The 70077-nt window shown below is 50.5% G+C and overlaps 2 protein-coding genes and 2 non-coding genes across 4 annotated transcripts; 2 read left to right on the forward strand and 2 right to left on the reverse strand.

Moving 5' to 3' along the window:
* Positions 1-8490: 8490 nt before the first annotated feature.
* Positions 8491-8628, forward strand: LOC114808809. The gene has a single exon (XR_003756576.1). It is a non-coding gene; the product is annotated as a small nucleolar RNA SNORA7 (small nucleolar RNA).
* Positions 8629-14272: 5644 nt separating this feature from the next.
* LOC100078208 (olfactory receptor 14A16-like) lies at positions 14273-15202 on the reverse strand. Its single transcript, XM_003428814.2, has one exon. The coding sequence runs from the start codon at positions 15200-15202 to the stop codon at positions 14273-14275; it is 930 nt and encodes a 309-aa protein (XP_003428862.2).
* A 7151-nt stretch (positions 15203-22353) lies between these two features.
* On the reverse strand, positions 22354-33479 carry LOC100080850 (olfactory receptor 14J1-like). Its single transcript, XM_029056684.1, has 2 exons — positions 33444-33479; positions 22354-23417 (listed from the first exon to the last, which is right to left on the reverse strand). Exon 2 carries the CDS (start codon positions 23390-23392, stop codon positions 22463-22465), a length of 930 nt encoding a protein of 309 aa, XP_028912517.1. The 5' UTR covers positions 23393-23417; positions 33444-33479; the 3' UTR covers positions 22354-22462.
* On the forward strand, positions 26707-26844 carry LOC114808808. The gene has a single exon (XR_003756575.1). It is a non-coding gene; the product is annotated as a small nucleolar RNA SNORA7 (small nucleolar RNA).
* Positions 33480-70077: the final 36598 nt, after the last annotated feature.

Here is a 70077-nt window from a genome sequence, read left to right on the forward strand (position 1 = left end):
ATACACACTCATTAATGCAGTATATAGTTTTTTTACTGTACTTGCTAAGCATTTACTATGTGTCAAACACTGTTCACAGTGGTGGGGTGGATAAAAGTTAACCGGGGTGGACACGGTCCCTCTCCCACATGAGGCTCACAGTGTAAACAGGAGGGAAAACAGGCATTACATTCCCATTTTGTCAATGAGGAAACTGAGGCACAGAAAAGTGAAGTTATTCATCAAGGTCATAGAGCAGACAAGAACCCACGTCCTCTGACTCCCAAGCCCGTGCTCTTTCCACTAGGGTGCACTGCTTCCTATCTACCTGTCTTTGAACTGAATCAATCACTCAATCATATTTATTGAGCACTTACTGTGTGCATATTCCTGTACTAAGCATCTCCCCCTTTAGACTGTAAGCACGTTGGGGGCAGGGAATGTGTCTGTTTATTGTTTTACTGTACTCTCCCTAACGGTTAGTGCAGTGCTCTTCACACAGTAAGTGCTCGATAAAAACGATTGATTGACCGACTGACTACAACCTAACAAGAAACAGACACATTCCTTGGCCACAAAGAACTCAAAGAAGACAACCCTGATAATAGCAATAATAATAATAATAATAATGTTGGTATTTGTTAAGCGCTTACTATGTGCAGAGCACTGTTCTAAGCGCTGGGGTAGGTACAGGGTAATCAGGTTGTCCCACGTGAGGCTCACAGTCTTCATCCTCATTTTACAGATGAGGTAACTGAGGCCCAGAGAAGTTAAGTGACTTGCCCACATTCACACAGCTGACAAGGGGCAGAGCCGGGATTCGAACCCATGACCTCTGTCTCCCAAGTCCGGGCTCTTGCCACTGAGCCACACTGCTTCCCATAATAATAGTAATAATTATTCCCATAATAGTAGTTATAGTATTTGGTAAGCGCTTACTTTGTGCCAGGTGCTGTACTAAGTGCTGGAGTGGATACAAGCAAATCGGGTTGGACACAGTCCCTGTCCCACACGGGGCTCACAGTCTCAATCCCCATTTTACAGATGAAGCAACTGAGGCATGGAGAAGTGAAGTGATTAGCCCAAGGTCAGACAGCAGACAAGTAAAATTCACCTTTGGGGGAGCAGGGACTGAAAAGGCTAAAGCAAAACCCAGCATCTCAGTTCTATTGTGCACACACAAAAGCCATCTCTTTGTGTGCTGTCAAGCTTCACTGAGAAGCAGTTTTGCCTAATGGAAAGAGCATGGGCCCGGGAGTCAGAGGACCTGGGTTCTAATACTAATTCCACCGCATACCTGCTGTGTGACCTTAGGCAAGTCACTTCAGTTCTCTGTGCCTCAGTTACCTCATCTCTAAAATGAGGGCTTAAAACTGTGATCTCCACATGGCACATGGACTGTGTCTAGCCTGATAAACTTGTATCATCTACCCCAGCACTTAGTATGGTGTCTGCTAAATAGTAAGCCCTTAACAAATTCTATAAATAAAATTTAAAATGATGCATGGCAGGGAGGTGGCAAAGCTGTGCTCATGGGTAGATTTTTGTCTTTGGGTCTTTAGGCAGAGAGAGGAGATATACCAGGGACAAGTGGCGGGGGGCAGGCAATAAACTCAGCTCTGTTCACACCTCTGTACCCCTCTAAGGTTCATTGTGCTCATTGTGGTCAGGGAGTGTGTCTGTTTATTATGTTGTACTCTTCCAAGCGTTTAGTGCAGTGCTCCACACACAGTAAGTGCTCAATCAATACGATTGAATAAATGAATGAATGAATGAATGAATGAATGAATGAACACATAGGGCATTGTCTGCTCTTGGGTAACTATCCAATGGGAAACTGGGAAAGGAGTCATATGCACCCTGGCTAGGAGAACCCCCTGAATAATAATAATAATAATAATAATGGCATTTGTTAAGTGCTTACTATGTGTCAAGCACTGTTCTAAGCACTGGGGTAGATACAAGCTAATCAGGTTGGACGAAATCCCTGTCCCACATGGGGCTCACAGTCTTAATCCCCATTCTACAGTCTTAATCCCCATTCTACAGATGATGAGGGAACTGAGGCCCAGAGAAGTGAAGTGACTTGCCCAAGGTGACGCAGCAGACATATGGCAGAGCTGGGATTAGAACCCAGATCCTTCTGACTCCCAGGCTCGGGAACGAGCCACTAGATCATGCTGCTTCCAGTTTGATATTCACCCCACAGCATTTATGTACATTCCCTCTGGATTGTAAATCGTGAGCAGGGACCTCATCTACTAACTCTGTTGCATTGCACTCTCCCAAGCGCTTAGTACAATCCTCTGCACACAGTAAGTGCTCAACGAATACCACTGATTGATCAATTAATCACTAAGCGTGGCTTAGTGGCAAAAGCACAGGCTAGGGAGTCAGAGGATGTGGGTTCTAATCCCGGCTCCACTACTTGTCTGCTGTGTGACTTGTCAGTTACGTCATCTGTAAAATGGGGATGAAGACTGTGAGCCCCACCTGGGACAACCTGATTACCTTGTATCTACCCCAGCACTTAGAATAGTGCTTGGCACTAATGTTGATAATTAACATTAATGTTAATAATTAACATTATTAATAATAATATTAATAATATTAATAATAATGATGGCATTTGTTAAGCGCTTACTATGTGCAGAACACTGTTCTAAGCGCTGGGGTAGATACAGGGTAATCAGGTTGTCCCACAGGAGGCTCACAGTCTTCATCCTCATTTTACAGATGAGGTAACTGAGGCACAGAGAAGTTAAGTGACTTGCCCACATTCACACAGCTGACAAGTGGCAGAGCAGGAATTCAAACCCATGACCTCTGACTCCCAAGCCCGGGCTCTTTCCACTGAGCCACGTTGTTTAATGTCCATCTCCCCCTCTAGACTAAAGTTCTTTATGGGCAAGGAACATGTCTGCTAATTCTGTTGTATTCTACTCTCCCAAGCATTTAGTAAACGTTCTGCAAGTAGTAAGTGCTCAATAAATGCCAGTGACTGATTGACTGTCTGTCTCCTCCTTAAGACCATAAGCTCATTGTGAGCAGGGAGCATGTCTCCCACGCTCTTAGTACAGGGCTTTCACCCAGTAAGCTCTCAATAAATACCATCAATTGATTGATTAATGTCTGTCTCCCCCTATAGAGTGTAAGCTCATTGCAGGGAGGGAACGTCTCTACCAACTCTGTTGTACTCTCCCAAGTGCTTAGTACAATGCTTGGCACACAGTAAGCAGTCGATAAATACCATTGATTGATTAATCCTGTATTTGCTGTTCTTGGAGTCAACCTTCAGGTTCTCTTTACTGAGGAATTGCAGTCCTATTGATTGGAGAAAACTTGCCATCTCCAGCTACTTCTCCTTTCATGTTAGCACTGCCCCATCCTGCTTTCTAGAGGAGAAACCTCTAGACTGGAAGCACCTTGTGGACAGGGAACCTGTCTACCCACTCTGTGATATGGTACTCTCCAAAGTGCTTAGTCAATGGCCCTGCACACAGTAAGTGCTCAATAAATACAATTGATTGATTGATTGAGAAATGACCACAGAGGGTCAGTTTCCATAGTGACCCATCCCACTGGGGAGATCCGCACCACTGAATTTAAGGCCAATCCTGTTGAACAAAATGGCGGCCACAATGCAGAGAGTTATGATGGAAAGAGGTTTTTGTTTTTTTTTCTAACATCAGACTTGATTCTGAGTAATGCCACAAAGCTGAAGCAGTTCCTTTGAAATGGGAAAGCCCTCCCAGGGATAGATAATAATTTATTGTCATTTCAACTTAATCCAACTTAATCAGATAGATAGGATGGAAAGGGGATATTGTTGTTTGGTTTTTTTTCTGACATAGGACTTGATTCTGAATAATGCTACAAAGCTGAAGCAGTTCCTTTGAAATGAGAAAGTCCACCCAGGGACAGATAATCATTTAATTGTCATTTCAGCTTAATCCAAAGAGGAATTGACTTCCTCATGAGAAATAAACTTTGAGAGGCTACAAATGAGATGCTGGGGGAGTGATTAAGAAAGATGGAACTTAAATCATTGGGGCCAGAAAGTAGAAGAGCTTATCTACATAACAGCTCCCTCAGGCACCTGAAGAAAGTTTCAAGCATCCTAAACCCTAAGCCCTAATTAGTATTTACTGTTGGGTAGAAGAAAGAGAAGAGTTCATGAAATTGGGGTTCCTCTGGGTGGATCAAGCTCTACTAAGCAAAACTTGATTTAGTCATCTCTAAGTCTCAATTCCTAAGAGGGAAAATATGAGGGCTTTTGTAGAGTTTTAAAGTTCATCAGAGATTAATTGGGTTCATCCTCCTGATAATTTGTCCCAGGTAATATGCTTTCCACTTCAACAGCTTGGCCTAGTGGAAAGAGCACAGTCCTGGATTCTAATCCCTGCTCTGCCACTTGTCAGCTGGGTGACCTTGGGCAAGTCCATGTTACTTCCCTATGCCTATTTCCTCAACTGTAAAATGGAGATGAAATACCTGTTCTCCCTCCTCTTTAGATTGTAAGCCTCATGTTGGGCAGAAACTGTGTTCATCATGATTAACTTGTATGTACCCCAGACCTTAGAATGGTGTTAGATACATAGTAAGTGCTTAACGAATTCCATAAAAGAAGCAGCGTGGCTTAGTGGTAAGAGCACAGGCTAGGGAATCAGAGGACATGGGTTCTAATCCCAGCTCCACCACTGGTCTGCTGCATGACTTTGGGCAAGTCACTTCAGTTCTCTGTGCCTCAGTTACCTCATCTGTAAAATGGGGAGTAAGACTGTGAGCCCCACATGGGACAACCTGATTACCTTGGATCTACCCCAACGCCTAGAACAGTGCTTGGTACATAGTAAGTGCTTAACAAATACCATCATTATTATTATTATTGAGAAGCAGCGTGGTTTAGTGGAAAGAGCACGGGCTTGGGAGTCAGAGGTGGTGGGTTCTAAAATCGGCTCTGCCACTTCTCAGCTGTGTGACTTTGGGCAAGTCACTTAATTTTTCTCTGCCTCAGTTACTCATCTGTAAAATGGGGATTAAGACTGTGCCCCTTAAGGGCAGGATCATATCTACCAATTCTGCCATTCCCTCCCTAATGCTTAGTACTGTGCTCTACACACAGTAAGCTCTCAACAAATACCATTGACTACATGGGACAAACTGATTACCTTGGCTCTACCCCAGCACTTAGAACAGTGCTTGGCACATAGTAAGCACTTAACAAATACCATCATTATAATTATTTGGGTGGGAATAATTACTGTGCCCTCTCTGCGTTCTTTATGAGGCTTAAGGTTGCTCTGATTTAGCCTCTCAGGTGGCTTAAGCTTTGCCGGTTTTGAAGAAGTTTGACTTTCACCACCGATGGCATAAACCCAGCAGGCAGAGTTAGAGCTATAGAAACCAGGTGTTCTGATTCTCAGAGCCATGTTCTTTCCAGTAGCCTGCAGAAAAGCTTTCTGGACACCAGTTCTGATTATAGTCACAAACTCCTTTTCTGTATCTCCCATTTCCAAATCAGAATAACGATTCTGTAAATGAACTTCGCTCATGCTTTCTTTTACACCTTTATCATCCCATTACACAGTGTAAAGATGAAACAATTTCTGACATGAATATTTGCTTCAGGATCAAGACTTGGCTTCTTTTCTGTGTTCTAGTTGGGTTTCTCAACCTTCCAGTGCAAGTGAAAATGATGGCAAGCAACTGTTCAGAGTTGAATTTTTTCATAAACGTGGAAATACAAAAAAAAAATTAATTATCTGAATTTTCTCACTCATCACATATCAGGAAATTGCACCTCCTAAGAGTGAGTCAAATCTTCTTGCCTATCTAGAGGAGACAGTTTTCTCTTCACCTCTGTTGCTGAAATTTACTGAAAATTTACCTTTCCAATCAATCGTGTTTATTCATTCAATCGTATTTAATGAGCACTTACTGTGTGCAGAGCACCGTACCAATCCCTTCTTATGTGGAGAGCACTGCATTAAGCACTTGGGAGAGTACAGTACAACAGAGTTGGTAGACTTGCTCCTGTCCACAACAAGCATACAGTCTAGAGGAGAGTGGGAATCCAATCAATTGATCAATCAACGGTATTTGTTGAGAGCTTACTGTGTGTAGAGCACAGTACTAAGCATTTGGGAGGGAATGGCAGAATTGGTAGACATGATCCTGCCCTTAAGGGATCTACAGGTTAGCTTGGGAGGCAGTCATTAAATGAATTAGTTAGTGGAAGCAATAGCATTTAAGGATATGTAATTAAGTGCTTTGTCGTTGGTAGGGGTAGGTATCAAAGTTCTTAAACGATGAGGGCACAAGTGTATAAGGGATGCAGAAGGGAGTGAGGACAGGGTGAAGAGATGAGAATTTCTTTAACGGTATTTATTAAGTGCTTAAAATGTGCCAGACACTGTACTAAGCAAGGGGTAGATACAAAACAATCAGGTTAGATTGGATACAGTCTGTGTCCCAGATGGGTCTCACAGACTTAATCTCTATTTTATAGATGAGGTAAATGAGTCACAGAGAAGTTAAGTGATTTCACCAAGGTCACACAGCAGATGCGTGTTAGAGCTGGGAGTAGAACCTGGGTTCTCTGATTCCCTGGCAGGGACATTTTCCACTAGGCCACGCTCCTTCTCCAAAAGACAGGTGAGATCCAGGAGACTCAAAGCCCACATCGAAGAAACCCCCAGAAAATAGAACATTGGGCTGGTCCCACATACTTTCCCACTGTTAGACCATGACCTATTTACCCATGAGAAGCCACATGGGCTAGTAGAAAGGTCACAGCCTGTTCTGCCACTTGCCTGCAGTGTGACCCTGGGCAAGTCACTTAACTTTTCTATGCCTCTGTATCCTCAACAGTAAAATGGGGATTCAGACTATGAGAGATAGTCTCCTAGTCAGCTTATGAGCCCCATGTGGGATAGGGAATGTGTCCAACCTGATGAACTTGTATCTATCCCAGGGCTGGCACATAGTAAGTGCTTGATTGGGTATTGATTGATAATGGTATGTATTATCATATGTATGTGTTATGGTATGTGTTATGGTATGTGTATGTACATACTCGTATACTCTAACTTTCCATATCTGTAATTAATAATCTGTCTCCCCCACTAGATTTGAAACTCCTCAAGGGCAGGAATCTACTCTTCCATGGGCAGAGTACAATGTTTTTCATCCAGTATATACTCAGTAAATACTATCACTTGATAGATTGATTGGCAATTTATAGGGGAGTATAGTATGTGTTAAGTGCTTACTATGTGTCAAACACTGTTCTGAATGCTGGGGAAGGCACAAGTCAATTAGGTCAGATACAGTCTCTGTCCCACATAAGGCTCGCAGTCTAAATAAGAGGGAGAACTGGTATCCCCGTTTTACAGTTGAGGAAATTGAAGCACAGAGAAGTTAAGTGACTTGCCAAGGTCACACAGCAAGCAACTGGACAGAGCTGGGATTAGAGCCTAGGTTCTTCTGACTCCCAGGCCTGTGCCCTCTACATTAGGCCATGCTGCTTCCCAGCACTTAGCAAATATAATAATGATGATAATGAATAATGATAAAAGATAGTCAGAGGAAGCCTTTTTTTTTTTTTAACTCTGATGCTTATTAAGACCGAGTCTGGGATCAAAAGTTTGGCGGCTTCCTTTCCCCCCTGTCTGTACGGACACCATCCCTCAGCTTTCCAATTTAAGGCTAATCGTCAAAGGGATTGGGGTTTTTTGGATCATTTGTGCCTTCTGATCTTAGATATATGGGAGCACATGTCTGTGCTGTTTCTAGTTTCTCAGAGGCCTGCAGTGAACAAAACAGATAAAACCAGCCTAATTCTCAAGATTATGAAACCCACAAAGAAACCCCTCTGAACCAAGTCTGCCCTCCTCGGTAGAGAGAAAATTCCAAGAATTTGCTGGCCTCGAGAGCAGATTTTCTTCATTCTCTCTATTGTGCAGGATATCACAGTGAGCCAAGTTAGGATGCCACAGAACCAATGAATGGGTGACCTTATGGGACTTTTTTATGGCATTTGTTAAGCACTGACAGTGCTTAGCACTACCAAGCACTGGACTAAGAGCTGGGGTAGATACAAGGTTGGACACGGTCCCTGTCCCATGTGGGGCTCACATTCTTAATCCTCATTTTACAGATGAGAGAACTGAGGCCCAGAGAAGTGAAGTAATTTGCCCAAGGTCACCCAGCAGACAAGTGGCAGAGCCAGGATTAGAACCAAGGTCCTTCTGATTCCCAGGCCTGGGCTCTATCCTCTAGGCCACACAGCTTCTAGTGATTGAGAGGGGGTGGAAATGAACGGGTCTCCTCGGCTTGGCCTGGAGCAGGGCCATGATAGGGAGAACATATTCCCTTGCGATCCTTGAGTGTATTGGCAAAAGTGGTTTATGAGGCCCACAGAGGAATCTGTTCCTCCTATCTTTCAGAATGTGAACCCTGGCTGGGCCAGGAAATGAGCTTCATTTATTGTCTCATAGCTACCCCAATCCCCTCTCAGGGTCGCGCCTGGAGAGTTCCCATTACTCTACCAGACTCAACTGCAGGAGGAAGAGTCAAGCAGAGGCATATCCATTCCATTTCTAGCTTGGCCAGTGGCTAGCGAGTGGAAGGCAATCTGCTACAAGTCAAAACTCACCTGTGCTGGGCAGCAGTGGCATCGCAGAGAATCAAGGGCGAAAACTCATGTTTACTGCACGGAAGGAGGCAATAGTAATAGTTAACCACTTCTGTATTTTTACCAAGAAAACTCTATGGCTGCACTACCAGAATGATTGCAGATGGAGGTGGAGCATTCTGGAAGAGATTTGTCCGTGGCATTGGTATGGGTTGAAGACGCTTTGACGGCATAAGAAAAGACAATCTACCCCAGATCTTAGCACTGTTCTTGGCACACAGAAAGTGCTTAATACTCTCTAGTAACAGTATTACTAACAAGGGGAAGGAGTGTACCCTAGTGGACAGAGCACAGACCTGGGACTCAGAGGACCTAGGTTCTTTTAATTAGGGTATTTATTAAGTCACTTACAATGCGTCAAGCCCTGTTCTAAGCTCTGGGGTAGATACAAATTAATCAGGTCAAACACAGCCCCATCCCACATGGGACTCCCAGTCTAAGTAGGAAGAGAACTGGTACAGAATCCTCATTTTACGGATGAGGCAACCGAGGCACTGACATATTAAGTGACTTGCAGAGAAGCTGTGTGGCTCAGTGGAAAGAACCCGGGCTTGGGAGTCAGAGGTCGTGGGTTCTAATCCCAGCTCTGCCGCTTGCCAGCTGTGTGACCTTGGGCAAGTCACTGAACTTCTCTGTGCCTCAGTAACCTCATCTGTAAAATGAGGATTAAGACTGTGAGCCCCACGTGGGACAACCTGATCACCTTGTATTTCCCCCCCCCAGCGCTTAGAACAGTGCTTTGCACATAGTAAGTGCTTAACAAATACCACCATTCCATCTATACTCACTCCCTTGGTGAACTCATCCGCTCCCACAGCTTCAACTATCATCTCTACGCAATTGACACCCAAATCTACATCTCCTCCCCTGTTCTCTCCCCCTCCCTCCAGACTCCTATCTCCTCCTGCCTTCAGGACATCTTCACTTGGATGTCTGCCCACCACCTAAAACTCAACATGTCTAAGACTGAGCTCCTTATCTTCCCGCCCAAACCCTGTCCCCTCCCTGACTTGCCTGTCACTGTGGACGGCACTACCATCTTTCCCGTCTCACAGGTCCGCAACCTTGGTGTCATCCTTGACTCTGCTCTCATTCACCCCACACATCCAATCCATCACCAACACCTGCCGGTCTCACCTTCACAATATCTCCAAGATCTGCCCTTTCCTCTCCATCCAAACTGCTACCTTGCTGGAACAGGCTCTGATACTATCCCGACTGGATTATTGTATCAGTCTCCTCTCTGATCTCCCTTCCTCCTGTCTCTCCCCACTCCAGTCTATTCTTCATTCTGCTGCCAGGATCATCTTCCTACAGAAACGCTTTGGGCATGTCACTCCCCTCCTTAAAAACTTCCAGTGGTTGCCTATCAACCTTCGCATGAAACAAAAACTCCTCATTCTTGGCTTCAGAGCTCTCCATCACCTTGCCCCACCCCCCACCCCCGACCTCACCTCCCTTCTCTCTTTCTACTGCCCACCCCGTACACTCCACTCCTCTGTCGCTCACCACCTCATGGTCCCTCGTTCGCGCCTGTCCCGGCGTCGACCCCTGGCCCACGTCCTATCGCTGTCCTGGAATGCCCTCCCTCCTCACATCCACCAAACTAACTCTCTTCCTCTCTTCAAAGCCCTACTGAGAGTTCACCTCCTCCAGGAGGCCTTCCCAGACTGAGCCCCCCCTTTCCCTTTGCTCCCCCTCCCCCCACCCCCCCTCACCCTCTGCTCTTCCCCCTTTCCCTCCCCTCAGCACTGTGCTCATTTGTATATATTATTTATTACCCTATTTATTTTGTTAATGAGCTGTATATCTCCTTGACTCTATTTATCTTGATGATGTTGTCTTGTTTTGCTTTGTTCTGTTTTGCTTTGCCGTCTGTCTCCCCCGTTTAGACTGTGAGCCCATCACTGGGCAGGCATTGTCTCTATCTGTTGCCAAATTGTACATTCCAAGCGCTTAGTACAGTGCTCTGCACATAGTAAGTGCTCAATAAATGCTACTGAATGAATGAATGAATGTTAAGCACTTACTATTTGCCAAGCACTGTTCTAAGCACTGGTGTAGATACAAAGAAATACGGTCTTAATCCCCATTTTACAGATGAGGGAACTGAGCCACAAAGAAGTTAAGTGGCTTGCCCAAGGTCACACAGCAGATAAGTGGCTGAGCCGGGATTAGAACCCATGTTCTCTAACTCCCAAGCCCCTGTGCTTTCCATTAAGCCATGCTGCTTCTCCAGGTTGAAGAAACAATCCTTGTTTTCAAGGAATTTATACTCTAATAGTGATAAAGGTAGTGCTACGTCTCTAAATGGATATTGAGGGAGAATGGGTATTTGTTTTCTTTAAATTGCTTTTATTAAGCACTTACTGTATGCCATGCACTGTATTAAGCATTGGGTAGATGCAAGCTAAAGAGGTTGGACACAGTCCATGTCCTACATGGGGCTCCCAGTATTAAACCCCATTGTATAGATGAGGTAACGGAGGCCCAGAGAAGTGAAGTGACTTGCCCAAGGTCACACAGCAGAGAGGTCACAGTGGGTGAATTAGAACCCAGGTTCTCCTGACTCCCAGGGCCGGACTCCTCGCACTAGGCCAGGCTGTTTCTCAGTTAATCAGTTAATCAGGTCCAGCAGACTGGATTTTGGTTTTGCATATCCTGATGAGTTTTCTGTAATCTTATCATAAATATGGTACTTAATAACTAATAATAATCACTAATAATAATTATGGCATTTGTTTAGCACTTACTATGTGCCAAGCAGTGTTCTAAGCACTGGGGTAGATACAAGGTAATCAGGTTAGACACAGTCCTTATCTCACATGGGGCTTACAGTCTTACTTCCCCTTTTGCAGATGAGGTAACTGAGGCCCAGAGAAGTGAAGTGACTTGCCCAAGGTCACACTGCAAATAAGTGGCAGAGCCAGGAATAGAACGCATAACCTTCTGACTCCCAGGCCTGTGCTCTATCCACTGCATCAGGCACTGTACTAAACACTGGGGTAGATACAAGTTAATTAGATTGGACACAGTCTATGTTCCACACGGAACTCACAATCTTAATCCCCATTTTACAGATGAGGTAAAAGACTTCAAGCATATAGTGGGATCAGTGGTTATGGCAGAGCAGAGTCCCTTCTTGGAGAGTCAGCATGGCATAGTGGATAGAGCATGGGCCTGGGAATCAGAAGGACCCAGGTTCTAATGCTGGCTCCGCACCTTGTCTGCTATGTGACATTGGGAATGTCACTTAACTTCTCTGTGCCTCAGTTCCCTCATCTGTGAAATGGGGATTAAGACTGTGAGCCCTGTGTGGGCCGGGACTGTGTCCAGCCAGATTATCTTGTATCTACTCCAGTGCTTAGAACAGCGACTGGCACATAGTAAGCACTTAACAAATAAGACAATTATTATTAGTATTATCATTATTATTACTGTCTTTCCCAACATCCAACTAGGTGCTCAACTGAAGAGGGGTCGAAAGGAAGGAAGGAATATGAACTTGGTGTGAACGCAAATACTGTATGTCTTTGTGAAACAAGGGGAAATGACTTTCAGAACCAAACAGCCTGGAGAAGCAACTTGACCTAGTGGAAAGAGCACAGTCCTGGAAGTCAAAAGACCTGGGTTCTTACCCCAGCTCCGCCACTTGTTTGCTATGTGACCTGGGGCACATCACTTCACTTCTCCGGGCCTCAATCACCTCATCTGTAAGATGCAGATTAAGTCTCTGAGCCCTGGTGGGACAGAACACTATCGGATATCTACCCGAGCACTTAGTATTCACTCATTCATTCACTCGTACAATCATATTTGTTGAGTGCTTACTGTGTGAAGAGCACTGTACTAAGTACTTGGGAAAGTACAACAATAAATACATTCCCTGCCCTCAACGAGTGTACGGTTGAGAGTGGGGGAGACAGACATCAGTACAAATAAAGGAAATTACAGATGTGTACGTACGTGCTGTGGGGCTGGGGGCGGGGGGGGGGGGTGAGCAAAGGGAGCAAGTCAGGGTAACGCAGAAGGGAGTGGGAGATGAGGAAAAGTGGGGCTTAGTCTGGGAGGCCTCTTGGAGGAGATGTGCTTTCAATAAAGCTTTGAAGTGGGGGAGAGTAATTGTCTCAGATTTGGGGAGGGAGGGCATTCCAGGTCAGAGGCTGGTTGTGGGCTAGCAGTTGGCAGTGAGATAGGTGAGATCGAGGCACAGTGAGAAGGTTAGCAGTAAAGGAGTGAGGTGTGTGGGCTGGGTTGTAGAAGGAGAGAAGAGAGGTGAGATAGGAGGGGGCAAGGTGATGGAGTGCTTTAAAGCCAGTGGTGAGGAGTTCTTGTTTGGTGCAGAGGTGGATGGGCAACCACTGAAGTTTTTTGAGGAGTGGGGTGACAGGTCCTGAATATTTTTGTAGAAAGATGATCTGGGCAGCAGAGTGAAGTATGGACTGGAATGGGGAGAGACAGGAGGCTGGGAGGTCAACAAGGAGGCTGATGCAGTAATCTCTGGGGGATATGATGAATGATTGTATTAATGTGGTAGTAGGGTGAACGGAGAGGAAAGGGTGGATGTTAAGGATGTTGTCAAGGTGGGACTGACAGGAGTTAGTGATGGATTGAATAGGTGGGTTGAATGAGAGAGAGGAGTCAAGGATAACCCCCTGTCTTTGAGCCTGTGAGACAGGAAAGATGGTGGTGCCATCTACAGTGATGGGAAAGTCAGGGGGAGGACAGAGTTTGGGTGGGAAGATAAGGAGCTCTGTTTTGAACAGGTTAAGCATGAGGTGATGGGAGGACATCCAAGTAGAGATGTCTTGAAGGTAGGAGGAGATGCAAGACTGGCGAGAGGGAGAGAGATCAGAGCTGGAGATGTGGAATTGGGTGTTATCCGCATAGAGGTGGTAGTTGAAACCACGGGAGTGAAAGAGTTCTCCAAGAGAGTGGGTGTAGATGGAGAATAGAAGGGGACCCAGAACTGAACCTTGAGGGGCCCCCACAGTTAGGGGGTGGGAGGCAGAGGAGGAGCCCACAAGGGAAACTGAGAATGAATGGCCAGAGAGATAAGAGGAGAACCAGGAGAGGACAGAGTCAGTGAAGCCAAGGTTAAATGACATTTCCAGTAGAAGGGGGAGGTCCACAGTGTCGAGAGAAGTTAAGAGGTCGAAGAGGAGTAGGTTGCATTAGAGGCCATTGGATTTGGCTAGAAGAAGATCACTGGTGTCCTTTGAGAGGGTGGTTGCTGTGGAGTGAAGGAGACGGAAGCGAGATTGGAGGGGATAAAGGAGGTAATTGGAGGAGAGGCATTTGAGAAGCTGGTGTAGACAACTAGCTCAAGGAATTTGGAGAGGAATGGTAGGAGGAAGGTGGGGCAATAACTAGAGGGAGCTGTGGGGTCAAGGGAGGGTTGTTTTTTTAGGATAGGGGAGACATGGGCATGATGGAAAGCAGTGGCGAAGAAGCTATTGGAAAGCAAAGGGTTGAAGATGGCTGTTTGGGCGGGAAGAAGGGAGGGGGCGAGAGTTTTGATAAGGTGCCTAGTACGGTGCCTGGCACATAATGAGAGCTTAACAAATACCATTTTTAACAAAAGGACATTTGCAGCTACAGGGAAAGTTTTCTGCCCAGCATCTTCTCCAGGGCAGACTTCATGTCCCGGTTCCTTAGGCTGTAGATGAGGGGGTTCAGGGCAGGGGGCACCACGGCATAGAACATGGACAGCAACAAATCCAGGGCAGACGGGGACTCTGTTGTCGGCTTTAAGTAGGCGAAGCTACTCGTCGAGAGAAAAGAAATCACCACGACGAGGTGGGGCAGGCAGGTGGAGAAGGCTTTGGAGCGGCCCTCAGCAGACGGCATCTTCAACACGGTGGAAATGATGTAAACATAAGACACCACCATGGAAACAAAACAGGCGAGGGCGAGACTTATAGTTCCCAGAGAGACTCCCACTTCTGCAACGTTGCCTTTACTATGGGATATTCTTACGAGCTGGGGGATGTCACAGAAGAACTGTTGGATCATGTTGGAACCACAGAAGGTTCTAGAGAAGGTGGCGGCTGTGTGCATCAGCCCGGCAAAGCCTCCGCTGAGCCAGGAGGTGGCCGCCATCTTCGCACAGGCCCCTCTGCTCATGACAGCATCATAGAGCAGGGGGCGGCAGATGGCGGCGTAGCGGTCGTAGGACATCACCGTGAGGACGCCCATCTCGGCAGACGCCAGGGAGATGAAGAAGAATACTTGAAGAACACAGTCTGGGAAACGAATATCACACCTGTGGGCCAGGGAATTGAATATGGATTTGGGGACGGTGACGGAGATGTAGCAGACGTCTATGAAGGAGAGGTTCCTGAGGAAGAAGTACATGGGGGTGTGGAGTCTCCGGTCGAGGGCGGTGACGGCGACGATGAGGAGATTCCCCGTCAGGGCTACCAGGTAGACCAGGAGGAACAGCGCGGCATGGACCAGCTGCAGCTCCCGGACCTCCGAGAACCCCAGCAGGAGGAATCTGGTCACACATGTACAATTGGCCATTTCTGTCCTGTGATGCCCTGAGCATCTTGAACGGGGGAGGAGAATGGAGATTTAGAAGAAAGGATAATGCTGCTTGGTCTCCAAACCACTGGAGACTGTAAAATTACCATCTCCTTGTGGACAGGGAACGTGTCTACCAACTCTGTTACAGTGTACTCTCCCAAGGCCTTAGTAGAGTGCTCCGTAAACAGCAAGTGCTCAATAAATACCATTTATTGTTGGGTTAATTGATTAATGCCTGTCTCCCTCTGTAGACTGTAAGCTCATTATGGACAGGAAGCATCAACTCTGTTTTATCGTACTTCCCCAAGCGCTTAGTACAGCGCTCTGCACATAGTAAGAGACTCAATAAATGCAATTGAATGAGAGCTGATTCACATCGGACGCAGTAGTCTCTGCTATATTGTATTCTCCTAAGTACTTGGTACAGTGCTTTACCCAAAGTAAATGCTCAAGAAATACAACTGATGGATTGATAGTAAGAGTAAAGGTATCTTAGTGCCCCCTGGGTGCAATTCATTGCACTAAGCAACTGCCCTTAGAGAAGCAGCGTGATCTAGAGGAAAGAGCTCGGACCTGGGAGTCAGAAGGACCTGGGTTCTAATCCCAGCTCCACCACTTGTCTGCTGTGTGACCTTGGGTGAGTCACTTGGTTTCTCTGTGCCTCAGCTCTCATCTATAAAATGGGGATTATGACTGTGAGCCCCATGTGGGACAGGGACTCTATAATAATAATGGTATTTGTTAAGTGTTTACTATGTGCCAAGCGCTGTTCTAAGTGCTGGGGTAGATACAAGGTAATCAGGTAGTCTCACGTGGGGCTCATAGGCTCCATCCTCATCTTACAGATGAGGCAACTGAGGCACAGAGAAGTTCAGTGACTTGCTGACAAGTGGCAGGGGCAGAATTAGAAGCCATGACCTCTGACTCCCAAGCACGGGCTCTTTCCACTCAGTAAATCATGCTGATTACCTCATATCTACCCTAGCACTTAGAACACTGCTCTTAGTACTGGATCTCCCAATGTCCAACCACGAGCATGACTGAACAGAGATGGACAGGGGTCCTGATTCTGACAGTAGGGCTGACAGGTCAGTTAAACATTACTTGGAGAAGGTAACTTCCCACTCCAGGAAAGCAATCCCTAGTCAAGGTTCTTGGACCAGGCTACAGGGTACCAAGAGGCATTGGTTGAATAAGTCAGAAACCTAGGGTGGCTATTTGTCCAGTTTTAAATTAGACAGTCTGACTACCTGCTGTTCTGTCTTCCTGCTTGTAGGGGGCATCAAGTCTGGGATTTTGTTTTTGGTTCCGAACTTCCTTTCTCCCCAACTGATGCTCCTTGGCTCAAATGAAAGTTGTTCCTGAGTTTAGAGGGGCCTGAGAAGCGAAGGCAAAGATCAAACTCGTCTGCTGTGTGACCTTGGGCAAGTCACTTCACTTCTCTGTTCCTCAATTACCTCATCTGTCAAATGGGGAATAAGAGTGTGAGCCCTAAAGTGGGACAGGAACAATGTCCAACCCTATTATCTTGTGTCTACCCCAGAGCTTTCTACAGTGCCTGGCACTTAACAAATACCACAATTATTAATGGAAAGGGCTCTGAGCCCCTCTAGGCACCGGCCCTAGGTTTGGACAGATGCAGGGGAACCTTTGCAAAATGTTATTTTTGACATAGACTGTAAGCTTGCTGTGGGCAGGGAATGTGTCTGCTCTATTGTTGTATTCTCCCAAACAGTACAGTGCTCTGCACACAGTAAGTGCTCAATAAATACGATTGACGGAATTATGCCATGTTCCCATTGAAATGCCTGCCATGTCAAGAGGTCCCTCGGTGGCCAGAATCTGCGAGCACTGGCCCCAACCACCATAGTGGGACAGGACTCTCGAGACTGAACTGGAATTCCAGAATCTGAGGGCCACATTGGACCACTGAAGTAGAGTCGAATTGGCTTAGGCCCTGGGCCTGGGACTCAGAAGGACCTGGGTTCTAATCCTGGATCTGCCACATGTCTGCTGTGTGACCTTGGACATGTCACTTCATTTCTCTGTGCTTCAGTTGCCTCATCTGTAAAATGGGGATAAGAATGTGAGCCCCATGTGGGACAGGAATTGTGTCCAACTTGATTAACTTGTATCTATCCCAGCACTTAGAACAGTGTGTGGCACATAGTAAGAGCTTAGCAAGAACCATCTGTATTATTATTATTATTATTACTACTACTACTTTCCCAGAAATGTTTCATCATTTCTTTTCTAGTATTTATTAAGCACTGACTATGTGCCACACACTGTTCTAAGTGCTGGGATAGATACAAGTTAATCAGGTCAGACACAGTCCCTGTCCCACGTGGGGTTTCACGGTCTAGGGAGAATGGGAATTGAATCCCCGTTTTGCAGATGAAAAAAACAGAGACCCAGGGAAGTTAAGTGGCTTGCCCAAGGTCACCCAGCAGACAAGTGCAGAGCTGGGATTAGAACCCAGCTCCTCTGACTCCCAGGAACATGCTCTTTCCAAACAATCACTCAATCAGTGGTATCTATTGAATGCTTACTATGTGCAAAGCACTGAACTCAACGCTTGGGAGAGTACAACAGAATGTAACAGTCTTGGGTTCTAACCCTGACTTCACCACTTGCCTCCTCTGTGACCTTGGCTAAGTCACTTCACTTCTCTATGCCTCAGTTACCTCATCTGTAAAAGGGCGATTAAGATGGTGAGCCCCATGAGGGACAGGGACTGTGTCCAACCCAATTTGCTTGTACCCACCCCAGAGCTTAGCACAGTGCCTGGCACATAATAAGCACTTAAAAATATCACAGTCATTATTACCATTATCATTATTAATATTATTAATAATAATTAGCAGCCATCTTCTCTGCCCAAAAGTCTACAGTCTAGAATCAAGCTAACAGTCTACACTAGTCCACTAGTTCCTTGAGTTCATCAAGAAAATACCTTTCTTTCCCAGACTATTGCACAAATCCAGGCTCTCCCCCAAAGCAGGAGTCGAAGTAAATTTACCAAAGGGTCGGTGGTGATCTCTGCTGAGCCGCCTTATGAGGAGAGGTAGGGTGTCTGGAAATCGACTCCACTGTGTCCTTCCATTCAGTGAGTACCTGGAAATATCCCCTCCCCTCCCTGGGACTCTGTCTTGGTGTTTGAAGAGGATGCCGGGGGAAGATGCTTAGATCAGAGCATGTTGAAGAGACTGGAGACCCAGGAATTGGGATCCTGGAAGTCTTTCCCATTAATCAGTCAATCGATGGTATTTATCGAGCACCTACTGGGTGCAGAGCACTGTACTAAGTGCTTGGGAGAGTCTAATACAACAGAGTTGGCAGCCAGCCAACCAGCTGCACCACACCAGCCAGCCAACCACAACCAGCCAGCTGCAGGGCCTTGGATGGGAAGAAACCAACCTTCTACGTGGCCCTTTGGAGGCCTTTGGAGATGAGATTTGTGAAGCAAAGTGGGGGTGTGGGGTGTCCCTTGTGGATGGCCCAAGAGACATTTCTGGGTAAAATTTCTTTCTGGGAGGCATGGCTTGGGCAAGGAAAGGAGGGAGGTGATGCAAACTTGCTAGTCCCAGCTGGCTTAAATCCCCAGGTGTCCTGAAGCCTGGGAGTTCAATTACCTTCCCCCAAATCTAGAAATGTGGCATTGTTGTGCCAATGTGGCCTAATGAGAAGCAGTGGGGCCTAATGGAAAGAGCACAGGCCTGAGTGTCAGAGGACCTGGGTTCTAATCCCTACTCTGCCACTTACCTGCTGCGGGACCTGGGGCAAGTCACTTCACTTCTCTGGGCCTCAGTTACCTCATCTGTAAAATGGAGATTATTCCTCCTACTTATTCTGTGAGCCTCTTGTGGGACAGCGACAGTGTCCAACCTGATTATCGTGCATCTATCCCGGTGCTTAGTACAGTGACGGGCACATAGTAAGCCCTTAACAAGTACTATAAAATATAAAGAGAAGATAAAAATGAAGGGACCCCCCCCCCAATCCACTTTTAGTCAATCAATCAATCAATGGTATTTATTGAGCACCTAGTGTGTGCATCTAAGAGTTTGGGACATTACAATAGAGGGTGAAAGCACGATCCCAATATACAAATCTTTTGCATTTGAAGCCCCTGATGGTGGAGTCACTTAACTTCTCTGTGCCTCGGTTTCCTCATCTGTAAAATGGGGATTCAATACCTGTTCTCGCTCCTATTTAGACTGTGAACCCCATGAAGGACAGGGACTGTATCTAGCCTGATTAACTTTCTTGTCATAGAGTTAGCACTTAACAGAAACCACAATTATTATTATTATTATTATTGTTATTTTTACTAAGTGCTGGGTTAGATAAGATCATCAGGTCCCATATAGAGTTCACAGTCTAAATAGGAGAGAGAAGAGGTATTGAATCCACATTTGACAGATGAGAAAATAGAGGCTCGGAGAAGTGAAGTGACTTGCCCAAATCACACAGCAGACAAGCGGCAGAGCTGGATTTAGAACTAAAGTCCTCTGGCTCCCAGGCCCGGGCTCTTCCCAGTAGGGCATGCTATGCATTTCCACTCATAACCATTGGTGTCTAAGCAAGGATATGCCCCCACATACAAGGGACACTGCTGTATTTTCAAGGGCAGAGTAGACAAGCATGCAAGAAATTCCATCAAACATACTCCCGCTCGTCTGACCATCCATAGTTGGTCGATTAAATAGACATAAGTGACTGAATACAGAAATGAACAAATCGATAAATCTATGAACTCTAGACTGTAAGCTGGTGGTGGGCAGGGTACGTGTCTACCAACTCTGTTGTATTGTACTGTCTTACGCTCTTAGCACGGTGACCTTCACACAGTAAGTACTCAATAAATACCAGTGTTTAACTGATTGAATGGCTGATGGGATGGTGTGACGTGGACAATCTGGAAATACCTCCTGGAAGAGGTATTTTACATGGGCTGAAGGACTCCCAGACACTCAGATTGGATAGGTGGTTGTTGACCCAGATGGGTTTCAGGAAGTTTTATTTGCCAACCAGTGAGCTTCATGGTTAGGAAAAGGCAGGGGTACAGCATTGAGCATCCCAACCAATCAGCTGTATTTATTGAGTACTTAATGTGTGCAGAGCACTGTAGTAAGCACTTGGGACAGTACAATATAGCAGAGGTGGTAAACACATTTCCTGGCCACAGTGAGTTTACAGTCTGGGGGGAGAATGACATTAATATAAATAAATTATGTATATAGGCATAAGTGCTGAGCGGCTGAGGTAGGGGGGTGAATACAGGGATCAAATCCATGTGCAAGAGTGACACAGAAAGGAGAGGGAGGAGAGGAAATGGAGGGGCTAGTCGAGTAAGACCTCTTGGAGGACATGTGCCTTCAATAAGGCTTTGAAGGTGGGGAGAGTCTGTCTTCTTAAACAGGCATCCAAGCAGAGAAAACAGAGGGGCAGACAGGCTTCCAGACAGCACCAAGCAGAGGAAATGGAGAGGCAAATGGGCAACCAAATAGCAGCAAGCAAAGGAAATGGAGGAACAAGTGGACATCCAAAAAGCAGCAAGCAAATAAAATGGAGGGGCACATGGGCATCCAGCAGCAGGAAGTAGAGGAAATGGAGGGGCAAGTGGGCATCCAAAATTTGGTGACAGCCCTTTTTCCTGTGGGCTGGGAGGAGTTGGGCTCTAGGGACCGCAAACCAGATCTTTCCCACCCTGGATCTCCATGGTCCAGGACCACGTCTCAGGCCAGAGTCTTGAAGGGAGAGGCTCTAAACCAGGGTCTTCAAGAGATGACTTGAGTCACTAGCTTCCTCCTGACTCTCAGGTGGGACCCCTCCCAGGATTCAGGACTGGCCTCAAAAGTCTTCCCCAAATATTAAGCGGTAAACTCATTGTGTCTACTATACTGTGCTTTCATTCAATTCATTCAATCGTATTTATTGAGGGCTTACTGTGTGCAGCCCACTGTACTAAGTGCTTGGGAGAGTACATTATAACTTTGCATCTACTCCAGAGCTTAGGACACTGCCTGGCACATAGTAAGTGCTTAACAAATACCATCATCATCATTACAATATAACAATAAGCAGTCATAGTCCCTGCCCACAATGAGCTTAGTACAGTGCTCTGCACACAGTAAGCACTCAATAAATATGATTGATTGGTACTCCCAATCAGTATTTTCAAGCAATTAATCCTTTTTTTAATGGTATTTGTTAACTGTGACTACTACTCAGCATGGCTTAATGGAAAGAGCAAGGGTTTGGGAGTCAGAGGTCATGGGTTCTAATCCCAGCTCCACTGCTATCAGCTGTGTGACTTTGGGCAAGTCACTTAACTTCTCTGTGCCTCAGTTACCACTTCTGTAAAATGAGGATTAAGACTGTGAGCCCCCACGTGGCACAACCTGATTACCTTGTTCTACCGCAGCACTTAGAACATCGCCTGGCCCATAGTTAGTGCTTAACAAATGCCATCATCATCTTTACAATATAACAATAAGCAGACATAGTCCCTGCCCACAACGAGCTTAGTACAGTGCTCTGCACACAATAAGCACTCAATAAATATGATTGATATTATCAATTAGTATTTTGAATCAATCCTTTTTTAATGGTATTTGTTAACTATGACTACTACTAATAATAATGATAATTATGATTATTGTTAAGCACTCACTATGTGCCAGGCACTATACTAAGCGCTGGGGGGTAGATGCAAGCTAATTGGATTGGACACAGTCCCTTTCCCATATGGAGCTCACAGTCTTTATCCCCTTCTTACAGGTGAAGCAACTGAGGCACAGAGAAGTTAAGTGACTTGCACAAGGTCACACACAGTAGGCAAGTGGCAGAGCCCGGATTAGAACTCAGATCTTCTGAGTCCCAGGCCCATGCTCTTTCCATTAGGCCACACTCCTCAAACATTTTCACTCAATCATTCAATGATATTTATTGAGTGTTTACTGTGTGCAGAGCACTGTACTAAGCATTTGGGAAAATACAACAGAGTTGGTAGACACAATCCCTAGCCTCAAGAATCTTACAGGCAAGAGGGACTTTTCTGTGTATTTCTGTCCAATTTGGGGGTCTTCAAGGAATCACCATAATCTATCATGTCACTCATATAAGCACAAGGACTGACAAAGGACAATCCACATTGACACCCTCATTCACACAGCCAACTCCATTGGAGACCACCCACAAGGGCTTTGAAAAAGGGGGACGTGGTATGACAAAGCTGAGGAGGGGATTGTCTCAGATGGTTTTTGATCTGCAGACAAGTTTTCTCACTGCTGTCTTCACGTCCCGGTTCCTCAGGCTGTAGATGAGGGGGTTCAGGGTGGGAGGCACCACAGTGTAGAAGAGGGACCCTACCAGGTCCAGAATGGATGGGGGCTTGGAGATGAAGGTGGAATATTCTAACAGGGCTGGGGAGACGAATAAAGTCACGACGGCGAGGTGGGGCAGGCAGGTGGAGAAGGCTTTGGCCCGGCCTGATGTGGACCTCATCCTCAGCACAGCCGAGAAGATGCGCACATAAGATAGAGTTATGGAGGCAAAACAGCTCGACCCTATAAGCACGTTGAAAGCAATGACTCCCAGCTCACTGTGGAAACCCCTGGAGCAAGAGAGTCTCAGCAGCGGAGGGATGTCACAGAAGAATTGATTAATCACTTTGGACCCACAGAAGGGTGAGGAGAAGGATGCAGCCGTGTGCAGGAGGCCATTGAGAGCCCCGCTGAGCCAGGAGGCAGCCACCATCTTCCCACAAGCCTTTGGATGCATGATAATGTCATAGCTCAGGGGGCAGCAAATGGCCACGTAGCGGTGGTGGAACATTGCCGTGAGCAAGGCCATTTCAGAACTGGCAGCAAATCCGAAGAAAAACACCTGGAGGATGCAACCCGGGAAAGAGATGGATCTGTTGTTGGTCAGGGAGTTGAGGATGGACTTGGGGACAATGGCGGAGATGAGGCAGAGGTCAAGGACGGACAGGTTCCTGAGGAAGAAGTACATGGGGGTGTGGAGGCGCTGGTCGAGGGCGGTGATGGCAACAATGAGGAGATTCCCCATCAGGGCCACCAGGTAGAGTAGGAGGAACAGAGCGGCGTGGAACAGCTGCAGCTCCTGGACCTCTGAGAAACCCAGGAGGAGGAATTCTGTCACCGCCGTGCCACTGCCCATGCTTTTAAGGTGATATCGTGTTTTCCTGGAGGAGGGAGGAGAATCAGACATCAGTAGGAAAGAGCACAGACCTGTAGGAAAGAGTCGGAGGACCTGGGTTCTACTCCTGTAGCTGCCCGTTGCTTGAAGTCTCTGGGCCTCAGTTTCCTCATCTTTTAAATGGGGATCTCATAGTTCTTCTCCCTCCCCCTTAAGCTGTGAACCCCATGTGGGATGGAGACCGTGACTGACCTAATTATCTCTTGTATTTATCCCAAGGCTTAATATAGTCCTTGACCCATTATAAAAACTTAACAAATGCCACGATTATTATTTATTACCATTAGGAGATGAGTATAATATCATATGAAACAGATGTTCCTGATGACCCTTCTGCTGATCACCTTCTATTATTCCTCAACTCCACTGACCTCCTGCTCCACCCCACCTCCCCCACTCACCAACTTAGACACACACTCGATCTCATCATCGCTAACCATTGTACAATCTCTACACTCACCAACTCTCGAATCCCTCTATGTGTCCACGACCTCTTCACTTGCCTCCTCTCCCACACTCCTCCTTCCCATAAATCTGTGCTATTTCCCTACAGAGACCTCTGATATTTTGACCCCATCCAATTTTCTCAACTCATCATGCCCCACTTAGCCTTCATACCCCAACTACCCTCCCTTGATGACCAAATAGATGCTCTCAACACCGCCCTCTCTGTGGAGCTCAGCTCACTTGCTGCCCTATCCCACTGTTGTTCTCGTTCCACTAACCCGCAGCCCTGGATCACCTGCACAGTCCGCCTCATTCGCTCTTGTGCTCAAGCCGCTGCTGCTGGAATTCTAAATATCAGGTCGACTTCATCCATTTCAAATTTATCCTTGCATGCTTTAACTCTGCCCTTTCCTCTGCCCAGCAGAATTATTTCTCCACCCTTATTGTCACTCTTCCCCTTCATCCTCGCCAGTTCTTCTAGACATTTAACATTCTCCTCAAGTCCCCTGTCCCTCCACCTCACACATCCCTTTCCCCCAGTGACCTGGCCACCTACTCTATTTGGAAAATTGACACTGTCAGACGTGAGCTCCCTAAAATCTCCCCTGCCCCTCTTCAGGCCCTCTCCCTTCTGGCCCCCTCTTCAACTTTCCCATCCTTTCCAGCAGGATCTCTAGAGGAGATCTCCTGCCTCCTCTCAAGAGTCAACCCCTCCATCTGCGCATCCAACCACATTCCTTCATACCTTATCAAAACTCTTGCCCCCTCCCTTCTTCCCTAACAGCCATCTTCAACAATTTGCTCTCCATTGGCTTCTTCCCCACTGCTTTCAAACATGCCCATGTCTCCCCAATCCTAAAAAAAAAACCCTCCCTTGACCCCACGGCTCCCTCCATTTATTTCCCCATCTCCCTCACACCATTTCTCTCCAAACTTCTCGAGTGAGTTGTCTACACCCGCTGTCTCAAATTCCTCTCCTCCAGTTCTCTCCTTGACCCTCTCCAATCTGTCTTCCGCCCCCTTCACTACACAGAAATCACCCTCTCAAAGGTCACCAATGATCTCCTTCTTGCCAAATCCAATGGCCTCTACTCCATCCTAATCCTCCTAGACCTCTCATATGTCTTCGACAGAGTGGACTACCCCCTTCTCCTGGAAATGTTATCCAACCTTGACTTCACCTATTCTGTCCCCTCCTGGTTCTCCTCTTTCCTCTCTGGCCATTCATTCTCAGTCTCCTTCGTGGGCTCCTCCTCTGCCTCCCACGCCCTAACTGTGGGGGTCCCTCAAGGTTCGGTTCTGGGTCCCCTTCTATTTTCTATCCACACCCTCTCCCTTGGAGAACTCATTCACTCCCATGGCTTCAACTACCACGTCTATGCGGATGATACCCAAATCTACTTCTCCAGCCTTGATCTCTCTCCCTCTCTGCTGTCTCACATTTCATCTTGCCTTCAAGACATCTCTACTTGGATGCCCTCCCATCACCTCAGGTTTAGCATGGCCAAAACTGAACTCCTTATCTTCCCACCCAAACCTTGTCCTCCCCCTGACTTTTCCATCCCTGTAGAGAGCACCACCATCCTTCCTATCTCACTAGCCAGTAACCTTGGCCTTATCCTTGACTCCTCTCTCTCATTCAACCCACATATTCAATCCATCACTAAATTCTGTTGGTCCCACTTTCTCAGCATAGCTAAAATCCACCCTTTCCTCTCCACCCAAACTGCTACCACCTTAATACAATCACTCATCCTAGCCCTCCTGGATTACTGTATCAGCCTCCTTGCTGACCTCCAAGCCTCCTGCCTTTCCCCGCTCTAGTACATATTTCACTCTGCTACCTGGATCATTTTTCTATAAAAACCTTCAGGACATGTCACCCCACTCCTCAAAAAACTCCAAAGGTTGCCCATCCACCTCCACATCAAACAAAAATTCCTCACCATTGGCTTTAAAGCTCTCCATCACCTTGCCCCTTCCTAACTCACCTCATTCTCTCCTATTACAACCCAGCCCCCACACTTTGCTTCTCTAATGCTAACACGCTCACTGGGCCTTGATCTCACCTATCTCACCCCCAACCCCTCTCTCAAATCCTGCCTCTGACCTGGAATGCCTTCCCTCCTCAAATCCAATAGACAATTACTCTCCTCCCCTTCAAAGCCTTATTGAAGGCGCATTTCCTCTGTAATGTACTTATTTCTATTAATGTCTTTCTCCCCCACTCTAGACTGTAAGCTCCTTGTGGGCAGGGAATGTGTCTGTCTATTGTTCTATTGTACTTTCTCAAGCACTTAGTTCAGTGCCCTGCACACAGTAAGCGCTCAATCAATACTACTGAATGAATGAAAGTTATCATTATTATTATTGTTTTTATTATTTAATTTGTTAAGTGCTTACTATGTGCCAAGTGCTGTGGCAGTGTAGAGAAGCAGTGTGGCCTAAAGCAAAGAGCACGGGCCTGGGAGTCAGAGGAACTGGGTTCTAATCCTGACTCTGCCACAAGAAAATCAGGTCAGACACACTCCCTGTCCTACATGAGGCTCACAGTTTCAGTGTAGGAGGGAGAACAGTTATTGAATTCCCATTTTCCACATAAGGAAATGGAAGCCCGGAGAAGTGAAGTGACTTGCCCAAGGTCACACAGCCAGCACGCAGGATTAGAACCCAAGTCCCTCTCGCTCCCGCGTCTATGACGTTTCCACCAGGCCACACTGCTTCTCATGGATACCTGGAGTGTGAGCAATAGATAACTCGCTTACCTTGTAAGTCCTCCAGTGCTCAGCACAGTGCTTGGCACCTAGCAGGAACCTAACAAATACCATCTCCTCTCAGGTTTGCACCTGGAGAGTTTCCAGTACTCTACCAGCCTTGACAATGGGAGGGAGAGTCAAGCAGAAGCATATCCATTCCATTCTTAGCCTGGGCAGTGGCTAGCGAGTGGAAGGCGATCTGCTACAAGTCAAAACTCCCCTGTGCTGGGCAGCAGCAGTATGGGAGAGGGTCCAGGGTAGAGACTCGAGCTTCCTGCATGGAAGGAGGCCATAGTAAACCGCTTCCGGATTTTTAGCAAGAAAACTATGGATCCACTATCAGAAAGATTGCAGATGGAGGTGGGGGGTTCTGGGAGAGACCTGTTCATGGAGTCGCTATGGGTCAGAGACGACTTGACGGCATAAGACAAGACAACAAATACCATCATTCTCATAATTAACGCAAAGAACCAGTGCACCGATTAATAGCTTTTATTAGGCACTTATTGTGTGAAGAGCACTGTACTAAGATCTTGGGAAAGCATGATACAACAGAGTTGATAGACATGTTCCCTGTGTACAAGGAGTTTACAGACTACAGGGAGAATAGACTAAAGTGACCATGTGAAGATAAGTATGACAAGATCTTGGAACATGATTTCCTGAGACCCCGTCACTGCTCCAGGAAAATGGTCCTTAGTCACATACACCTGTATGTGACCCAGCATTATCAATTTTTTTATGATATTTGTTAATGATGATGATAATGGTATTTGTTAAGCACTTACTATTTGTCAAGCACTGTTCTAAGCACTGGGGTGGATACAAGCTAATCAGGTTGGACACTGTCCCTGTCCCACATGGGGCTCACAGTCTCAATCCCCATTTTATAGATGAGGTAACTGAGGCCCAGAGGAGTTAAGCGACTTGCCCAAGATCACACAGCAGACATGTGGTGGAGCTGGGGTTAGAACCCAGATCCTTCTGACTCCCAGGCCTGTGCTCTTTCCACTGGGCCAAGCACTTACTATGTGACAAGGACTGTTCTGTGTGCTGGAGTAGAAACAAGTCAATCAAGCTGGACATAGTCCCCATCCCACATGGGGCTCACAGTCTAAGCAAGGCCCTCTGCCACTTGCCTGCTGCATGACTTTGGGCAAGTTACTTCAATTCACTGTGCCTCAGTAAATTTTATTCATCTGTAAAATGGGGATTAAGGCTGTGAGCCCCATGTAGGGCATGGACTGTGTCCAACCTAATTACCTGGTATCTACCCCATTGCTTAGTACAGTGTCTGTCACATAATAAGCACTAAACAGATACCATGGGACGAAAACAATGAAAAAAAAGTCTCACTAAGATTAAGACAGGAAAGGATCTTTTGGCATTAAATGGTCTACAACACCCACGGTGGCTGGTCCAGCTATTGGGCATCTCCAGTGAGGCCTGGACCTTCACAGGACTCTGGGTAAAAGGACTAACATTCCCTGCCCATACCTGATCTTACTTCATCCTCTCTCCCAAACCAACAGCTTAGCTGGCATCCTTACCCCACGGTACCTTTCTGCTGAGCTGGAATTGGGATGGAAGCTGGAAATTGAAAAGGTGAACACAAGTTGGCTACTTCACCCGTTTCTCTTAGCAATGCATCTTCCCCGCAGGGGTCCTCAGTTTCCCCATCTATAGAATGAGCACAGCAGCTGTAGATCCGAGACAGGACATTAAGGTCCCACCGCAGTGGTGGAGTGGAAGGCTGTAAATCAGGAATCTGCTCTCCCGATCACGAGGAGAGGCAGGACTGAGACCAAGGGCTCTTTCCCGGCTTCTGCAACTCAGTACTGAGGCCAGACTGGGGTCAGAGGTGAATTTTTAGGGCACGTTAAGTGGGGCCCTGGGGAAAAAGACAGAAAGCAAAACTCTGATTAGACCCAGTAGACAATGCAGTTGATAATATCTCTCTGGGGTGGTGGTTTGGGGGAGTGGGGGGATTGAGTGGAGGGAGGTGGTGCTGACTTGTTGGCATTTTCTTTGGTCCACAGAGATCCAGGAGGGGAGGCGAGAGGCTCAATCAGACAGGGCAGGGAATCAAATCATAGAATGGCATTGCCTGAAGCAGCCTCAAGAGGTCATTCCTTCCATCCTTCTCTGGTGACATTTTCTTGTGCTCAGGATGGAGAAGATACTGCTATTCAGGCCTCTGAACTCAAACATGTTAGAACTTCATTTTTTCCTCGACTCCTCTCTTTCATTCAACCCACATATTCAATCCATCACTAAATCCTGTCAGTCCCACCTTCACAACATTGCTAAAACTTAGCCTTTCCTCTCCACCCAAACTGCTACCACCTTAAAACAATCACTCATCCTATCCCTCCTGGATTGTTGTTTCAGCCTCCTTGCTGACCTCCTAGCCTCCTGCCTCTCCCCACTCCAGTTCATATTCAACTCTGCTGCCCAGATCATTTTTCTACAGAAACGTTCAGTACGTGTTTCTCCACTCGTCAAGAAACTCCAGGGTTGCCCATCCACCTCTGCATCAAACAAAAACTCCTCACCAATGGCTTTAAAGCACTCCATCACCTTGCCCCCTCCTACCTCACCTTGCTACTCCTCTACTACTACCCAGCCCACACACAACACTCCTCTAATGCCAACCTTCTCACTGTACCTCTATCTCATCTATCTCACCGCTGACCCCTTGCCCATGTCCTGCCTCTGGCCTGGAATACCCTCCCTCCTCAAATCCAACAGACAATTATTCTCCCCCTCCCCCCACTTCAAAGCTTTATTGAAGGCACGTCTCCTCCAGGAGACTTTCCCTAAGCCCTTTCCTCTTTTCCCACTCCCTTCTGCAGTGCCCCAAAATTGCTCCCTTTGTTCTTCCCCCCTCCAAGCCCCACGGCACTTGTGTACCTGTCTGTAATTTATTTGTTTGTATTAATGTCTGTCTCCCCCTGCTCTAGACTGTAAACTCTTTGTGGGTTGGGAATTTGTCTGTTTATTGTTGTAGTGTACTCTCCCAAGGACTTAGTACAGTGCTCTGAGCACAGTAAGCGCTTCATAAACATGACTGAATCAATGAATATTCGTTAAGCACTTCCTAGGTGCCAAGCACTGAACTAAGTGCTGGGGTAGATACAAGAAAAGCAACTCCCACATGGGGCTCATAGTCTAAGTAGGAAGGAGAACAAATACTGAACCCCCATTTGCAGATGATCGAACTGTGGCCCGGATTAGTTAAGTGACTTGCCTAAGGTCACAGAGCAGTCTTGTGGCAGAAACGGAATTAGAAGTCAGGTCCCTGACTCCCAGAGTAGTGTTCTTTCCACTAGACCATGCTGCTTCTCTCATAGATCATCAACTCAGTTCTCCCCTCTACTGTTCAGGAAGGAACAATTTGCTCTCCTGCCACTGGTGGGAGAAGCAGCTCTCTTTTTCCCCAGAATCCCTCATGTTCTTACCTCCAGTTCTGTTTTGGCATAAGTGGGCTTCAGGTTTAGCTAGCCTGGGACTCCCTCTCCTCCATATGCACCAGACCACCACTCTCCCCCCCTTCAAAGCCTTATTAAAAGTGCATCTCCTCCAAAAGGTCTCCCCCAAATAAACCCTTTGTTCCCTGGCTCTTTCTCTCTTCTGCATCACCTATGCACTTGGATCTGTGATGTTTGGGCATGTAATAACTGCCCCACTCCCAACCCACAGCACTCTGTGCATATCTCTAAATTATATATTATGAATTATAAGTTCATATAAATTTCTGTCTCCTCCTCTAGATTTTAAGCTCGTTGTGGACGGGGAACATATCTACCAACTCTGTTGTGTTGTACTCTCCAAAATGTTTAGTACAGTGTTCTGCACACAGTAAGCGCTCAATGAATACCATTGATGATGAGGTAGACAAGGGGTGTAGGTGCTCTGGATGTGAAGGCAATGGAGGTGACAGTCAGAGTAATAAAAATCATTCAATTTTTATTCATTCAAATCGTAGTTCTTCAAAAAATTCATTCAATCGTATTTCTTGAGAGCTTACTGTATGCAGAGCACTGTACTAAGCACTTGGAAAGTACAATTCAACAACAGATAGAGACAATCCCTGCCCACAACGGGCTCACAGTCTAGAAGGGAGGAGAGAGCAATCATAATAGTGGTATTTGCTACGCACTTCCTATGTACCAACCACTGTACTAAGCGCTGGGCTAGTTACAAGCTGATCAAGTCCCATATGGGACTCAGACTCTAAGTAGGAGTGAGAACAGGGATTGAATCCCCATTTGGCAGATGAGGTATTAACTGAGGCATAGAGAGGTTAAGCAACTTGCCCAAGGTCATTCAGCAGGTATGTGGATGAGTCAGGATTAGAACTCAGGACCTCTGACTCCCAGTCCCTAGTTCTATCCACTAGACCACACTGCTCCTCAGGCATCATCAGCAACCAACAGGTACAGGATACTATTCTGGGCTCTGAGCAGCTACAGACACGATGATACCCTTCCTTCTCTTCTTCCTACCTTCCTTCCTTCCTTCCTTCCTTCCTTCCTTCCTTCCTTCCTTCCTTCCTTCCTTCCTTCCTTCCTTCCTTCCTTCCTCCTTCCTTCCTTCCTTCCTTCCTTCCTTCCTTCCTTCCTTCCTTCCTTCCTTCCTTCCTTCCTTCCTTCCTTCCTTCCTTCCTTCCTTCCTTCCTTCCTTCCCCTACAGTCCAATTCAGGTGTTCCCTAACTTTAGACCTGGAGTTCATGGGAGCATCTTGTTCAAAGGCTGCAGTCAACAAACATCCTCACCTCTCAGCCTCTTTTATATCTCGGTTTAGCTGAACCAGTCCCAGATTCCTGGAGGCTGTCTGAGGAAATTATAGAAAAAAATAGACAAAGAGCCCCCTCCTGCCTCACCTCCATTCTCTCCTCCTACAGCCCTCCCGCACACTCCACTCCTCTGCCGCTAAACTCCTCACTGTGCCTCGCTCTCTCCTGTCCTGCCGTCGACCCCTGGCCCACATGTGACCTCTGGCCTGGAATGCCCTCCCTCCTCACATCCGCCAAACTAGCACACTTACCCCTTCAAAGTCCTACTGAGAGTTCACTTCCTCCAGGAGGCCTTCCCAGACTAAGCCCCCCTTTTCCTCTGCTCCTCCTCCCCTCCCCATTGCCCAGACTCCCTCCCTCTGCTCTTCCCCCATCCCTGCCACACAGCACTTGTGTACATATCTATTATTCTATTTATTTATTAATGATGTGCATAAATCTATAATTCTATGTATCTATATTGATGCTATTGATGCCCGTTTACTTGGGTTTTTTTGTTTGTCTGTCTCCCCTCTTCTAGACTGTGAGCTCATTGTTGGGTAAAGATTGTCTCTGTTGCTGAATTGTACTTTCCAAGCATTTAGTACAGTGCTCTGCACACAGTAAGTGCTCAATAAGTACGATTGAATGAATGAAAGAATGCCAGCTCTATCCGCTGGACCTTCCCACCCAAACTGGTCTTGATTATTTCAAGTTTGAGTTTGTAAAGCATCTTTACACTGGACCCTGTTTGGCTTCTGCAAAGTTCTAGGACTCGTAGGTGGGACTTCTAGAGGGAAGGTAGACCCTCATGTGTTAGGTTTCCACAAAGATGACATGGTCAGAGGAACCAAACACAGAGAGTGACTGAAAGTAGTAGCAGTAGTAGTAATAGCAGTAGTAGTAGTAGTAGTAGTGGTGGTGGTGGTGGTGATAGTAGCAGTAGAAAGAGGAGGAGGAGGAGGAGAAAGAGGAGGAGAAAGAGGAGGAGAAAGAGGAGAAAGGGGAGGAGAAAGCCGGGGGAGGAGGACCATTTGGGTGTAGTGGATAGAGCACTGGCCTGGGAGTCAGAAGGTCATGGGTTCTAATCCCTCCTCCACCGCTTGTCTGCTGTATGATTTTCCTCCTAATATTTTCCTCTAGCCTAACCTCTTCCCCTAGCCTAACCTCTTCCCCTGACCAAACCTCTTCCCCTGACCTCACCATTTCCCATGGCCTTACCTGACCACTAGTCTAACCTTTTTCCTTAGCCTAACCTTTTCCCCTAGCCTAAACTTTACCCTTAGCCTAAACCTTTGTTCTAGCCTAATATTTTCCCCTAGTCTAACCTTTTCCCCTTCCTAACCATTTTCCCTTCCCCAACTTTCTCCCTTAGCCTAATAATTTCCACTAACCTAACGTTTCCCCTAGCCTAATCTGTCCCCTAGGCTAACCTTTTCCCCTAGCCTGACCTTTCCCCTAGCTTAACCTTTTCCCCTAGCCTAAACTTTTCCCCTTGCCTAACCTTTTCCCATAGAATAACCTGACCCCTAGTCTAACCTCTGTTCTAGACTAATCTTTTCCCCTAGCATAACCTTTTCCCTTGGTCTATCCTTTCCACTGACCTAACCTTTTCCTCTGGCCTAACCTTTTCCCTGGCCTAACCTTCTCCCTGGCCTAACCTTCTCCTGGCCTAACCTTTTCCCCTAGCCTAAACCTTTCCCTAAGTCAAAACTTTTCCCCTAGCCTAAACTTTTCCCCTAGCCTAACCCTATCCCCTAGCCTAAGCTTTTCCCAGAAACTAACCTTTACACCTAGCCTAACCTTTTCCCAAAGGCTTACCTTTCCCTCTGGTCTAACCTTTCTCCCGGGCCTAACCTTTTCCCCTAGCATAACTTATTCCCCGACTTAAACTTTTGCCCTGGCCTAACCTTTCCTCAGGCCCATCCCTTTCTATAGCGTAACATATCCCCTAACCTAAACTTTACATCTTGCCTAACCTATGCTATACTGGCCTGGCCCTGAAGCCTTTGCCTTCCAGGTTGGGCCTACCTGCCTTTGCCTTGCAGGTTGGACCCCTTCCCGCCTTTGCCTTCCAGGTCCAGGCCCCAAGCCCTTCTTGTTCCAGGTTTGCTCCCCCCGCCTTTGACTTCCCAGCTTGGCCCCAAAGCCTTCACATTCCAGGTTTGCACCCCCCAGCCTTTGTCTTACTGACCTATCCCTGAAGCCTTCTAGTTCCAGATTGCCCCCCCCCCACCCCAGCATTCCATGCTTGGCCCCTAACCTTTCTCATTCCAGTTTGGGCCCACCCTCCAATTGACTTCCAGTCCTGGCCCCGAACCCTTCAAATTCCAAGTTGGGTTTCCCAGCCTTTGCCTTCTAGGCCTGGTCCCGAAGCCTTCTCGTTCCAGGTTGGGCCCCCCTGCTTTTGCCTTCCAGGCTTGGCCCCGAACACTTCTCATTCCGGTTTTGGCCCCCACCTTTGCTTTCACGGTTGGACACCCCGGTCGTTTCCTTCCAGGCCTGGCCCTGAGCCCTTCTCCTTCCAAGTTGGGTCCCCCGGCCTATGCTTTCTGACCTGTTCCTGAAGCCTTCTCGTTACAGGTTTGGCCCCCGCCTTTGCCTTCCGACGTGTTCCTGAAGTCTTCTCGTTCCAAGTTTGGCCACCGCCTTTGCCTTTGAGGTTGAACATCCCTGCCGTTTCCTTCCAGGCCTGGCCCAAAAAACTTCTTGTTCCAGGTTGGGCCCTCCCGCCTTTGCCTTTCTGACCTGGCCCCAAAAGCCTTCTCATTCTAGGTTGCTCCCAGCCCTTTGATTCCAGGCCTGGCCCCGAACCTTTCTCGTTCCAGTTGGGGCCGCCCCCGCCTTCCTTCCATGCCTGGCCACGAACCCTTCTCATTCCACGTTTGTTCTCCCCACCTATGCCTTCCAGGCCTGGCCCCAAACACTTATCATGCCAGGTTGGTTCCCCCCTGCCTTTGCCTTCCATGTCTGGCCATGAACCCTTCTCATTCCTGGTTTGGTCCGCCCACCATTGTCATCGAGGCCTGTCCCTGAAGCCTTCTCATTCCAGGTTGGGCCCCCCCGCATTTGCCTTCCAGGTTGGACTCACCCTCTTTTGCCTTGCAGGCCTGGCCCTGAACCCTTCTTGTTTCAATTTTGCCCCCCCCCGCCTTTGCATTCGAGGTTGGACACCCCCGCCGTTTCCTTCCAGGCCTGGCCCCGAACCCCTTTCGTTCAAGGTTGTGCTGCTCCACCTTTGCCTTTCAGGTCCTACCCCCTGACCTTTGCCTTCCAGGCCTGGCCCTGAACCCTTCTCGTTCCAGATTTGGCAGCCCAAGACTTTGCCTTCCCGGCCTTGCCCCTAACCCTTCGAGTTCCATGTTGGTCTCCCACGCCTTTGCCTTCTAGACCTGGCCCTGAACCCTTCTCGTTACAGGTTTGGCGCCCCCGCCTTTGCCTTCCCAGCCTGACTCTGAAGTATTCGCAACCCAGGTTTGCCCTCCCAAGCATTTGCCTTCCCAGCCTGGCCTGTAGCCTTCTCGTTCCAGGTTTGGCCCCTCCACCTTTGCCTTCCAGGTCTGGCCCCGAACCCTTCTCGTTCCAGGTTGGACCAACCCCACCATTGCCTTCCCGGCCTGGCCCCAAACCCTTCTCATTCCAGGTTTGCATCCACCCCTGCTTTTGCCTTCCCGGCCTGACTGCCCACCTTTGCCCTCCAGGCCTCGCCCCAAACCCTTCTTGTTCGAGGTTGGACACCCCCACCTATGCCTTGACGGCCTGGGCCTGAATCCTTCTCGTTCCAGGTTGGACCCCCCAGCCTTCGCCTTGCAGGTTGGGCCCCCCAGCCTTTGCTTTCCAGGTTGAACCCCCCATCCTCCACGGCCTTCCAGGCCTGGGACCTAGCACTTCTCTTTCCAGGTTTGGCCCCCCCGGCCTTTGCTTTCCAAGTTTGGCACCAAACCCTTCTCGTTCCAGGTTTGGACCCCCCGCCCTCCACAGCCTTCCAGGCCTGGCCCCGAAGACTTTGTGTTCCAGGATTGGCTTCCCTGCCTTTTCCTTCCAGCCCTGGCCTCAATGTCTTCTCGATCCAGGTTTGGCCCCCTCGCCTTTGCCTTCCCGGCCTGGCCCCCAAGCCTTCTCATTCCAGATTGGGCCCCCCAGCCTTTGCCTTCCCGTCCTGGCCCTGAACCTGTTTTGTTCCAGGTTTGGCCCCCCACCTTTGCCTGCGAGGTTGGACACCTCGCCATTTCCTTCCAGTTCTGGCCCCGAACCTTTCTTGTTCCACGTGGGGCCTCCTGCCATTTCCTTCTAGGCTTGTCCCTGAAGCCTTCTCATTCCAGGTTGCCCCCCCACCTCCCCTTTGATTCCAGGCCTGGCCCCTAACATTTCTCGTTCAAGGTGGGCCCCCCTTCACCCCCCACCATTGCCTTCATGCCTGGCCATGAACACTTCTCGTTCCACGTTTGGTCCCCCGGCCTTTGTCTTCCAGGCCTGGTCCCGAACACTTCTCATACCAAGTTGGGCCCTCCTCCCTTTGCCTTCAGGTTTGGTCCCGCCGCCTTTGCCTTCCAGGTTGGGCCCCCTGCCTTTTGCCTTCCAGGCCTAGCACCAAAACCTTCTCATTTCAGGTTTGCCCACCGCCCCCCGCCCAACACTTTTGCCTTCCCTGCCTGCCCGCCTGCTTTTGCCTTCCAGTCCTGGCCTCGAACCCTTCTCATTCGAGGTAGGACTTCCCCCCGCCCTTGCCTTCCCGGGCTGGGCCCTAACACTTCTAGTTCAAGGTTTGCCCCCCGCCACCTTTGTCTTGCAGGTTGGGCCACCCTGCCTTTGCTTACAACATTGGCCCCCCACCCCCCGCCCAAGCCTTGGCCTTCCAGGCCTGGCCCTAAACTCTTCTCATTCGAGGTTGGGCCCCTGGGCCTTTGCCTTCCAGGCCTGGCCCTGAAGCCTTCTCATTCCAGGTTTGGCCCCCCAGCCTTTGCCTTCCATTCCTGGCCCCAAACACTTCTCTTTTCAGGTTTAGCCTCCCAGCCTTGGCCTTCCAGGTTTAGCCCCAACCCCTTCTCATGCCAGATTTGACCTCCCGTTTTTGCCGTCCTGGCCTGCCCCTGCGCCTTCACCTTATAGGCCAGACCCAAACCCTTCTTGTTCGAGGTTGGACTTCCCCACCTTTGCCTTTCTGGCCTGGGCCCGAACTCTTCTAGTACAACGTTTGGTCCCCCGACCTTTGTCTTGCAGGTTGGGCCATCCCGCCTTTGCTTTCCACATTGGGCTCCCCCAGCCTTGGCCTTCCAGGCCTAGCCCCGAAGCCTTCTCATTCCAGGTTTGGTCCCCCCACCTTTGCCTTGCAGGCCTGGCCCCGAACCATTTTGTTCTAGTTTAAGCCCCCCAGTATTTGCCTTCTAGTTTTACCCTTCAGCCTTTCCCTTGCACGATTGGCTCCAAATCCTTTTCATTCCAGTTTAGCACTCCCAGGCCTCACCTTGCAGGTTTGGCCCTGAACCCTTTTCGTTCCAGTTGGTTGCCTCCTGATTGGCCTTCCAGGACTGACCCCGAACTCTTCTCATTACATTTTGGAACCACGAGCCTTTGTCTTCCAGATCGCGCCCCCCCCCGCCCCCGCACCGCCAAACCTTCGCCTGGCAGGTTTGGCCCCAAACCCTTTTTGTTCCTAATAATAATAATAATAATGTTGGTATTTGTTAAGCGCTTACTATGTGCCGAGCACTGTTCTAAGCGCTGGGGTAGACACAAGGGAATCAGGTTGTCCCACGTGGGGCTCACAGTCTTAATCCCCATTTTACAGATGAGGTCACTGAGGCACAGAGAAGTTAAGTGACTTGCCCAAAGTCACACAGCTGATAAGTGGGAGAGCCGGGATTCGAACCCATGATCTCTGACTCCAAAGCCCGTGCTCTTTCTACTGAGCCACGGCCCTCCCCCCGCACCCCAGTCTTTGTTTTGGAGGTTTAGCCCCAAACCCTTTTCATTCCATTTTGGGCCCCCTAGCCTTGCCTTGAAGGTATGGCCCCTAACCCTTTTCGTACCAGTTTGGGGCCCCCTGCTTTTGCCTTCCATGCCTGGACTCAAACCCTTCTCGTTCCATTTTAGCACCCCTAGCCTTTGTCTTCCAGATTTTCCCCTCTTTGCCTTGCAGGCCTAGCTCTGAACCCTTTTCGTTCCACTTTTGCCCCTCCAGCCTTTGCCTTGCAAGTTTGACCCTGAACACTTTTTGTTCCAGTTAGGACCTCACAGCTTTTGCCTTGCGGGTTTGCTCCCCCAACCTTTGTCTTGAGGTTAGGTCCCGAAACCTTTTCATTCCAGTTTCGGCCCCTTGGCGCTTGCCTGGAAGGTTTGACCCTGAATCATTTAGGTTCCAGTTTGGCCCCCAATGCTTAAAGTTCCAGTTTGGCTCCCTCAGAGTTTGCCTTGCAGGTTTCGGGATCTCTGCTCCCCTGGGGTTGAGTCTTAGACCGCCGGGCCCCCTCTTCCCAGTCGAATCGGCCACCACATGGACTCGGGAGCTCTCCTCCCAGGCGGCGATTCCTTGGATTGCCTGCCCCCCATTTCCAGGCTAGCTCTTTAGCAGCCTTTTTGGCCACCGACCGCCGACTTTAGCTGCTTTTTGGTCGCCGACCGCCGACTCATCCACGCCGGGACTGCCTCTCTCTCCCGAGAAGCTGAGCCTTGTCATCGCCCGGACCCTTGGAGCCATTACCGCGTGGGCGCGGGATCTCTGCTCCCCTGAGGCCCAGCCTCGGCCCGCCCAGCCCCGATTTCCGACAAGTCCCTCCTTCGCCTGCCGCTCGCCGACTCATCTGCGCCTCCTCCACCTCCAGCGGGGAGCTGAGCCTTGGACCGCCCAGACCCGCGCCCGCCTCATCCTTTCCCAACCTGGACCTCCGCACCCCCCCTCGGGAACTCCGACACTAAGGATCTTCGCCCCCACAGACCCCCAGCCACCAGCTCCCATTCCACCCCCGCCTGCTCGGGCCCAGGGACATTGCGCTCCCCTTCTCAACCCTGGGGACATTGTGCTCCCCTGCTGGGCCCTAGGGACATTGTGTCCTCTGGGGACATTGCGTCCACCTGCTCGGGCCCGGGGACATTGTGTTCCCCAACCGCCCCCCCAACTCCGCCTGAGGCGGCCATTTTGGGTAGCCCTCACTCCCTCTTCCCCCTTGAGGTGATTCATCTTCCTCGCCCCCGCCCTCGCCCCGGGCGACGATGTCCTTGTTCTCACCGTGTTATCTTACCTTATCCGCCGCCCACGGCCACAACCCACCCCGGACAACCTCAGGGCCGCCCCCGCCGCCACAGGGACATTTGGTCATGAGCTCTGGGACTCTCTCGGCCGCTGACCGCTTGACTTTGAGTCTGATCGGGTAGGATCGGGTCGTCCCCCGACCCTGATCGTCGCCTGCTTATTAACACTATTGTATTGTGTCTTACCGTACCATGTTGCTATATTAGCGATTTCGCTTGTTATTGTTTATTGTCGTCAGTGCTGCCACCCACCTCTCTGGCCTCACCAGCCGCCTGATTTTGAGGTTGATCAGGTCGGCCCTTAATCGAGCCTACCCCCTACCCTGGTCATCGCCCGCTTATTAACACTACTGTATTGTATCATACTGTATCATGTTGCTATATTTCCGATTTCGTTTGTTACTGTTTATTGTCGTCAGTGCTGCCACCCACCTCTCTGGCCTCACCATATCCCTCCTCCCCCCCCCCCCCCGCCCCTTCCTATCCTCCCCTTCCCCTTCCCCTCTTTCGCTCAGCTCTTTCCCGCTCTCTCCTCTGCCTCCTCCCCGCCTCCCCTCCCCCGCCCTAGAACCCCATTTAACAGCGCTACCCCTCTTCCCCCTCCCCATACTCTCCCCCCCACCAAACCACCTCCTCCCCCGCTCCCCCCTTCTCTCTTCCCCACCCACGCCCCATCCCAGTCCTCCCGTCCCACCGCTACCCCTCATCCCACTCTCCCCGTCCAGGGCCCCGCCACCTCCTTCCCATCCAAACCCTCCCCTTCCCCCGCCCTTTCCCCCCTCCCCCTCTTGCACCCACAGCTACTTTCAAGTGTGGCCTCTGGAACCCCCGCTCTATTACAGGTAAGCTACCTTTCGTCCATGACCTTTTCCTCTCCCGCTCTCTCCTCCTCCTCGCCCTTTCAGAAACGTGGCTCACTCCCGAAGACACGGTCTCCGCCGCTGCTCTCTCCAGCGGAGGCCTCTCCTTCTCCCACTCCCCCAGACTCACCGGTAAGGGAAGAGGCGTCGGCTTCCTCCACTCACCCCGTTGCTGCTTCCGCACTATCCCTCCTCCCCCCTCCCTCTCCTTCCCCTCCTTCGAAGCCCATATCATTCGCCTCTACCACCCCCTCCAGATACTTGTCGCTGTCATCTACCGCCCTCCTGGCCCCACCTCCAACTTCTTCAACCACCTTGACCCCTTTCTCACCTTCCTTCTCTCCTTCTCTCTGTCCACTCTGATCCTCGGAGACTTCAACATCCATATGGATGTACCCGATGACTCCTCTGCCGCCCGCCTGCTATCCCTCCTCGACTCTGCCGACCTCCTGCTCCACCATACCGCGCCCACTCACCGACTCGGTCACACCCTCGATCTCGTCATCTCCTACCGCTGCACTATCTCCTCCCTCACCGACTCTGAAATCCCTCTCTCTGACCATAACCTTCTCACCTGCCTCATCTCTCACACTCCCTCCCCCTGCAAAACTTAGCTACTGCCCCACAGAGACCTCCGCTCTCTTGATCCCATCCGTCTTTCCCAAAGCATCTCTCCTCACCTTGCCGCCCTGTCCTCACTTCCCACTCTCGATGATCAGGTCTCCGCTCTCAACTCCACCCTCTCTACTCATCTCAACTCTCTCGCCCCCCTTTCCCTCCGCCGCTCTCGCTCCACTAACCCACAGCCCTGGATCACCTCCTCAGTCCGCCGCCTACGCTCCTATGCTCGAGCTGCTGAGCGCTGCTGGCGAAAGTCCAAGCACCAAGCCGACCTCACACACTTCAAATTTATCCTTTCCTGCCTTAACTCTGCCCTCTCCTCCGCCAGGCAAAGCTTCTTCTCCTCCCTCATCGACACCCATGCACGTCACCCCCGCCAATTGTTCCGGACCTTTAACTCTCTCCTTAGGCCCCCTGTTCCTCCCCCTCCCCCATCTCTCACCCCCAGTGATCTGGCCGCCTATTTCCTCACAAAAATCAACACAATCAGGTCTGAGCTCCCCAAAGTTACCCCTCCGCCTCTCCCCTCCCCCCCACCAACCCTCTCCCCTACTTTCCCATCCTTCCCTGCAGTATCGTCAGAGGAGATCTCCTACCTCCTCGCAAGTGCCACCCCCTCCACCTGTGCCTCGGACCCCATTCCCTCTCATCTTATTAAAACCATCGCCCCTGCCCTCCTCCCTTCCTTAACTTCTATTTTTAACCACTCAATCTCCAATGGCTCCTTTCCCTCTGCCTTCAAACACGCCCACGTCTCCCCCATCCTAAAAAACCCCGCTTTTGACCCCCCTTCCCCCTCCAGTTATCGCCCTATCTCCCTACTACCCTTCCTTTCCAAAATCCTAGAACGAGTCGTCTACAATCGCCGCTTAGAATTCCTTAACTCCCATTCTCTCCTGGACCCCCTCCAATCTGGCTTCCGTCCCCTCCACTCTACCGAGACTGCTCTCTCTAAGGTCACCCATGACCTCCTTCTTGCCAAATCCAATGGCTCCTACTCCATTCTAATCCTCCTTGACCTCTCTGCTGCCTTTGACACTGTCAACCATCCCCTCCTCCTCCATACCTTATCTCACCTTGGCTTCACGGACTCCGTCCTCTCCTGGTTCTCCTCTTACCTCTCTGGCCGGTCATTCTCGGTCTCCTTCGCAGGTGACTCCTCCCCCTCCCATCCTTTAACTGTTGGAGTACCTCAAGGGTCAGTTCTTGGCCCTCTTCTGTTCTCCATTTACACTCACTCCCTTGGTGAACTCATTCGCTCTCACGGCTCTGACTACCATATCTACGCAGATGACACGCAGATCTACATCTCTTCCCCTGTCCTCTCCTCCTCCCTTCAGGCTCGCATCTCCTCCTGCCTCAAGGATGTCTCCACCTGGATGTCGGCCCGCCACCTAAAACTCAACATGAGCAAGACTGAGCTCCTCATCTTCCCTCCCAAACCCGGTCCTCTCCCAGACTTTCCCTATCACCGTGGATGGCACGACCATCCTTCCCGTCTCTTGGGCCCGCAATCTCGGTGTCATCCTTGACTTGTCTCTCTCGTTCACCCCACACATCCTATCCGTTACCAAGACCTGCCGGTTTCCCCTTTACAGTATCGCCAAGATCCGCCCTTTCCTCTCCACCCAAACGGCTACCTTACTGCTACGGGCTCTCGTTATATCCCGGCTAGACTACTGTGTCAGCCTTCTCTCTGATCTCCCTTCCTCCTCCCTCTCCCCACTCCAGTCTATTCTTCACTCCGCTGCCCAGCTCATCTTCCTGCAGAAACGCTCTGGGCATGTCACTCCCCTTCTTAAAAACCTCCAGTGGTTGCCTATCAACCTCTGCACAAAACAAAAACCTCTCACTCTAGGCTTCAAGGCCCTCCATCACCTTGCTCCTTCCTACCTCTCCTCCCTTCTCTCTTTCTGCCCACCCCGCACGCTCCACTCCTCTGCCGCCCACCTCCTCACCATCCCCCGTTGTCGCCTATCCCACCATTGACCCCTGGGCCACGTCCTCCCGCGGTCCTGGAACGCCCTCCCTCCTCGCCTCCGCCAAACTAATTTTCTTCCCCTCTTCAAAACCCTACTTAAAGCTCACCTCCTCCAAGAGGCCTTCCCAGAATGAGGTCCCCATTTCTCTCTGCTCCCTCTACCCCCACCTTCACCTCTCCGCAGCTAAACCCTCTTCTCCCCCCTTTCCCTCTTCTCCTCCCCCCTCTTCCATTCCCCTCAGCACTGTACTCGTCTGCTCAACTGAATATATTTTCATTACCCTATTTAATTTGTTAATGAAATGTACATCGCCTTGATTCTATTTAGTTGCCGTTGTTTTTACGAGATGTTCTTCCCCTTGACTCTATTTATTGCCATTGTTCTTGTCTGTCTGTCTCCCCCGATTAGACTGTAAGCCCGTCAAACGGCAGGGACTGTCTCTATCTGTTGCCGACTTGTTCATTCCAAGCGCTTAGTACAGTGCTCTGCACCTAGTAAGCGCTCAATAAATACTATTGAATAAATACTATTGAATGAAAGGTTTCGCCCCCCAGACTTTGCCTTGCAGATTTGGCCTGAACCCTTTTCGTTCAGGTTAGGGGCCCCACAGCCTTGCCCTTGCAGGTTTGGCCCAAACTCTTTTAGTTCCCATTTGGGCCCCGCAACCTTTGTCTTACATGTTGGGCCCCGAAACCTTTTTGTTCCAGTTTGGACTCCGCAGCTTTGGCCTTGCAGGTTTGGCCCCGAACATTTTTGGTTCTAGTTTAGGCCCGGCAGCCTTTGCCTGTCACGTTTGGCCCCGAATCCGTTTGGTTGCAGTTTTGGCCCCACAGCCTTTGCCTTACAGGTTTGTCCCCGAACCCTTTTATTCCAGTTTGGGTCCCTTAGAGTTTACCTTGCTGGTTTGGCCCCAAACCCCTTTCCTTCAGGTTTCAGCCCCACAGGCTTTGTCTTGCCGGTTTGACCCACAACCCTTTTTGTTCCAGTTTCGCCCCTGCAGAGTTTGCCTGGCAGGTTTGGCCGAAACCCGTTTCGTTTCCGTTTGGGTCCCATGGCTTTCGCCTTGCAGATCTGGCCCCGAGCCCTTAGTGTTCAGGTTTGGGCACCGCAGTCTTTGCTTTGCAGGTTTGACCCCGCAGCCTTTACCGTGCAGGTTTGACCCCTCAGCATTTGCCTTGTAAGTTTGGTCCCGAACCCTTTTCGTTCAGGTTTGGGCCCCACAGCCTTTGCCTTGCAGGTTTGGCCCTGAACCCTTTTGGTTCCAGTTTTGGCCCCGCAGTCTTTGCCTTGGAGGTTTGTCCCCCGAGCCTTTGTCTTGCAGGTTTGACCCCGAACCTTTTAGGTTCCACTTTGGGTGCCCTAGAGTTTGCCTTGCAGGATTGACCCTGAAACGGTTTCATTTCGGTTTGGGTCCCACAGCCTTTGCCTTGCAAGTTTGGCCCTGAACCCTTTTGGTTCCAGTTTTGGCCCCGCAGCCTTTGCCTTGCGGGTTTGGACCTGAACACTTTTCATTCCAGTTTGGGTCCCTCAGACTTTGACTTGCAGGTTAGGCCCGGAAAGTTTTTGTTTCCACGTTGGGCCCCACAGCCTTTGCTTTGCAGGTTTGGCCTCACAGCCTTTGTCTTGCAACTTTGGCCCCGAACCCTTTTGGTACCAGTTTGGGGGCCCCAGCCTTTGCCTTGCACGTTAAAGAATTGGGACACCCTTTTTTTTCCTTCCCTGTCCTCCTACCCAGCCTCACTCTAGGCTTCAAGGCTCTCCATCACCTTGCCCCTTCCTACCTCTCCTCCCTTCTCTCTTTCTACTGCCCACCCCGCACACTCCGCACCTCTGCCGCCCACCTCCTCACCGTCCCTCGGTCTCGCCTATCCCGCCGTCGACCCCTGGGTCACGTCCTCCCGCGGTCCTGGAATGCCCTCCCTCCTCACCTCCGCCAAACTGATTCTCTTTCCCTCTTCAAAACCCTACTTAAAACTCACCTCCTCCAAGAGGCGTTCCCAGACTGAGCTCCTCTTCTCCCTCTACTCCCTCTGCCATCCCCCCTTTACCTCTCCGCAGCTTAACCCTCTTTTTCCCCTTTTCCCTCTGCTCCTCCACCTCTCCCTTCCCATCCCCACAGCACTGTACTCGTCCGCTCAACTGTATATATTTTCGTTACCCTATTTATTTTGTTAATGAATTGTACATCGCCTTGATTCTATTTAGTTGCCATTGTTTTTATGAGATGTTCTTCCCCTTGACTCTATTTATTGCCATTGTTCTTGTCTGTCCGTCTCCCCCGATTAGACCGTAAGCCCGTCAAACGGCAGGGACTGTCTCTATCTGTTGCCGACTTGTTCATCCCAAGCGCTTAGTACAGTGCTCTGCACATAGTAAGCGCTCAATAAATACTATTGAATGAATGAATGAATGAATGAAAGGGTCTCTAGAGGAATGTGGCACCCATGGGCTGGAGAGGCTTAGATTTCTCCCTGCCCCTATCGACTTTCCTGGGCAGGGCTAGGGCAGAAGGCAGGACCCTCTAGGCCCAAGAGAGAGGCAGGGGGCAGCATGGGCTGGAGTTGGGCAGGGGCTCAGATTGGAGGTTCTCTCAGGTTCCACTACTCAATCAGTATAGTGAATCAATCTAGTGAATCAATAGATATCTCTATATAAATAAAATTATAGATAGATACATAAGAGCTGTGGGGCTGGGGGTTGGGAAAGAGCAAAGTTGTGCCAGTCATGGTGACACAGAAGGAAGTGGGAGCTGAGGAAAAGTGGGGCTTAGTCTGGGAAGGCCTCTTGGAGGAGGTGCAGCTTCAGTAGGGCTTTAAAGGGAGGAAGAGCGATAGGCGGTTTTGAGGAGGGAGGCCCAAATCAATCAAAGTGACTCAATTGGTCATATTGAAGCACTCCGGGTGGGAGGTGGGACGTGGACCAGGTGATGGGCGGCGAGCTGGGCAGATGGAGGCACAGTGAGAAGGTTAGCTCCAGAGGAGCAGAGTGTGTGGTATGAGATTTAGAAGGAGAGAAGGGAGATGAGGTGGGAAGGGTCAAGTTGTTGAAGAGCTTTAAAGTTAATAGTGAGGAGTTTTTGTTTGATACAGAGATGGATAGGCAAGTACTGAAGATTTTTGAGGACAAGGGTGACGTGTCCAGAGCATGTTCTGTAGAAAAATATTGGAGGTTTGGTCCCGAATGCTTTTCATTCCAGTTTGGGCCCTCAGCCTTTGCTTTGCAACTATGACCCCGAACTCTTTTGTTTCCAGGCTAAGCCCTGCAGCTTTGCCTTGCAGGTTTGCCCCCCCTCCCCCCCTCCCATCCTTTGCTTTGCAGGTTTTCCCCTAACCTTTTTAGTACCAGTTTGGGCCCTGTGACCTTTGCCTTCCAGGTTTGGTCCCGAAATCATTTCATTCCTGTTTGGGCCCCTTAGAGTTTAACTTGGAGTTTGGGCCCAGAACCCTTTTTGTTCAGGTTTGAGCCCTGCTTCCTTTGCCTTGCAGGTTTGGACCCCAACACTTTTTGTTCCAGTTTGCCCCCCCCAATCAAGTTTGCCTTCCAGGTTTGGCCCCAACCCCTTTCGTTTCAGTTTGGTTCCCACAGCCTTTGTTTTGCAGGTTTGGCCCAGAACCCTTTTGGTACCAGTTTGAATCCCCTAGAGTTTGCCTTGCTGGTTTGGCCCCGAACCCTTTTCGTTCAGGTTTGGGCCCTGCAGCCTTTGCCTTGGAGGTCTGGCCCTGAACCCTTTTGTTTCCAGTTTGGGCCCAGCAGCCTTTGCCTTGCAGATTTGGCCCCCAACTCTTTTCAATCAGGTTTGGGCCCAGCATCCTCTCCTTTGCAGGTATGGCCCCAAACCATTTTTGTTCCAGTTTGGCCCCCAAAGAGTTTGCCTTGCTGGATTGGCCCCCAACACTTTTTGTTCAAGTTTGGGACCCACAACCTCTCCCTTGCAGGTAAGCCCCCAAACCATTTTGGTTCCAGTTTGGCCACAGAGTTTGCCTTGCTGGATTTGCAGAGAACCTGTTTCGTTTCAGTTTGTATCCCAAAGGCTTTGTCTTGCAGGTTTAGCCCAAACTCTTTTGGTTCCAATTTGGGCCCCCTAGAGTTTGCCATGCAGATTTGGCCCCGAACCCTTTTCGTTCCAGTTTGGGCCCTGCAGTCTTTGCCTTGCAAGTATGGCCCCCAACCCTTATCGTTCCAGTATGGCTCCCACATCATTTGCCCTTCAGTTTGGGCCCTGAACTCTTCTCGTTCCATTTTGGGTCAGGCAGCCTTTGCCTTGCAGGTTGTCCCCCAACCCTTTTCGTTACAGTTTTAGGCCCCACAGCCTTGCCGTGCATCTTTGGCCCTGAACCCTTTTGGTTCCAGTTTGGGCCCCTCGAGTTTTGCCTTGTAGGTTTGGCCCATAAACCTTTGCATTAAGGTTTTGGCCCTGAGATCTTTGGCTTACAGCTTTAGCTCTGAAACCTTGTGGTTCCAGTTTAGGACCTGCAGCCTTTGCCTTGCAGGTTTGGCCCTGAACCCTTTTCATTCCAGTTTGGGTCCTACAGCCTTTGCGTTGCAGGTTTGCCCCCCAGGCCTTTGCTTTGCTGGTTTTGGTCCCAAGCCCTTTTGTTTCCAGTAATGGCCCCGCAGGCTTTACTTGCAGTTTTGGCCCCAAACCCTTTTGGTACCAGTTTGGGTCCCACTGTCTTTGCCTTGCAGGTGTGCCCCCCAAGCCTTTGCTTTGCAGGTTTGGTCCCGAACCCATTTGGTCCCATTTTGGGCTCTGCAGCTTTGCCTTGCAAGTTTGGCCCCAAACCCTTCTCTTTCGGGCTAGGCCCCACAGCCTTTACCTTGCAGTTTGGTTCCTGAAACCTTTTAGTTCAGGTTTGGGCCCTGCAGCCTTTACCTTACAGGTTTGGCCCTCAATCCTTAAAGTTCCAGTTTGGGCCCCGCAGCCATTGCCTTGCAAGTTGGGTCCAGAACGCTTCTCGTTCCTGTTTGGGCCCTGCAGCCTTTGCCTTGCAGGTTAGGCCCAGAACCCTTTTCACTCCAGGTTGGGCCCTGCAGACTTAGCCTTGCAGGTTGGCCCGGAACGCCTTTGGTCCCAGTTTGGGTCTCGCAGCCTTTGCCTTGCAGGTTTAGCCCTGAACACTTTTGTTTACAGTTTTGACCCCCTAGAGCTTGCCTTGCAGGTTTACCCCAAACCCTTTTCCGTCTTACTGAATGGGACTGCATTGCTACCCTAAAGAGAAAGGGGGCTGTAGGGTAAGGTGTATGTGTATGTGTGTGTGTGAATAATGGGGAAAGAGTGATGAGGCTGATGCCACTCATGGGAGAACAAGGGACCTGGGCTCTGTGCAGGAAGCTAGTTCTGTCTGATTTGCCTGGGACTGAGAAGATAATTCTCTAGATGGGTCAAGCCTCTCTGGGACTACAATCCTGACTGCAGGGTCACTGCAAAGCCTCACTCTCAGGAAAAGGGAGCCTTTTGGGCTCATTGTGAAAGATTGTGGTTTCTAATATCAGGAGGAGATCAGGGTGTCTCCCCTATTTCTCTCTGAGAAGCAGTGGTGTGCAGATTCCTGCCTGAAATCGAGTTCATAGCAATGTGGGGAGGATAGAAGGCAGGTATTGTACCAGAAACTGAATTCTATCCAGTGTGCATGCAGTTCTGCACCTTCAGTCAATCAATTGGATTGATGGAGTGCCTCCTGTGTACAGAGCACTGTACTAAGCACTTTGGAGAGTGGGCGTAAGACCAGTCACATTACCTGCCATAACAAGCTTACAGTCTAGAGGGAGAGGCAGGCATCAATTTAAATACGTAAATAAGTAAATCAATGAGGGCAGATGGTTGTAGTCATCCTGGTGAGGTGGTCTGCCTATACGCCTCACCTCTCCAGATGATAGGTTTAATGTTTGGAGGAGGAGAGGGAAAATGGTGTCTGCCAAAGAAACTATGTTGTCTGCAATCTTCTACCCCTCCTTCTCCAGCTATGAAACAGCAGAACTACAGAAGACTGAAGGGTTAGGCCAAGAAGCAGAGGGCAGGCAAAGGCAGGGTGGGGAACCTGGCCCCTCACAATCCACATGTGTCTCTTAAGGTCAGGTTCCACAACTCCAGATGTGTTTCAGTCAGGACTGGTGGAGAAGGTGTAGTGACATTTTGCTTCCAAGAGACCCAAACTATACTGCCTCCTACCCAGTGGAGAGCTCTGCAGTGAGTCCTGTGTTTTGGAGGGAGCAGGAAGTGGGTGTTGGGGAGAAGGGGAGCACGGTTCTGTCCTGTTGGCTCAGACATAGGGTTTTGCCCCCAACCCCCTCAAAAAAGACTAGATTGTTAGCAATCCTCTATGCCTCCTTCTCCCAGCTCTAAGAAAGACTAGAGACAGACAAGGTAAGAGCAATGAAACATTAAAACACAACACACATGCACAAAATAAAACCAAAATCAGTTCTTTTCCTCTTCTCTCACTCCCTTGTGTGTCAAACAGCAGGAATGGGGGTTTAGTTGGGGAAGACTTCTTGGAGGAGATGTGATTTTAGGAGGGTTCTGAAGGTGGGGAGAGTGATGGTTTTTCTGCTTTACAGGGTCAGACTGCTCTGACTACTCCTGGGTCCAGTGTCTGCAGGTTGGATGTGGGGGCTGTGAGGAGAGAGCTCAGACAGGAAAGAAAGGTGGGGTGGGGGTCAGGACAGTGATGAGAACCCCTGGAGAGCTGTTTGGAATTTGTTTCCCTGGATAAATCCTTTCATACCAGAGATTTAATCCAATCCTATCCCATATCCCCTATCTTTCCAAAGCCATCCTCTCTTCCAATGAGCTGCTAGGGCTTCCTCCCGGGACACCTGATCTCTAACCCAGCTGTTTCCAATCAAGTGGATTACTGACGTCAGGCCAGACCCCGCCACGCCCCCCTCCCCCGCCCTATATAAGCCACTAGAGCTTGAGGCTATTTGGAGTTGAGTGTGTTGGCTTTAATGCGAGGGGCTATGGATTTTAGGAGGGTAAGAGAAACGTTTTGCGGGTGAAGGAGGAGTGGAGTTTGGGGTAACTTTGATTTTGCTTTCTGGCTTGCTTACTAGGGGCTTTTCTGGGCCAGGCAATTTCCTTAAAGGTGTCCTTGGCAGGCTGTTATGTGGAGGTATAATCATTCCCCTTTTCTGACCTTATTCATGCCTGTGAGGGACGTGAGTAGAGGGTGAATGGCTTAACACTCCATTTCAGAAGGCTTCTTGGCCACTCGAACTGCCTCTTTAATCTCCAGCCTTTCTCTGTGGCTGCGGAAATTCCAAGAGTCACTTCCTTCCTGCGGTTAATCAGTGGTGTTTATTGAGTGCTTACTATGTGTAGAGCACTGTACTACATGGTTAGGAGAGTACAGTACAACAAAATTAACAGACATGTTCACTGCAGCCTTCACTCACTACCTTAACAGATCTGTCCCCACTTTTCTGCTCTCCTTCCCTTACACCTTCAAGATATGCTTGTCTCCCACAAGCTACCAGAGTTCCCTTTCAATCTTATAGGTCCAGCATCAGTTGAATGTAAGGATCTAAGTGGAAGGATATACACCTAATTGTTGTGGGGTGTATAGTTCAGTGCTTGGTGGGTGTGCCTAAGTGCACAGGTGAGTTGAAAAGGTAAATAAGTGTGTGTGTGTGTGGTGTGTGTGTGTGTGTATGTGTGTGTGTGTTTGGTGGGGCTGGTCGTGGGGAGGATGTGAGGTTTAGTCAGGGAAGGCTTACTGAAGAAGAAACAACTTCAGTAGGGCACTTTAAGTTTTGGTCGACCACTGATATGTCCACTATGTAGGTGGGAGGCTGTGTGGAATACGTTGGGATGGATGTGGCCCACGTGAGACATGATGAAGAGGCTGGATTTTGCAGGAGCTTCCTAAACTCATCTCAGAGCCAACTGGAGGTGGATGTCTAAGGGGCCCTGGTGATGGGAGGAGAGGAACCAGCCACTTTACCTACCAGAAGCTTTCTTATACTACCTGGCTGTGAAGACTGTTCTTCCTTTAGGGCGGGTGCAGATGAGCTGAGTTTCCATCTCTAAGGGAAGGTGATGGAGGCATGTGTGGATGATTAAAGGTTACGACAGGAAAGGAAGGAGGTGGTGAGCAGAGGGACCTATCACTCTCAGCACTAAGACAAGTTCTACAATCTGGGCTAAGGCTTATGGAGGGAACTGGTTTTGCCGGGCTTGACTGTGGGGCTGAGAAGATCCAGGACTCTTAATTCTATAGTGGGTTATCTCCCTGAACGCACAGTCCTTTCCACAGGGTCACCCTGCACATCCTTAGTCCCTCCAGAGCTGGAACTCCTCAGTGGCTGTCTCTGAGGGAGTTGCGCAGGTGCAGGGGTGTAGTGGGGGGGCAATTTCGGGTTAAGAGTGAAGCTGGCCTCCTTGCAAACTGGCCTTTCAGGTTTGGCCCCGAACCCTTTTTGTTAAGGTTTCGGCCCCGCAGCATTTCCCTTGCAGGTTTGACACCAAATTCTTTTCTTTCCAATTAGGGCCCCGCAGCCTTTGCCTTGCAGATTGGGCCCTGTACCCATTTCATTCCAGTTCAGGCAAGGCAGCCTTTGCCTTCAGGTTTGGCCCTGAAGACTTTTTGTTCCAGTTTGGGCCAGGCAGCCTTTGCATTGCAGGTATGGCCCCAAACCCTAACCTTTTCCCCTAGCTTATCCATTTTCCACAATCTAACCTTTTCCCCTGGCCTACCTTCTCCCTTGCCTAACCTTTTCCCCCAGTTTACCCTTTTCCCTTGGTCTAACCTTTTCCCCTAGCCTAAGCTTTTTTCTGACCTAACCTTTTCCCCTAGCCCAACCTTTTCCCCTAGCCTAATCTTTTCCTATAGCCTAAGCTTTTTCCATAGCCTAACCTTTACCCGTAGCCTAACCTTTGTCCTAACCTAAGATTTTCCCCTAGCTTATCCATTTCCCATAGTCTAACCTTTCCCCTGGCCTAAACATTTCCCCTAGCCTCAACATTTCCCATAGGCTAATCTTTTCCCCTAGCCTAACCTTTTCCCTTGGCCTAACCTATATTCCTGACCTAACCTTTTCCCCTGGCCTAACCTTTTCCCCTGGCCTACCCTTTTCCCCTGGCCTAACCTTTTCCCTGAGCCTAACCTTTTCCCTTAGCCTATCCTTTTCCCTGGCCTAAACTTTTCTCGGGGCCTAACCTTTTCCCCTAGGCTAATACTCCTAGCCTAATGTTTTCCCCTTTCCTAACCCCTTCACCTAACCTAAGCCTTTGCCCTTGCCTAAGCTTTTCCCCTAGCCTAACGTTTTACCTTAGCTTAATGTTTTCCCCTAGCCTAACCCTTTGGATTAACCTTTTCCCCTAGCCTAACCTTTTCCCCTGGCCTAACTTTTTACCCAGCTTAAACTTTTCTCCTGGCCTATCCTTTTCCCCTACCCTTAGCTTTTCCCCTATTCTAACCTTTTCCCCTAGCCCAACCCCCTCCCCGAGCCTTACCTTTCCATTGACGTAACCATTTTCCATAGCCTAACGTTTTACCCTAGCCTATTTACCCTAGCCAAACCTTTTCCCCTAACCTAGACTTTAGACCTTGCCTAACCGTTAGCCCTCGCCTAACCCTTTCCCCTGGCCTAAACTTTTCCCCTCACCTAACCTTTTCCCCTCGCCTAAACTTTCCCCCTTGCCTAACCTTTCCCCCTACCCTAACATTCTCCCCTATCCTAATCTTTTCACCTGGCCTAATCTTTTCCCCTGGCCTAAACTTTACCCTGGCCTAATCTTTTTCCGTATCCTAACCTTTTCCCCTAGCCTAACATTTTCCCTAGGCTGACCGTTTCCCCAGCCTAACCTTATCCCATTGCTTAGCCATTTCCCATAGCCTAACCTTTTCCCGTGGCCTAACATTTTACCCTTGCCTAACCCTTTCCCCTATCCTAACCTTTTCCCCCAGCCTAAAATTTTCACCTAGCCTAACCTTGTCCAATTGCCTAACCATTTCCCCTAGCCTAAGCTTTTCCCCTAACCTAAACTTTTCACCCTGCCTAACCTTTTCCCCTCGACTAATGTTTTCCCCAACCTATTATTTCCCCTAGCCTATCCTTTACCCCTGGCCTAACCTTTGCCCCGGCCTAACCTTTGCCCCTGGCCTAACCTTTGCCCCTAGCCTAATGTTTACCCCTAGTGTAACCCTTCGCTAGCCAAATCTTTCCCCTTGCCTATCCTTTTCCCCTAGTCTAACCTTATCCAATGGCCTATCCTTTTCCCCTGGCCTAACATTTTCCCTTAGCCTAATCTTTTCCCTTAACTTAAACTTTACACCTTGCCTGAACTTGTCCTGTAGCCTAACTTTCTCCCTGGCCTAACCTTTTCCTCTGTACTAACCTTTCCCCTGTCCTAAAGGTTTTCCCGGCCTAACCTTTTCACCCAGCCTAACCTTTCCCTTAGCCTTACCTTTCCCCTTAGCCCAATGTTTTCCCTAGCCTAACCTTTTACACCAAGACAGACCTATCGCCTGCCCTAACGTTTCCCCTAGCCTAACGTTTTCCCCCCTAGGCCATCCTTTTCTCCGAAAATAACCTTTTTCCTGTCCTAAACTTATCCCATTGCCTAATATTTTCTCCTAGCTTAACCTTTTCCCCTAAACTAGCCTTTTTGCCTACCCTAACCTTTTTCCTTAGCCTTAACCTTTCCCCTAACCAAGCCTTAATAGCTAGCCTAATCTTTTCCCCTAGCCTAACCATTTCCCTTGGCCTAAACTTTTCCCCTGGCCTAACCTTTTCCCCTGGACTAACCTTTTACCCTAGCCTAACCTTTTACCCTAGTCTAACCCTTACACCTAGCCTAACCTGCTTTTCCCATAACCTAATCTTTACACCTAGCCTAACCTTTTCCCAAAGTTTTACCTTTCCCCCTGGCCTAACCTTTCCCCCTGGCCTAAACGTTTCCCTAGTGTAACCTATTCCCCGACTTAAAATTTTCCCAGGTCTTAATATTTTCCCTGGCCTAGCCTTTCCCCTAACATAAACTTTACACCTTATGTAATCTTTTCCAGTAGCCTAACCTTCCCCCTCGTCTTAACTTTTTCCTTGCCTAAACTTTTGCCCTAGCCTAACATTTTCCCTAATGTAACATTTTCCCCTGCCCTAAATTTTCCACCGGCCTAAGCTTTTCCCCTAGCCTAACCTTTTTCCCTAGCCTAACCTTTTCCCCTAGATTAAACTTTTACCCTAGCCTAACCTTTTATCTTAGCCTAAGCTTTTCCCCTAACCGAACGTTTACACCTAGTTACCCTGTATCTACCCCAGCGCTTAGAACAGTGCTCTGCACATAGTAAGTGCTTAACAAATACCAACATTATTATCCTGCTTTCCCCCTAACCTAATGTTTAAACCTAGGCTAACTTTTTCGCAAAGGCTTACCTTTCCCACCTTGCCTAACCTTTTCCCCTAGCATAACCTATTCCCCGACTTAAACTTTTCCCATGGCCTAGCCTTTCCCCTGGCCTATCCTTTTCCCTAGCCTAACCTTTCCCTAACATAAACTTTACACCTTGCCTAACCTTTCCCCTCGCCTAACCTTTCCCCTCTCCTAATCCTTTGCCCTAGCCTAACAATTTCCCTGATATTACATTTTCCCCTGCCCTAAACTTTTCTGCTGGCCTAAGCTTTTCCCTTAGCCAAATATTTTCCCCTAGCCTAACCATTTACCATAGCCTAACCATTTACCATAGCCTAACCTTTTCCCTGACTTATCATTTCCCCCTAGCCTAAATATTTCCCCTAGCCTAACCTTTCCCTTGCATAATCTTTCCCCCTGGCCTAAGATTTTCCACTTGCCTTATCATTTCCCATAGTCTCACCTTTACCCTGTCCTAACCTTTCCCCTGAAGCCTAACATACTTCCCCGAGACTAACCTTTTCCCCTGGTCTCACATTTTCTCCCTGGCCTAACCTTTTAAATTCCGACCTAGCCTAACAATTCCACCAGACCTAACCTTTTCCCTGACCTACCCTTTTTACCCAGACCAACCATTTTCCAAAGCCTACCCTTTCCGTGGCCTAACCTTTTCCCCTAGCCTTACCTCTCCCCTAGCTTAAATCTTTTCCCCTAGCCTAATCTTTTCCCCTAGCCTAACCCTTTCCCCTAGCCTAAGCTTTTCTCCTAACCCAACGTTTACAGCTAGGCTAACCTGCTTTTCCCCTCACCTAACCTTTACACCTAATCTAATCTTTTCCCAAAGGCTTAACTTTCCCCTGGCCTAACCTTTCCCCCTGGCCTAACCTATCACCCTGGCCTAACCTTTTCTCCTAGCATAACCTATTCCCTGGCTTCAACTTTTCCCATGGCCTAACCTTTTCCCCGGCCTATCCTTTTCCCTAGCCTAACCTTTCTCCTAATCTAAATTTTACACCTTGCCTAACCTTTTCCCATAGCCTGACCTTTCCCCTTACCTAACCTTTTGCCCTAGCCTAACCTTTTCGGTTTTCCTGTAGCCTAACCTTTCCTCTCGCCTAACCATTTCCTCTAGCCTATCCTTTTCACCTCGCCTAGTCTTTTCTCCTAGCCTAAACCTTCCCCCTGGCCTTTCCTTTTCCCAGCGCTAACCTTTTCTTCGGGCCTAAGCTTTTCCATGACCTAAGCTTTTCCCCGGCCTAACCTTTTCCTCCAGCCTAAACCTCTCCCCTAGCTTAATCTTTTCCCCTAGCCTAATTTTTTCCCTAGCCTAACCCTTTCCCCTAGCCTAAGCTTTTCTCCTAAACTAATCTCTACACTTAACCTAACCTGTTTTTACACTAACCTAACCTTTACACCTAGCCTAACCTTTTCCCGAAGGCTTAACTTTCCTAACCTTTCTCCCGACCTAACCTTTTCCCCTAGCATAACCTTTTCCCCGACTTAAACTTTTCCCATGGCCTAGGCTTGTCCCTGGCCTATCCTTTTCCCTAGCCTAACCTTTCCCCTAACCTAAATTTTACCTCTTGCCTAACCTATGCCTTTCTGGTTTGGCCCCGAGGCCTTCGCATTCCAGGATTGGCTCCCCCGCTTTTGCCTTCCAGGGCTGTCCCCAAGCCTTTCTGGTTCCGGGTTGGGCATCCCGGCCTTTGCCTTCCAGGTTTGGCCCTGAATCCTTCTTGTTCCAGGTTTGGCCCCCCGCTTTTGCCTTCTGGGTTTGGCCCCCCGGCCTTTTCCTTCCCAACCTGGCCCCGAACCCTTCTCATTCCAGGTTTGGCCCTGAACCCTGCTTGTTGCCGGTTTGGCCCCCAGCTTTCCCTTCCGGGTTGGGCCCCCCCACCCCCTGCCTTTGACTTCCAGGCCTGTCCCCGAACCCATCTCGTTTCAGGTTTCCCCTGCCTAACCTTTCCCCATCCTATCATCTTTACCAGGCCTTACCTTTTCCCCTAGCCTAACTTTTCCCTAGCCTAACGTTTTTGCCTAGCCTAACCTTTTCCCTTGGCTTAACCTTTCCCCCAGGCTAACATTGTCCCTTGGCCTATCCTTTTCCCTGACCTAACCCTTTCCCCTGGCCTAACCTTTTCCCTTAGCCTAAACTTTCCCTCCAGCATACTCTTTTCCCCTAGCCTATCTTCTTCCCCGGCCTAAGTTTTTCCCATAGCATAATCTGACCCCGAGCCTGACCTTTACCATAGACTAACATTTTTCCTAGACTAAACCTTTCCTTGGCCTATCCTTTTCCCTGACCTAAGCTTTTCTGGTAGCCTTACCTGTTCCTCTGGCCTAATGGTTTCCCCTGGCTTAACTTTTTCCATGGCTTAAACTTTTTCCCTGGCCTAGCCTTTTCCCCTGGCCTAGCCTTTTCCTCCAGTCTAACCTTTTCCCCCACGCTAACCTTTTGTCCTCGCCTTACCATTTCCCCTGGCTCAACCATTTCCCCTGGCCCAACCTTTTACCTTGGCCTAACCTTGTCCCTTAGCCTAACGTTTTCCCCTAGCCTAACGTTTTCCTCTAGCCTAACATTTTCTCCTAGCCTAACCTCTTCCCTTGGCCAAACCTTTTCCCAAAGCCTAACCTGACCCCTAGCCTAACCTTTATGCTAGCCTAAACCTTTCCCTTAGCCTAACCTTCTCCCTGACCTCACCTTGTCCTCGAGCCTAATGTTGTCCACTCGCCTAACATTTTCCCCTCGCCTAAACCTTTCAATAATAATAATAATGATGATGTTGGTATTTGTTAAGCGCTTACTATATGCAGAGCACTGTTCTAAGCGCTGGGGTAGATACAGGGTAATCAGGTGACAATCACGTGAGGCTCACAGTCTTAATCCCCATTTTACAGATGAGGTAACTGAGGCACAGAGAAGTTAAGTGACTTGCCCACAGTCACACAGCTGACAAGTGGCAGAGCCGGGATTCAAACTCATGACCTCTGACTGGCCTGGAAGAAAAAGGCTGGGTGGCCAAAACTGGAACGAGGAGGTTTTGGGGCCAGGCCTGGAAGGCAAAGGCTGGGTTGCCAAAGCTGGAACGAGATGAATTTGGGGCCAGGACTAGAAGGCAGAGGCTGGGATGCCAGGTCTGGAAGGCAAAGGCTGGGGGGCCACGACTGGAACCAAAAGGGTTTGGGGCCAGGCCTAGAAAGCAAAGGCTGACAGGCCAATCCTGGAAATAGAAATGTTTGGCCCCTGGAAGGCAAAGTCTTGGGGGACAAAGCTGGTAAGAGAATTGTTTGGGTCTTGAACTGGAAGGAAGGTTTTGGGGGGGCCAAAACTGGAAGGAGAAGGGTTTAGGGCCAGGCCTTGAAGGCAAAGGCTGGGTGGCCAGGTCTGGAAGGCAAAGGCTGGGGGGCCAAACTGGAATGAGAAGGGTTTGGTTCCTGGCCTTGAAGCAAAGCCTCGGGGGCCAAGCCTGGAATGCAAAGGGTGGGGCAGCAAAATTGTAACGAGAAGGGTCCACGGTCAGGCCTGGAAGGCAAAGGCTGGGAGGGCAAAACTGGAACGAGAAGAGTTCGGCCAGGCCTGGAAGGTAAATGTCGGGGGCCCAGGCTTGGAACGAGAAAGGTTCGCGGCCAGACTTTGAAGGCAAAGGCTGGGGAGCAGGCCTGGAAGGCAAAGGATGGGGAGCTAAAACTGTCACGAGAATGCTTCAAGGTCCGGGCTGGAAGGCAAAAGCTAGGGGACCATAACTAGAACAAGAAGGGTTCAGGGCCAGGCCTGGAAGGCAGAGGCTGGGAGGCCAAAACTGGAAAGAGTGGGTTTCGGGCCAAGCTTGGAAGGCAAAGGCTGCAGACCAAAACTGGAAACAGAAGGATTCAGATCCAAGCCTCGTTGGCAAAAGCCGGGGGAGGCAAAACTGGAACAAGAAAGGTTCGGTGCCTTGCCTGGAAGGCAAAGGCTGGGAGGCCAAAACTGGAATTAGAAGAGTTCAAGGTCAGGCCTATAAGTCAAAGGCTGGGGCCCAGGCCTGGTAGGCAAAGGATGGGGGGCCAAAACTGTAACGAAATGTTTCGAAGCCCAGGCTGGAAGTCAAAGGTTGGGAGGGCCAAAACTGGAAAGAGTAGGGTTCGGGGTCAGGCCTGGAAGGCGAAGGCTAGGGAGACAAAACTGGAAGGAGAAGGGATTGAGGCCTGGCCTGGAAGGCAATGTCTGGTGGGCCAAAACTAGAACGAGAAGGGTTCAGGCCAGGGCTGGAAGGCAAAGGCTGGGTGGGAAGGCCTGGAAGGCAAAAGCAGGGGGGCGAGGCCTGGAAGGCAAAGGCTGGGTGGCCAGTCCTTGAACGATAAGGTTTCAGGGCCAGGCCTGGAAGGCAAACGCTGGGGGGCCAAAACTGGGATGAGAAGGGTTCGGGGCCAGGCCTGGCAGGCAAATGTATGGGGGCTAAAACTGAAATGAGAAGGGTTTGGGGCCAGGACTGGAAGGCAAAACCTGGGAGGCCAAACCTGGAAAGAGTAGGATTCGGGGCCAGGCTTGAATGGCAAAGGCGGGCGTTGGGGGGGGGGCAAACCTGGAAAGAGCAGGGTTCGGAGCCAGGCCTGAAAGTCAAAGGCTGGGGAGGCAAAAGTGGAACGAGAAGGTTTTGATGCCAGGCCTGGAAGGCAAAGGCTGGGGAGCCAGGCCTGGAATGAGAAGGGTTCAGGGGCAGGCCTTGAAGGCAAAGACTGGGGTTCCAAGGCCTGGAAGGCAAAGTATGGGGGGCCACAAATGGAACCAGTAGAGTTCAGGCCCAGGCCTGGAAGGCAAAGCCTGGAGGGCCACAAATGGAACAAACAGGGCTCTAGCCTGGCCTCCAAGGGAAAGGCTGGGAGGACAAAACTGGAAAGAGTAGGATTCTGGGCTAGGCTTGGAATGCAGAGGCTTGGGGGCAAAAACTGGAAAGTGAAGTGTTTAGGCCCAGGCCTGGAAGTCAAAGGTCGTGGGGACAAATCTAGAAGGAGAAATGTTCGGGGCCAGGCCTGGAAGGCAAAGGCTGGGGGGCCAAAACTGTAACAACAAGCATTCGGGGCCAGGACTGGAAGGCAAACACTGGAGGGCCAAGCCTCGAACGAGAAGAGTTCTGGGCCAAGCCTTGTAGGCAAAGGCTGAGGGAGCTAAAAGTGGAACAAGAACAGTTCGGGGCCCATCTTGGAAGGCAAGCATTAGAGGGCCAAAACTGGAAGGAGACGGGTTTGGGACAAGGCCTGGAAGACAGAGGGTGGGGGGCGGCCAGGCCTGTAAGGCTAAGGTTGGGGGGCCAAAACTGGAACAAGAAGGGTTTGGGCTAGGCATGGAAGGCAAAGACTGGGGGGCCAGGCCTGGAAGGCAAAGGCTGAGGAGCCAAAACTGGAACGAGAATGGATCATGGCCAGGCCTGATATGCAAAGGCTGATGGACCAAAACTGGAATGAGAAGGGTTCGAGGCCAGGCCTGGGAGGAAAAGGCTGGGGGGCCAAAATCTGGAGAGAGAATGGTTCAGGTCCAGGCCTGGAAGGCAAAGGCTGGTTGGCCAGGTCTGGAAGGCAAAGACTGGGGGGCCAGGCCTGGAAGAGAAAGGCTGGGAGCCCAACACTGAAATGAGTAGGGTTAGTGAGCAGGCCTGGAAGGCAAAGGCTGGGGGATCAACACTGGAACGAGAAGGCTTGGGGACCCGGCATGGAATGCAAAAGCTGGGGGGCTAAAATCTGGAGAGAGAAGGATTCGGGTCCAGGCCTGGAAGGCAAAGGCTGGGGGCCAGGCAAAGAAAGCAAAGGCTGGGGGGGCAAAACTGGAAAGAGAAGGGTTCGGGGCCAGGCCTAGAATTCAGAGGCTGGTGGGCTAAAGTGGAATGAGTAGCGTTCAGGGCCAGGCCTAGAATGCAAGGGCTAGTGGGCCAAAACTGGAATGAGTAGGGTTCAGCGCCAGGCCTGGAATGCAAAGGTTGAGGGGCCAAAACCTGAAAGAGAAGGGGTCGAGGCCATGCCTTGAAGGCAAGGGGTGGGGGGTCAAATCAGGTACGAGAAAGGTTTGTGGCCAGGCCTGGAATGCAAAGGCCGGAGGGCGGGAACTGGAATGAGAAGAGTTCAGGGCCAGTTCTGCAAGGCAAAGACTGGGGGACCAAAACTGGAACGAGAAGGGTTCAGGATCAGGCCTGGAAGGCAAAACTGGGGGTGCTAAAATCTGGAGAGAGAAGGGTTCTGGTCCGGGCCTGGAAGGCAAAAGCTGGGAGGCCAAAACTGGAACGAGAAGGGTTCGGCTGGGGGAATAAAACTGGAACGAGAAGCCTTCAGGGCCAGGCTTGGAATACAATGTCTGGGAAGCCAAAACAGGAATGCCCCTTCTTACCTCTCCTCCCTTCTCTCCTTCTACCGCCCACCCCGCATGCTCCGCTCCTCTGCCGCCCAACTCCTCACCGTCCCTCGGTCTCGCCTATCCCACCGTCGACCCCTGGGCCACGTCCTCCCGCGGTCCTGGAATGCCCTCCCTCCTCACCTCCGCCAAACTGATTCTCTTCCCCTCTTCAAAACCCTACTTAAAACTCACCTCCTCCAAGAGGACTTCCCAGACTGAGCTCCTCTTCTCCCTCTACTCCCTCTGCCACCCCCCCTTCACCTTTACCACAGCTAAACCCACTTTTTCCCCTTTTCCCTCTGCTCCTCCACTTCTCCCTTCCCATCCCCACAGCACTGTACTTGTCTGCTCAACTGTATATATTTCCATTACCCTATTTATTTTGTTAATGAATTGTACATTGCCTTGATTCTATTTAGTTGCCATTGTTTTTACGAGATGTTCTTCCCCTGACTCTATTTATTGCCATTGTTCTTGTCTGTCCGTCTCCCCCGATTAGACAGTAAGCCCGTCAAACGGCAGGGACTGTCTCTATCTGTTGCCGACTTGTTCATTCCAAGCGCTTCGTACAGTGCTCTGCACATAGTAAGCGCTCAATAAATACTATTGAATGAATGAGAAGGCTTCGAGGCTAGGCCTAGAAGGCAAAGATTTGGGGCCAAAACTGGAACGAGAAGGGTTCGCGGCCACGGCTGGAAAGCAAAGGCTGGTGGCCCAGAACTGGAACGATTAGGGTTTTGGGGCAGGCCTTAAAGGCTAAGGCTGGGGGGCAAAGCCTGGAAGGCAAAGGCTGGGGGGCCAAAACTGGAATGAGAAGGGTTCGGCTGGGGGGATAAAACTGGAACAAGAATCCTTTAGGGCCAGGCGTGGAATGCGAAGTCTGGGAGGCCAAAACTGGAATTAGAAGGCTTCGAGGCTAGGCCTCGAAGGCAAAGGCTTGGAGGCCAAATCTGGAACTAGAAGGGTTTGCAGCCAAGGCTGGAAGGCAAAGGCTGGTGGTTCAGAACTGGAACGAGTAGGGTTTAAGGGCAGGCCTTAAAGGCTAAGGCTGGGGGGCGAAGCCTGGAAGGCAAAGGCTGGGGGACAGAAACTGAAACGAGAAGGATTCAGGGCCAGGGGTTGAATGCAGAGGCTGGGGGGCCAAAACTGGAACGGGAAGAGTTTGGAGCCAGGCCTGGAAGGAAGAGGCTGGGGGTTCAGGCCTGGAAGGCAAAGGCTTGGTGGCCAAAACTGGAATGTGGAAGGTTTAGGGCCAGGCCTGCAAGGCAAAGGCTGAGGGCCTAGGCCTGGATAGCAAAGGCTGAGAGCCAGGCCTGGAAGGCAAAGACTGGGGTGTCAAAACTGGAAAGGGAAGGGTTTGGGGCCAGGCCCCGAAGGCAAAGCCTGGGGTACCAGGCCTGGAAGGCAAAGGATGGGGGGGCAAAACTGGGCCGAGAAGTGTTCAGGACCAGGTCTGGATGAAGGAGAAGGGCTCGAGGCCAGGCCTAGAATGCAAAGGCTGGGGTGCCAAAACTGGAACGAGAAGTATTCGTGTCCAGGCACGGAAGGCAAAGGCTGGGGGGCCAGGCCTGGATGGCAAAGGCTGGGGACCCAGGCCCAGATAGCGAAGGATGGGGGGCCAGGCCTGGAAGGCAAAGACTAGGGGGCCAACACTGGAACCAGAAGGGTTCGGGCCCAGCCCTGTAAGACAAAGGATGGTTGGCCAAAATTGGAACAAGAAGCATTCAGGGCCAGGCCTGGAAGACAAAGAGTGGGGGGCTAACTGGAATGAGAAGTGTTTGGGGCCAGGCCTGGAAGGCAAAGTCTGGGGGCCAGGCCTGGAAGGCAGTGGCTGATGGGCCAAAACTGGAAAGAGATGGGTTCAGGGACAGGCCTGCAAGTCAAATCCTGGAGGCACAAAACTGGAACGAGAAGGTTTCAGGGCCAGGTTTGGAAGGCAAAAGCTTTGGGGCCAAAACTGGAAAGAGAAGGATTCGTGGCCAGGCCTGGAAGACAAAGGTTGGGGGACCAAATCTGCAACGAGAAGAGCTCGAAGTCTTGCCTGGAAGGCAAAGGCTGGGGACCAAAACTGGAACGAGAAGCGTTTGGCTCCAGTCCAGGAAATCAAAGGCTGGGGGCTGGGGGGAAAGTGGAAAGAGAAGGGATAGGGCCAGGCCAGGAAGTTATAGGCTGGCGGGGGGGGGGGGGGGGTGGCAAAACTAGAAAGGGAATGGTTCGGGGCCAGGACTGCAAAGCAATGTCGGAGGACCATGACTGAAAAGCATAGGGCAGGGGTTCCAAAGCTGGAACAAGAAGCCAGGAGTGGAAGGCAAATGTAGGCGGGTCAAAACTGGAAGGAGAAGGGTTCGGGGTCAGTCCTGGAAGGCAAAAGCTGGAGGGCCAAACTGGAACGAAAAGGGTTAGGGGCCAAGCCTGAAACAAAGGCTGGGGAGCCAAAACTGGAACGAGAAGTTGTTCGGGGTTAGGCCTGGATGCCTAGACCTGGGAGGGGAGGGGGGCATAACTGGAATGAGAAGTGTTTTGGGCCAGGCGTGGAAAGTCAATGGCTGGGGGCGGTGGGCTGGAAGGTAAAAGCTGGAGGGCCAGGCCTGGAAGGTAAATGCTTGGGAGTTGGGGTGGGGGAGGGCGCAAAACTGGAATGAGAAGGGTTCGGTGCCTAGCCTGGATGGCAAAGGCTTGGGGGCCAAAACTGAAACGAGAAGGGTTCGGGCCTGGCATGGAAGGGAAAGGCTTGGGGGCTGGCTTTGGAAGGCAAAGGCTGGGGGACCAAAACTGGAATGAGAAGGATTCGGGGCCAGACCTGGAACGCAAAGGCTCGGGGGCCAAAACTAGAAATAGAGGGGTTCAGGGCCAGACCTGGAAGGCAAAGGGTGGGGGGCCAAAACTGGAACTGGAAGGGCTTGGGGTCTGGCCTGGAAAGCAAAGGTTGGGGGCCAAAAAATGGAAAGAGGAGGGTTCGGGGCCAGGCCTGGAAGGCAAAGGCTGTGGAGGCAAAACTGGAAAGAGAAGGGTTCTAGGCCTCGCCTGCAAGGCAAAAGGCTTGGGGCCACTCCTGGAAGGCAAAGGATGGGGGCAGGGGGGCGGGCAAAACTGGAAAGAGAAGGGTTTGGTGCCAGGCCTGGAAGTCAAAGGCTGGGGGCCCAAAACTGGGAAGAGAAGGGTTCGGTGCCAGGCCCTGAAGGGAAAGGCTCGAGCCAGGACTGGATGGCAAAGGTTGGGGGGGGGGGGGGCAAAACTGGAACGAGAAAGGTTCAGGGCCAGGTATGTGGACAAAGGCTGGGGCACCCAAACTTATATGAGAAGGGTTCTGGGCCAGGCCTGGAAGGCAAAGACTGGGGGCACAAAATTTTTATGAGAAGGGTTCAGGACCAGAGCTGCCAGGCAAATGTTTGTGGGCCAAATCTGCAACGAGAAGGGCTCAGGTTCTTGCTTGGAATGCAAAGGCTGGGGGGCCAAAAATGGAATGAGAAGGGCTCGGGGCCTGGCCTAGATGGCAAAGGCCTGGGAGGCAAAACTGGAATGACAAGGGTTCGTGACCATGCCTGGAAGGCAAAGCTTGGGGGCCAAAAATTGGAATGAGAAGGATTCATGCCAGGAAAGCAAAGCCTGGAGTTGGGGGAAGGGCAAAACAGGAACGAGAAGGGTTCAAGGCCAGGCCGGTAAAGCAACGATTGGGGGGCCACCCCTGGAAGGCAAAGGCCGGGGGCCCAAAACTGGAACAAGAAGGGTTCAGGGCCAGGAGTGAAAGGAAAAAGGATGTGGGGCCAAAAATAGACAGAGAAGTGTTCAGGGCTAGTCCTGGAAGGCAAAGGCTGGAGGGCCAATACTGGAACGAGAAGGGTTCGGGGCAAGGCCTGTAAAACAAAGGATGGGGACAAACTGGAAAGAGAAGGGTTAAGGGCCAGTCCTGGAAGTTAAAGGTTGGGAGGGGGTGGAACAAGAAGGATTCAGGGTCAGGCCTAGTAGGCAAAGGCTGGGAGGCCTAAACTGGAAATAGAAGGGTTTGGGTCCAGGCCTGTAAGGCATAGGCTGGGGGGCGCGGTGAAACCTGGAACTAGAAGAGGTCGGTCCAGGCCAGGAAGGTAAAGGATGGGTCCAAACCTGGAACAAGAATGGTTCCAGGACAGAGCTGGAAGGCAAAGGCTGGAGGCCAAAAATGGAATTAGAAGAGTTTGCAGACAGGTGTGGGATGCAAAGGCTGAGGGGCCAAAACTGGAACAAGAAGCGTTCATGATCAGGCATGGTAGGCAAAGGCTGGGGGGCCAAAACGGTAAAGAGTAGGGTTTGAGATGCTTGGAATGCAAAGGATGGGAGACCCAAACTGAAAGAGAATGGTTTGGGGCCGGGTCAGGAAGGCAAAGGGGGGGGGAAAAGTGGAACTAGAAGCGCTCGGTGCCAGGCATGGAAGGCAAAGGCTGGGGTGCCAAAACTGGAAAGAGTAGGGTTCTCACCCAGGCCTAGAAGGCAAAGCCTGGAGAGCAAAGACTGGAATGAGTAGGGTTTGGGGCCAGGCCTGGAAGGCAAAGGCTGGGGGGCCAAACTGGAACAAGAAGAGTTCGGGCCAGGCATGGAATGCAAAGGCTGGTGGGCCAAAACTGGAACAAGAAGGTTCGGGGCCAGGCCTGAAGGCAAAGGATGGGGGACCAAACCTGGAACAAGAAGGGACCGGGGCAGGGCCTGGAAGGTAAAGGCTGGGGCCCAAACTGGAACACGAAGGTTGTCCTATTTCAAGTCCCCACACTGAGGCAATGAAGGATGAGATGCCTGTCTGCACAGTACCCTCTACTGGACAGAAAGTGTAACTGCAGTTCTATTAATTTTGTGCACAAAAAGAGAACAAAATGATGATAACAATTCTGGACCAGGCCTGGAAGGCAAAAGCTGATAGGCCAAAACTGGAAAGAGTGGGGTTCCGGGCTAGGCTTAAAAGGCAAGGGCTAGGGCGCTAAAACTGGAAAGACAAGCGTTTGGGGCCTGGACTGGTTGGCAGAGGCTGGGGCCAAAACTTTAACAAGTAGGGTTCGGGGCCAGGCCCTGAGGGCAAAGGCTGGGGCGCTAGGCCTGAAAGGCAAGGGCTGGGTGGCCAAATCTGGAATGAGATTCGGGGCCAGGCCTGGAGGGCAAAGGCTGGGGGGCCAAAACTGGAACGAGAAGACTTCAGGGCCAGGCGTGGAATGCAAAAGCTGGGGGGCCAAAACAGGAACAAGAAGGTTTCGGTCTGTAAGGCAAAAGCTGGGCACCCAAACTGGAACGAGAAGGGTTCAGGGCCAGGGCTGGAAGGCAAAGCCTAGGAGCCAGGCCTGGAAAGCAAAGGCAGGGGCCCTTAACTGGAACATGAAGAGTTCGGGGTCAGCCCTAGAAGGCAAAGGCTGGGGGAGGTCAGGCCTGGAAGGCAAAGGCTGTGGGGCCAAAGCTCGAATGAGAAGGGTTCGGGGACAGGCCTGCAAGGCAAAAACTGGGGAGCCAAAACTGGAATGAGAAGGGTTCAGGGCCAGGCCTGGACCACTATGTCTGGGGGGATCATGCCTGGAAAGCAAAGGCTGGTTAACCAAAACTGGAATGAGAGGCTTCAGGGCCAGGAGTGGAATGCAAAGGCCGGGGGGCGGAAAACAGCAACGAGAATGCTCTGGGGCCAGACCTGGAAGGCAAAGGCTGGGGGAACAAAACTGGAATGAGAAGGGTTCGTGGCCAGGTCTGGAAGGCAAAGGCTCGGGACCAAACCTGGAACGAGAAAGGTTAGGGCCAGGGCTGGAAGGCAAAGGCTAGGGGGCCAGGTCTCGAAGGCAAAGGTGGGGGCCAAAACTGGAAAGAGAGAGGTTTTAGGGCCCGGCCTTGAATGACAAAAGCTGGGGGACCAAAACTGGAACAACAAGGGGTCCGGGACAGGGCCTGGAATGCAAAGGTTAGGGGCCCAAACTGGAATGAGATGGGTTTTCCCATTTCAAGTCCACACACTGATGCAAAGGATGAGATGCCTGTCTGCAACAGTACCCTCTCGTGGAAGGAAAGTGTAACTGCAGTTCTATTAATTTAAGTGCAAAAAGGTAGAAACAAAGTGATATAACAATTCTGGGACGAGGCCTGGAAGGCAGACTCTGGGGGGCCAAAACTGGAACTAGAAGGGATTGGGGGCCAGACCCTGGAAGACAAAGGCAAAGATTGGGGCCAAAACTGGAATGAGAAGTATTCGAGGCCAGGCCTGGAAGGCAAAGAGTTGGGGGCCAAAATTGGATGGAAGGCAAAGGCTGGGGGTGGGGGGGAAGAAACTAGAATAAGAAGGGTTTCCAGGCCAGGTCTGGAAAGCAAAGGCTGAGGTACCAAAACTGGAACAAGAAGGCTTCGGAACCAGGCTTTGAATGCAAAGGCTGGAGGGCCGAAGCTGGAACGAAAAGGGTTCGTGGCTAGGCCTGGAAGGCAAAGGCTGGGGGTGTGTGGGCAAAACTGGAATGAGAGGTTTGGGGGGCAGCCCTGGAATGCACAGGCTGGGGCCAGGCCTGTAAGGCAATGGCTGGGGGCCAAAACCTGAACGAGAAGGGATCAGGACCAGCCCGGGAAGGCAAAGGCTGGGCCCAGGCCTGGAAGGCAAAGGCTGGGAGGCCAAAACTGGAACGAGAAGGGTTCAAGCCCCACCCGGAAGGCAAAGGTTTGGTCCAAAACCGGAACAAGAAGGATTTGAGGCCTGGCCCATAAGCAAAGGCTGGGCCCAGGCCTGGAATACAGAGGTTGGGTAGCCAAAACTGGAACAAGAAGAGTTCCAGGGTCAGGCCTTGGTAGGCAAGGCTAGAGGGCCCAAGCTGGAAATAAAAGAGTCAAAGCCAGGCCAGGAAGGCAAAGGCTGGGGGTCCAGGGCTGGAAGGCAAAGACTGGTGGGCCAGGCCTGGAAGGCAAAGGCTGGGTGGCCAAAAACTGGAAAGAGAAGGGCTTGGGTCCAGGCCAGGAAGGCAAAGGCTAGGGGGCCAAACTGGAAATACAGGGATTCGGGCCTGTATTTCTAAGGATGGGGTCCAAAACTGGAACGAGAAAAAGTTCGAGGCCAGGCATGGAAGGGAAAGTCTAGGGGGCCAGGCCTGGAAGGCAAAAACTGGGGAGCCATAACTGAACAGAGAAGGGTTTGGGACCTGACCTGGAAGGCAAAAGGCTGGAGGGGGCAAAAGTGGAATGAGAAGGGTTTGTGGCCAGGCTGGAAAGCAAAGGCTGGGTGCTAGGCCTGGAAGGCAATGGTTGGTTAGCCAAAATGGAAAGAGAAGGGTTCCAGCTAGGCTTAGAAGGCAAAGCCTGGGGGACCAAAATTCAAGAATGAAGGGTTTAGGGACTGGCATGGAAGGGAAGGGCTGAGGAGCCAATTATGGAACGAGAAGAGGTTGGGGCCAGTCTGGAATGCAAATATTGGGGGCCAGAACTGGAATGAGAGAGGTTTGTGGCTACACCTGGAAAGCAAATGCTGGGGACAAAACTGGAACGAGAAGCGTTTAGGGCCAGGTCTGGAAGGCAAACAATGGGGGGCCAAAACTAGAAAGAGAAGGGTTCGAGGCCAGGCCTAGAAGGCAAAGACTGGGGATCCAAAACTGAAAGAAATGGGTTTGGATCCAGGACTAGAAGGCAAAGGCTGGGGGCCAAAACTGGAACTAGAAGGGTTCGGGCCCAGGCCTGGAAAGCAAAGGCTAGGAGCCACAACTGAAAGAGAAGGGTTCAAGGCCAGGTCTAGAAGGCAATGCTGGGGGACCAAATCTGGAGAATGAAGGTTTTGGTGACAGGCATGGAAGGGAATGGTTGGGGGACCAAAAGTGAAACCAAGGTTCGGGGCCAGGCCTGGAATGTAAAGCTTGGGTGCCAAAACTGGAATAAGAAGGGTTCGGGGCCAGGCCTGAAGGGAGAGGCTGAGGGCAAGGCCTGGAAGGCAAAGGCTGGCCAAAACTGGAATGAGAAGGGTTCAGGGCCAGGCCTGGAAGGCCAAGGCAGGGGGGCCAAAACTGGAATGAGAAGGGTTCGGGACCAGGCCTGGAAGGCAAAGTCTGATAAGCCCAAACTGGAAGGGGTAGGGTTTCAGGCTAGCCTTAGAAGGCAAAGGGTAGGGGCCAAAACAGGAAGGAGAAGGGTTCGGTACCTGGCCTGGAAGGCAAAGGCTGGGTACAAAACTGGAACGAAAAGAGTTCAGGGCCAGGCCTGGAAGGCAATGGCTGGGTGGCCAGGCCTGGAAGGCAAAGGTTCGGGGGCCAAAACTGGAAAGAGAAGGGTTTGGGTCCTGGCCAGGAAGGCAAAAGCTGGGGGCTCAACCTGGGACGAGAAGAGTCCGGGGCCAGGCCTGGAAGGCAAAGGCAGGGGGCCAAAACTGGAACAAGAAGTTTTCACGGTCAGGCCTGGTAGGCAAAGGCTGGGGGTGGGGCCATAACTGGAAGGAGAAGGGTCTGGTTCCAGGCCTGTAAGGCATAGGCTAGGGTGGCCAGGCCTGGAAGGCAAAGATTGGGGGCCAAAACTGGAAGGAGAAGCGTTGTGGGGCCAGGACTGCAAGGCAAAGGCGGGGGGTGGGGCAAACTGGAACGAGAAGGTTCAGGGCCCGGTCTGGAAGCCAAACGGGCCCACACTGGAAGAGAGAGGGTTCGGAGCTAGCCCTGCAAGACAAGGCTGGGGAACCCAAACAGGAATGAGAGCGGTACAGGGCCAGCCCTGCAAGGCAAAGGTTGGGGGTCCCAAGCTGGAACGAGAAGGGTTCAGGGCCAGGCCTGCGAGGCAAAGGCGAGGGGGCCCAAACTGGAATGAGAAGGTGAGGGGCCAGGCTGCAAGGCAATGGCTGGGCGGCCAGGCTTCAAGGCCTGGCGCCGAACCTTTCTTGTTTCAGTTTCGTACCCGCAGCCTTTGCATTCCTACGCCTGGTCCCGAACCCTTCTCGTTCCAGTTTTGGCCCCAGCCTTTGCCTTACAGGCCTGGCCCCCAGCTTTTGCCTTACAGGCTGGCCCCGAACCACTCTCTCTCGAGTTTTGCCCTCCCCTACCCTCGGCCTTCCAGGCCTAGTTCCAAACCCTTTTTGTTCCAGTTTTGGCCCCCCAGACTTTCCAGGCCTGGCCCTGAACCCTTCTCTTTCCAGTTTTACCACCCCAGCCTTTGCCTACCATACCTAGCTCTGAATCCTTCTCTTTGCAGTTTTGGCCAACCAGCCTTTGCCTTCCAGGTCTTGCCCCGCACACTTATCATTCCAGTTTTGACTCCCACAACCTTTGCCTTCCAGGCCGGGCCCCGAGTCTTTGCCTCCCATGCCTGGTCCCGAATCCTACTCTTTCCAGTTTTGACCTCCCAGCCTTTGACTTCCAGGCCAGGCCTCCCAGCCATTACCTTCCAGACCTGGCCCCAATCCCTTCTCATTCCAGTTTTGGCACCGCAGCCTTGCAAGTCTGGCCCAGAACCCATTTCTTTCCAGTTTTGAACGCCCAGTCTTTACCTTTGAGGCCTGTCCTCGAACCTTCTCATTCTAGGCCTGGCCACCCAGCCTTTGCATTTTAGGTCTGGCCCCACCTTTGTCTATGAGGCCAGGCACAGGCACATTCTACACCTGGCCCTCCAATTGTTGCCTTCCAACCTTGGCTCCGAACCCTTCTCATTCAAGTTTTGGTCCTCCAGCATTTGCTTTCCCTGTCTGGCCCCAAACCTTTCTCATTCCAGTTTTGGTCTCTCAGCCTTTGCCTTCGAGGCCTGGCCTCGAACCCTACTCATTCCAGTTTTGGCCCCCCACCCTTTGCCTTCCAGGTCTGGCCCTGAACCCCTCTATTTCCAGTTTGGGCCCCCCAGCCTTTGCCTTCCAGGTCTGGCCCCGAACTGGCACCCCAGCCTTTGCTTTCCAGGACTTCCCCCGCCTCCCCAGACTTGGCCTTCCAGCCTAGTTCCAAGACCTTTTTGTTCCAGTTTTGGCCCCCCAGCCTTAGCCTTCCAGGTCTGGCCCCAAACCCTTCCTTCTTTCAGTTTTGCCACCCCAGCCTTTGTCTACCAGACCTGGCCCCAACCCTTCTCTTCCGTTTTGCCACCCCAGCCTTTGTCTACCAGCCTGGCCCTGAATCCTTCTCTTTCCAGTTTTGGCCGACCAGCCTTTGACTTCCAGGACTAGCCCCGAACCCTTCTATTTCCAGTTTTGCACCACCCTCCCCCGCCCCAGCCTTTGCCTTCCAGGTCTTGCCCCGAACACTTATCATTCCAGTTTTGACCCCAAAACCTTTGCCTTCCAGGCCTGGCCCCCCCAGCCTTTGCCTCTCAT

The sequence above is a fragment of the Ornithorhynchus anatinus genome, unplaced genomic scaffold, assembly GCF_004115215.2.
Source record: "Ornithorhynchus anatinus isolate Pmale09 unplaced genomic scaffold, mOrnAna1.pri.v4 scaffold_233_arrow_ctg1, whole genome shotgun sequence".
NCBI classification, from domain to species: Eukaryota; Metazoa; Chordata; class Mammalia; order Monotremata; family Ornithorhynchidae; genus Ornithorhynchus; species Ornithorhynchus anatinus.

What these genes read in the sequence shown, in the direction of transcription:
- LOC100078208 (XM_003428814.2), bottom strand. Translation starts at nt 15,202, where the DNA reads ATGGCCAATTGTACATGTGTGACCAGATTCCTCCTGCTGGGGTTCTCG.
- LOC100080850 (XM_029056684.1), bottom strand. Translation starts at nt 23,392, where the DNA reads ATGGGCAGTGGCACGGCGGTGACAGAATTCCTCCTCCTGGGTTTCTCA.